This window comes from Pogona vitticeps, chromosome 1 (assembly GCF_051106095.1).
Source record: "Pogona vitticeps strain Pit_001003342236 chromosome 1, PviZW2.1, whole genome shotgun sequence".
In the NCBI taxonomy this organism is placed as follows: domain Eukaryota; kingdom Metazoa; phylum Chordata; class Lepidosauria; order Squamata; family Agamidae; genus Pogona; species Pogona vitticeps.
Genome location: NC_135783.1, coordinates 6663369 through 6735457, shown reverse-complemented (window position 1 = coordinate 6735457; position 72089 = coordinate 6663369). Strand labels below are relative to the sequence as shown.

Here is a 72089-nt window from a genome sequence, read left to right as displayed (position 1 = left end):
GAATTTCACGCGCCGTTAGGCGCGCGGTCCAGGCACTTCCCAGTTCAAACAAGTAGGCCCTCCCTCTTGGCCCATGTGATGAGGGAGAAAACAGCATCTTCCCCCCCACACACACACAAAGGCTTCAGCACAACACCCATAGAAACGCACCTGGGCTTCATCCAGGCCTAGACCTCCTAAGGAAATGCAGGCAAGGTCCGGGCACTTCCCAGTTCAAACAAGTAGGCCCTCCCGCATCAAAAACTAGGAAAATGTCTGTGGCTGGAGCAAGTACTGGAAAACAATTTTTAGAATGACAGTTGACAAGTTGGATAGAGATATTTCAATCCTAAAGGGGACAGTACACTTTTTAAAAATAAATATTTAATTTATTCAAGGTTAAACCACTCTTAGCTAAAGCAGATTTTGCACCCCTTTTAACATCTCACCATGTTCCAAAAAAAGTTCAGTGGGCTAATAATATTTCAATGAAGAAGCCTAAGATTTGGAAGCTAAGCTGTAGCACAAACTTGCAAATTGTTGAAAAAAGCAAAAGTGATTTTTTTTAATGAAATGAATGATAAAAGTGGGGTAAAGTCTATACTATTATGGAATACTCTTAACATGCATTTAGGAGTGATATTTACAATAGAAGGGTCAAGAGAAAAGAAAGAGAGAAATAGGTGGCAAGAAAAGCAGGAAATAATAAGGGATTATCAGAATTTTAAAAATCCGGCTCTACGAAAATATATACTGAATTGATCGAACAAGAGGCCTAAAGATACAAAGAGTTCTTTCACAAGGAACTCTTATGAATACTGAAATAAAAATTCTAATTTGCTATCATATGCAGTAAAAAATGAAGGCCACTAAAAAGACAATTATTTTTATAAAAAATTTGTTTATAAGAGAAAAAGCAATTTCAATTGGACTATTAAAAGAAAAACCTACTCAAATAAAAACAAAATCGGGTCCAATAACTTCAAGTAAAAAAAATGAAATTCAATTGTACCTCAACTTCTATTAGTTAAAATAGTTAAGTTAAAATAATACTGTTGAACATAGAAACTAATATCCATTCATGGCATTTTTAAACTAGTCTATATACTTCAAAATATTTTGGCACTGAGGGGCTACAAGTAAGCTGTTCTTTAGTCTGTCTTCTCCCAATAGTAAAGGCATTTAGTCCAGTTGTATCTGACTCTAGGGCATGGTGCTTATCCCCATCTCCAAGCCCTAGAGTCAGTGTTTGTCTGTAGACAGTTTCCGTGGTCACATGGCCAGTGCGACTAGACACGCAACACCGTTACCTTCCCACCGTGGTGGTACCTATTTATCTACTCGCATTTACATGCTTTCAAACTGCTAGGTTGGCAGGAGCTGGGACAAGCGCCGGGAGCTCCGTCCGTCGTGTGGATCCGCTCTTACAACTGCTTGGTCTTCTGACCTTGCAGCACAGAGGCTTCTGTGGTTTAACCTACGTGTCTTCTCCCGATAACAATGCTGCAAATCATATACTCATCTTCTGGAACCCTCTGCCACTGAATCATTGTATTCAAGGGAGGTTTCTGTTGGAATTTGTGTGTGGCATTTGCATGTTTAAACTCCTGTTTCAAAAAGCCAGGAAATTCGTTTCTTTAAAAATCCTCTGGCTTATGAATGTGGGATGTCGTGCTTCTGTACCCTTGATTCAAAAAGCCAGGAAATCACACAATGTAGCTGCACAATATTGTTCCTGCATTGCCAACAAGAAAAAGGCTGCTGAGCTTCAAATAGCAACAGGCAGCCTGAATGTTGACAACACCAATGGCAGCAGTCAAGATGGTCTACAGGATACCCTCTTGTGATCACTACAATTCAAACTTGTTGAAAAACAGTTCAGGTAATTGCTTTGTGTTTGGGTGACAAGTGATGAAAAAAGAAGCCAGTTTTTTGTTTTGTTTTGTTTTGTTATGGCTGCTACCGTGGTGACTCTGCCTTAGGTGGAAATAGAGGTATCTCTAAGGTCTCTTTGGTCTGAGTCATTCAGTGAGGGTCTCTATCCACATTTGAATAAGTGCTGTGTGGCTTGAACAAGCTAAGGAGTCTTTGAGTCCCTCAGTTACCTGGTCCTCAATCATAGGCAGAACAAACGCTTCCTTTCAAAAATTGTGTACTAGTCATGAGAAACTATTTTGTCTTAGATCTTTAGGAACACAATGTATTGAATTTTCACCCCATTTACTATAATCAGAGATAATAATGTCAAAAAATATATAGTTTATGGGTAATATAGGGACTTGTATATGTGGGGAGCAGTTCACTCAGATAATTAGGATGGAGAGGAAGAAGTTGAATTTTTCTGGGGATAGTTCGAGGTGAAGCCATTAAAAATATTTTTAGAAGTTCTGAAATATCTTGTTTACAGTTCTTTAGACACCATCAGTCTCATTCATCCTGAAAATGTGTTCAGTTTTGAAGGTTGGGTTGAGGGTGAGCACTTGTAAGTCCAGCCCTGCATGGCACAACCCAACCTGGAAGAACTACAGATGTTTACATATTCAGGTTTGCAAAGGCCCTGTGAGTGTGTTCATGTGAATGGGTCTACAAGGTCTATAGAGATCATTGCAGTGGCCACATGGAGGTGGGTAGTGGGGACATGGAAAGCAGGAGTTACCAGATCATTACCAGCCTTGGAGCCCTACATGCTTTCAGGATGAATGCCTGATCACGGCTCTGATGCAACTCGTCTACTTTGGAGGTCTAGTTGTGTGTGAATGTTGTAATGAATGAGGACTTTGGAAGACTGAAACGTCTCTTCCGAGTGGATGAGTGTTTTTAAAAAAAGCATTCCCTCCATCTCACCAAATGTCAAAATGGAACAGGGTAGTATTCTTAGTTTATCCTTATTGATGAAAATGGGTGACAAGGGTGCCATCGACCACAGTGAAATACGACATACTCAGTGAAATAGATGCAATGTCAATTTTAATGAAAGTGAATGAGAAATGACAAGAGTTGAGAACTGATTGGTTGTGAGTTGTTTCTTCCCCTGATGTAGCCACTCTCTGTCAAGGCTTCACGGTGTCTCCACAACGTTGGTTCCTTCCTAGATTGAAACACAGCAGGGCACACCTGGGAAACAGTTTCCGACAGGATGCATTCCATAGCCGCAAAACGTTTGGTGACACGAGCCCCCCATCCTGGTACACTCCTCTTTACCACCTCCACTGCTGGCAGCTGCAGAAATAAGACAGAGAAATTAATGAATTGACCCTATATTGACTTCTTTCATTGCTGTTTGGTTAAGTTCTCTATTAAATGTATATATATTATCCTCCATTCTCTATTAATGAATGAATGAATGAATGAATGAATGAATGAATGAATGAATGAATGAATGAATGAATGAATATGGAAATTCATTCATTAATTCATTCATTCATTCATTCATTCATTCATTCATTCATTCATTCATTCATAATGTTATTTCCACTCCTTTATCCTTAAAAGCCCCCAAGGTGTTTCACATCATTTAAAGAGAACATTAAAGCTAACAATAGTGAGGGTACAAATACTAGAGGGGATCAAAGAAAAACTATTTTGAAAAACATAGGCAACACCAAGACACATTCAAAGCAGTATGGTACAGCAATTTATTTTTTAAAAAAAAAAAACATTATATTAATAAAAAATACATTACAGTACACAATCCAGACTTAAGGAACATTTTAAAAATAGAAAAAAACAAGAAATAATTTTTATACACTAGACTTCAAAAACTATAACAATATGCCCCACTCCGATACCCTTGGATATATAACAAATTCTCTTTCCTTCAAGGATTCCCATTCTCCTTGTGAAATTGTAATGTTTCTTGTGATTGTGCACTTCCCTTTCCTTTTATAAATCCTCTCCAACACAGAATAGAATAGTCCTTATTTATTTGGTTTAATTTCACCTGAGTTATATGTCATCAACATACAATTTTATAAAAGTTTTCTTTAATCTTTATAGATTTCATTATTCTTCTATCTCATATTTTCACCTATCTCTCAGTACTTATTTCTTCCCTCATATCGTCTTCCCATATATCTTTCAGTGGGTCCTATTGATTCTCCCATTTAATTCGTATTTTATAAATTCTACTTACTATACTTTTTAATGTTTAATTTTCTTCTACACTTTCCTTTTGTAGGAACATTTCCTCAAACTTCATAAGTTCTCTATATTTACTATTTTTTTCCTCAGCCAATCTTTTCTCCACTGCTCTAATTGCATTAAAGCTAAACCAAGATACTTTCTCCCTTTCTCCCTCACTGAATTTTCTCTTGCTTTTCTTTTCTGCTGCCTCAACATTCTTGGATTGGGGCCATGCTGAACGACCTCGAGCATTTACTGCTAGTGGAAGATGGAAGGTATGGGAACAGGAAGGAAGAGAAAAAGGTAGAAATGCAAACAGTCGTCCAATCACAATATGAGCATTTCATTCTCACAGGGAAAAATGGTCCTTGCTTGAATTCCGGAATTCTACTCACCTGCTCCCATTGGAGCATCACCTTGAGGTTCTGGTGCTGCCTCCGGATTTGGCTCAGCTTTCAGCTTGGAAACCAAGAAAGCAACAGCAAAGAGCAGGAGGAAGGCCTTCATGGTGGATGGTTGGCTGTGATCTCAGCGTCACTGGCAGCTAGAGCAAGGCTAAGGAACAGTTGAAGGAGAAGACTCCTGAAGCCCTCTATTTCAAGAGGTTTTTGTGGCTGAGAGCCAGGCAGTTCTGGAGGAGGCACCTGTCATATGGAGGGGAAAGGGTTCAAATGCAAATATCCTTGATTATAACTCAGATCTGAGAAATTCCCCCATATTTACTCAATAGTCACTTGAGATAAAAAGTTCTTATTCTCCAGATGTAGGATTCTTTCCTGAGAATTGGGCAGATGTGAGTTTTGTGTGTCTGTGTGTATCATAAGTCAACAGCACAGAATATAATAGGGCAATTCTATACCTGTTCATTACCAGGGAACTCGGCCCCTGGTAATTAACAGCAGGATTTGTACCACAATGTGCTTGTAAAGACTAGCTCTATATTTGTGGATATGGATCCTGCTCTCTGCATCACTGAAATCTTCCTACAGGGGCTGGTGACACGATGACTCCCTGCACCTTCAAATGTATAAACCCACCACTGCATAGGACTACAACACCCACTATCTTTCATCATTGGTTTGTAGAAGGTACTGTTTAGGAAAATGGCTTGTTTCCCAAGCCTGCTTCAATGATTCGGCGGGACTGCACTGCAGTCTGGGAGTCGGTTATCATAGTACTCAATCCACATGGGAAAAGATGTGTAGTCATATGACGAGTGCATAGTTAGAATCCATACAGGTGAGTAAGCACCGTATATTATCAACAAATTCCTCAAATCTTCCAGATGTAATTTTGATATTTGCAATTGCTCTGCAAGCAGGTTTTGGAGGAAAATTGAGTCCCGTCTTTCCAAATCCACATTATAGTGGTGGAATTGGGATGGACCAGTTCCTCAGTTTCAGAGAGAGCATAAGAATTTGAGAAGCAGCGGAATGAGGTCATGAATCTTCATAGAATCTGGGAAGTTTAATCTTAGGACTATGAATTAGTAACAGGACCTCAGAAAAGATTCATCCAAAATGTTGACCACTTTTTTTATTGTCTTTAATGTCAGTGACTTAATTCATCTTTGAGGTTACGAGAACTCTGAAACCGGGAAACAGGTGGGAAGTTCAACTGTGCAACCTCACTCCACAATGGTCTCTTTTTTCCTCCCAAAAGATCAGAAGACAAGAAAGAGAACACATTGCCTCACGGATTGAATGGCCCATAGCCACTGCAAGGGCCCCAGGAGCCTCGTCCACGTGAGACCATCTGTGGTGAAATCTCCCAGGGTTCCTCGGTAGAGATGGGGGTACTCGTATTCATATATGAATACAGTGGTGCCTCGCTTAACGAGTGCACTGTTTAACGAAAAATCCGTATAGCGATCCCTTTTTGGGGATCGCTATACAGATCAGCCCCAATCGCCGCACTCGCTTTGCGACGATTGGGGCGTCCGGCGGCCATTTTGGAGCCGCCGAACAGCTGATCGGCGGCTCCAAAATGGCCGCCGGACATGAAAACATAGCTGGAGGGGTAAGTTTGCACACTTATTGGAACGCATTAAACTAAGTTTAATGTGTTCCAATAGGTTTTCCTTACCCGCACAGCGATGTTTTCGTATAGCGAAGGTTAATCCGGAACGGATTAACCTCGCTATACGGGGCACCACTGTACTTCCACACAGCTGGATATAATGAGGGTCCAGCCCCCCATCTACTCACGCATCTGGTGCCAGCTGCCCTCTCACTTCCAATTGCTCCGGAGCTCCCCATCAACTAGCCACTCGCCAGCCTGGCAGAGAGACTCGTCTTCCCTCCTTCTGCCAGAAATGGATAACCAACCGGGAGCTCTGGAGTGATTGGAAGGGAGATGGAAGCCGCTACCACGGCGGACGCATGAGTGGACAGTCCAGTCCCAGGCGGCCAAACCGTCGCTACATCCAGCTACACGGGGTATTTGTATTCAGATACGAAATAATACCCCCATCTCTATTCTTTAGGTTCGCCTTCCTTATGAAGGTCAACTGAGAGGCAAAGAAGACCTGCAGAATTAGTTAGTTTCCTCTCACTGATGGGCTTTGTGAGTGTGCTAGAAATTACCTTCCGAATCTTAAGCTTATTCATTGAAACATCAACCCACTCAACCCATCAGCCCACTCAACGCTGTATGTGAAGCTGGAGTGTCCTCTCCAGAGCATAAAGCCTGGGTAAAATAATATGGAGGATAGGCTGTTACCCAAGCAGCAAATTTCCCCCTCTCCATGTCGCTGAAATAGTCCAGTGGAAAGGCAAGAGCCAATACAACTGGCTCCAGCGACGTCACAGGAGTTATTAGAACATTGTGAGATGTTAAGATGGGAGCAAAATCTACCTCAGCTAAGACTGGTGCAAATGATTCTAAAATAAATACATAGTATATCCTTGAATAAATTAAATATTTCTTTGGGGGGAGGAAGTGTAGTATCCACCTATAAAGTTTACTGTAAATGCCTCCATCCAACCATCAACTATCAACAGCAGTTTCTAACTGATTGATTGATTGATTGATTGATTGATTGATTGATTGATTGATTTTATTTGACATCTTGGAAGTGGTTTTTTTTATATTCTGCTGAGTTTATGACAGAATCATGGATATGACTATGCAAATGGAGCTTGATAGAGAGCAGCCAGCATAATTCATGAGAAGTGTCATTAAGATTGGAAAGGCAACCATCTTTATCTCAAGTAATTAGGATTGTTCCTTAGATCATAAAAGTGAATTGCTCGATAATAGACCAGCTGGGTGTCAAAAGTATTATCGTTTTTCTTAAGAACTGTTGATCTTTCTGCTGATAGCTGCCAATAAACAGTACAGTTATTTATTACATTCAGTTTGAGTGGCAGTACGTACATATCCTTCAAACCTCTCAAATATAGGATTATAAAAGAATTTAAGTAGGAAGCCTTACATTGGATGCAAAATCTGTACTGGTTTGTAACAGGTCCTCATAGAAAAGACAAATGGAGTCTTGCAAACAAGGCTGAATCACATGTCTAAACGGTACACTAGAATGCCACATTATGGTGTGTTCTAGGATCTGAATGGATCTGAACACCTGAATAGATGCCGAATCCAAACTTTTCTACCAGTTTTTTTAAAATTTTGGCCATTTCACTGAATTAAATGCTGCTATTCCTGCTTTAATTTTAAAATGAAATGACTATCTTTAAATTACCAGTATTTTTTTCTAACTCGTCTTCTGTAATACAGTAGTTTACTTCCTAAATTCTTTATCAATATTTTGAAGTTTGTCGCCTATATTGGTTTTTCCATATCAGCATTTATTTATCTTATCAAAATAGTAGCAATACCACCTGTATACTGTTTACTATAGAAGTTTTGAAAAGCTGGGACCGCTCCCTCTACTGCTGAGTGTGGGCTCTCCACTTCTCTGAACATCATTCATTCATTCATTCATTCATTCATTCATTCATTCATTCATTCATTCATTCATTCATTCATTCATTCATTCATTCTATACTTGCTTTCTAGCTCTCTTCTTTTGTATTTCCTAAATCTTTTTGTTGTTGTTGTTAAATTCTATGATTTGTTAAAGCTCCAACCCCTGATTGCACTGCAAAATGGTAAACTTAATTTTGGTAACTATGATCTGGGAGATCCACTTCATACCCACGCATGCCCGGAAGCACACCATAATGTGAAAACTAGCAGAGTTTGCTGGTGTAAAGTTTAGATATGTAATTCAGTAACACCCTCTTGTTTACAGAATTAAATTTGTCTTTTCTATAAGGATCTATAAAACCTCACTGGAGATTTCTAGTGTGGTGTAGTGGATCGAGTGACAAACTAGGACTCTAGAGTTGTTTAGTCATTAGGGATCTCCATTAATAACAATTCCGTATTTGCAAACCGTGACACGAATCCTGCCTATCATTACTGAATGCATCAGGGCCAATGTCTACATGGACCTTGTAGAACAAGGTCACACTGAAAGAAAGAAAAATATCTGACAAATTGCCAGCAAATAATCCTACACCTGCAGAATAAAACCCTTTAATCTCAAGCAAGTGTTGAGTAAATAAACTGGAATTTCTCAGGAGTGACTGACAATAAAGCATGTTTACAATATAGCCATTTTTTCCCCACATGGCAGGTGCGTTGCCCAGAATTACCTGGCTTTCAGCCACAGAAACCTCTTTAAATGGAAAGAGTTTGGGAGTTCAAGAGTCTTCTCCTTCAGCCATTCCTCATCTGAGATCACAGCCGATTGTCCACCATGAAGGCTGTCCTCCTACTCTTTGGTTTTGCTTTCTTGGTTCTCCAGCTAAAGTCTGAATCAAATTCAGAAGCAGGACCTGGTCCTTCACCTGAAGATGATGACCAGAAGATAGGTGAGTGGAACTGAGGAATTCAAGCGAAGGCATATTTCACCGCCTTTGAATGAAATGCTCCCATTGTTCTCTGATATCTTCTTGCTTCCTACCTGTTTATCTTCTTTCCTTTTCCCATCCCTTCCATCTTCCACAGGCAGCGATTGCTTGAGGTCTTTCAATGGAAGGTTCAGCATGGCCCCAAAGTAGGGAGGTTTTGGGGGTGTGTGAAAACAAAAGCAAGAAAGACGGCAAGCTGAAATGAGCCAACAGCGTGAAGGGACTAGAAAAAAAAAAACGCACAAATCTATTATAGGCTGCATTAACCAAAGCATAGTCTCCAAATCCTTTGAGGTACCAATCCCTTTATATTTGGCCTTTCTCTTCAAGCAAGCTTTCCCTGAATGACTGGCTGCCTGAATGAATGAAGCTTTTAAATGATTGTTGTACCTTACTGCTTTGAATGTGTTTTAGTGTCACTTATGGAAAGTGTGAAGGCAAGAGGAGTAGGGAATGTCAGAGGACGAGATGGTTGGCCAGTGTCATTGAAGCGACCAACGTGAATTTGACCCAACTCCGGGAGGCAGTGGAAGACGGAAGGGCGTGGCATGCTCTGGTCCATGGAGTCACAAAGAGTCGGACACGACTTAATGACTAAACAACAACAACATGGTTTTTTTAGAATGGCTTTGTTTGATCATTTTTAGTACAGTAGGACCATCTTATCCATGAGATCAGTATCTACTGATTCACCTATCCACTGATTCACTTATCCACAGTCTGAAAATAATAAAAATATTAAAAGAAAAATCCCATAAATATATATATATTTCTAACAATGAATTTACTATTTATTTATTTATTTATTTATTTATTTATTTATTTATTTATTTATTTATTTATTTATTTATTTATTTATTTATTTATTTATTTATTTATATGCGGCCCACTCTACCCAGAGGTCTCTGGGTGGCTTACAACAATTAAAATTCAATTAAGATACAATAAAACATAAAATGATTAAAATACAATTAAAATTGCCATCATCAGGACCCACAGTTGATGTTATATCAATTAAAAGCCTTCTGGAACAGGAAGGTTTTGACCTGGCGCCGAAATGTCATCAGCGTCGGTGCCAGACGAATCTCAGTCGGGAGGGCATTCCATAGTCTGGGGGCAGCTGCCGAAAAGGCCCTTTCTCTACAAGCCATCCCTCTTACCTCCTTGAGGGATGGCTCTTTCAAAAGGGCTCCCTGACTAGAGCTTAACTGCCGGGTAGGCTCATATGGAAGGAGGCGGTCCTTCAGGGATCCAGGGACCAAGCCGTTTAGGGCTTTATATGTCAAAACAAGCACTTTGAATTGGGCCCAGGCAGCAACTGGTAGCCAATGTAACTTATACAGAATCGGCTTGATATGTTCCCTGGCAGCTGCACCACTCACCAGCCGCGCGGCTCAATTCTGGACCAGTTGCAGTCGCCGGACCGTCTTCAAAGGCGCCCCACGTAAAGCGCATTGCAGTAATCTATACGGGATGTTACCAGTGCATGTGTAACTGTCATGAGACTCCGCTCGTCCAGGTAGGGCCGTAGCTGGTACAATTTCCGCAGCTGAAGGAAGGCCCCCCTGGCCACCGAGTCCACCTGGGCTTCCAGAGTTAGACTGTGGTCCAAGAGCACCCCCAGGCTGTGGACCCTGTCCCTTAGGGGGAGTGTAACCCCATTCAGGGAGGGGAAATGGCCCTCCAGCCTGTCCGGCGAAGCACCCACTAACAGCACTTCCGTCTTGTCTGGATTGACTTTAATTTATTAACCCTCATCCAGTCCATTATCAGGTCCAGACATGAGTTCAGCACAGAAACCACCTCACCTGGATTGGTGGAAAACTAGAGGTAGAGCTGAGTGTCATCAGCATATTGCTGACTCCTCAGCCCAAACCTCCTGATGACCTCTCCCAGCAGTTTCATGTAGATGTTGAACAGCATGGGGGACAGTATCGAGCCCTGATACTGGCCACAAGGGGGAGCAAGACAATATATTCGTGAAGGCTTTCATGGCCGGGATCTAATGGTTGTTGTGGGTTTTTCAGGCTCTTTGTATAGAATTTACTAGAGAAATATATTTCCATGATGCCATTACCAGAATTTGCCACAAAACGGTATGAAAGACCATGCTATGGAAACATTTGCTATTATAATAGAGTTTTCTACAATCCACGTTTTTCAGCATATAAGCAAAGACTTGAAACTGATCCACCGCAGATATGGTGTTTCTACTGTCTTTGGATACTCACTGTTAGCTTTAATATTGTCTTCTGATCATATCAGTCACCTTGAGTCATTATAAGCAGGGTAAATATATTTTGAATAAGTACATATATAAATACATAAATTAATAAAAATGTAGAAGATGGTAGATAAATAGAAATAATTACAGGACGTAACCAAACTAAGCAAAAGAAGAAATGAATTAGGGATGAATTTATTCATATCGCTGTCTTACTTCTGCAGGTGTCATCAATCAAGATGGTCGTAAGAACTGCACCTGGATTGGCGGGACCTGTCGATACACATTTTGCAACTACAAAGAGTATCCTGTTGGAAACTGTTTCCAAGGTGTACTCTGTTGCATTCTGATCTAACAACGAATCAATCTACCACAGACTCCGGAAAGCCTGTCAGAGAAGGACTATAAGAGGGAAAGAAATGGTCCCACATTTTTGTTGTTGTTTAGTCGTTAAGTCGTGTCCGACTCTTCATGACCCCATAGACCAGAGCACGCTAGACCCTCCTGTCTTCTACTGCCTCCCGGAGTTGGGTCAAATTCATGTTGGTCGCTTCGGTGACCCTGTCCAACCATCTCATCCTCTGTCGTCCTTTTCTCCTCTTGCCTTCACACTTTCCCAACATCAGGGTCTTTTCCAGGGAGTCTTCTCTCTTCTCATGAGATGGCCAAAGGATTGGAGCCTCAGCTTCAGGATCTGTCCTTCCAGTGAGCACTCAGGGTTGATTTCCTTCAGAATGGATAGGTTTGTTCTCTTTGCAATCCAGGGGACTCTCAAGATCCTCCTCCAGCACCACAATTCAAAAGCATCAATTCTTCAGTGGTCAGCCTTCTTTATGGCCCAGCTCTCACTTCCATACATCGCTGCTGGAAAAACCATACCTTTGACTATGTGGATCTTTGTCAGCAAGATGATGTCTCTGCTTTTTAAGATGCTGTCGATGTTTGTCATTGCTTTCCTCCCAAGAAGCAGGCATCTTTTAATTTTGTGGCTGCTGTCTCCAACTGCAGTGATCATGGAGCCCAAGAATGTAAAATCTGTCACCGCCTCCCCTTCTATTTGTCAGGAGGTGATGGGACCAGTGCCCATGATCTTAGTTTTTTTGATGCTAAGCTCCATAATATATTAGCCTAACTGTAGCCATCTTGCCTTCTGTAACTTGCATTACTATGTGAATGTGTAAACCAGTTATATTAAGGGTTTGTAATCAATGCCCATATAGTTCCCTTCCGACTTCATTATTCTATGGTCCTATGATGTATTTGAAATATTTTTATCCTGCCTTTCTCCTTAAGAAAAGGCCCAAGGCAACTTGCATCGCTAAAACACAATATTAAAGCTAAAAACAGTGAATTCTTCAACTGTTAAACAAAGTGATTACAATATGTTAAAAAGTTCAGGTAAAGAATTATTCAAGCTGATACAGAAGCAGCAAAATACAAGCCATCTCATTTTTAAAAGATGTTCTGAACACTCTGCACTGAGGAGAAGAGAAGAGGTTTGAAGAGAAAAGGTCTTTCCCTGCTTACAGAACAACAACATAAAAAAAGATGCCACCAGCTTGGCCTTCCATGGGAAGGTGTTCCAGAGTCTGAGAGGAGCAACAGGAAAGACTCTCCCACATGGCCCCACCAAAAGCACCTGTGAACTTCTCTTTCTGGGCGATCCAGGTGGAGACTCCAAGCCCGATCTATGATAATCATCTGCCCACCCTGAAGATCCAATCAATTCATTGTCATTGTAAGTGTATACAAGGTATATCCAAACAACGAAATTCATACAGACACCCAGAGACCAGACCCACATGCACACACATTAAAAAATTCCCCAATCACTCCCCACCCTCTAAAAATCCCCCACTAAAAATAGAAACGTCTGCACTGCAGGCTGAGTAACACTGTCCAACTAACTATTCACTACTGGTGGTCTTTAAGCTCATTATTAAGTGCAATTGTCGCTCTGGGATAAAAACTATTCAGAAAAGGTGTGGTCCGAGTCTTAATTGTTCTACATCTTCTGCCAGACGGCAACCATTCAAAAAAGTTGTAAGCAGGATGGGAAGAGTCTCTCAGGATGCTGTGTGACTTCCTCAGACAGCGGGATGTGAAGATGTCATCCAGGGTTGGTAGCTGGAGCCCGATGATATTCTGGGCAATTTTAATGGCTCTCTGCAGAGCTTTTTAATGGTTCTCTGTGGAGTTTTTTAATGGTTCTCTGTAGAGCTTCAAGGGCTAAAAAGGGCCATGACCGGGCTGGAATATGCTTCAGCCTGAGATCAGCCTGAACTTGGGGATAAGGACCTTGAAGAAGGCCTCCCCTGATTATCTTAAACCAGGCAAGTTCATCGAGGGAGAGGTGGTCCCTTGGACCTAAGCCACACAGGGCTTTCTAGGTTAAACCCAGCACTTTGAATTGACTCTGGAAACAGACTGGGAATCGATGCCACCGTTTTAACCGGGGAGGGGGTTATGTGATCCCTGTGACCAGCCTCAAGGAGTCATTTGGCCACCATGTTTTGGTCTGGCTGACGTTTTCATGCACTTTCCAAAGACAGGATCACATAGAGTGAGTAATAATAATCCAGCCGAGATGTAACTACAGCATGTGTCACCGTGGCTGGGTCAAGCCTCTCCAGGAATAGGTGCGGCTGGCGTAATGGTTTTACCTGTGCAAAGGCCAAACGTGGGCATCCGGGCTCAGAGACGAACCCAGAAGTACTGCATTTTAGAGGGTGGGGGATTACATCCCCATCCTGTACAGGCTGGGTCTCCGTTCCTTGATCTCCCTTTCAACTGATTTGGTGAAGGCATCACAATCCAACCTCTACTAGAGAGGGTCGCACTCCCTTTGGAAAACATGGGGGTGCAGAGTTGGTGCCCTTTGATGGCAGTGGATGAAACCAACAGGAAGAATCAATGTTCAGATCGCAGCGGGCTGGCGGTGGCGGTGAGTCAGGGCTTCTGCAAGGGGCTCAGTCTGCACGTCCAACATTTGCGTCCCTCTGACTTCAGCAGACTCTCCCTCACTCGCCAAATTTATGAGACTGTTTTTGCAACCTGCTTATGAGACCGTTTGTGCAACCTGTAGTGTACAGCTGCTGCGGGAACGACTTCATGCAACTTCTCTTATGATCCAAATGGGATTCTGGACATTATCATTTACACCTATCTGTGGATTCTGGATGGACCAACTGGTCTTTGCTTGGCCAGAAATGTGGGTCAAAGAAGAACATGAACTATTACACAGGTTGCAATGTCAGTAGAACTTCAAAAAAAATCCTACGATCTGGAAGATTTGTGTGACACCACAGGGCAGTCCTGTGCCATTAGTTAACGTACAGCAAAGAGCTGCATTGTGGGTAAGTTGTGAGCAAGCACCATTTGTGAGATTGCACAACACCATCCCTGGGGAGGAGGATGAAAACCCAACAATATCTGCTCTAACTGCTTGGTTTAGTGGCGTTTTCTTTGGGTGAATAAGCATAGTTTAAAATGCCCAATGAATAGCTTGGGCTTGTTGTGGTATTCCTAGATTTGCAACTTACTAATGGTCAAAGGTAAGATCTTCGACAAAAATGAAAGCTGCGATCAGCTGTGGCCAGGAGGATAGCAGGAGGGTTAGCTTGATACATATCCACACATCTTGTGTCTCCTAAACCTTCTGCCTCCTCCAGAGTACATGATTTTTTTGTTTCTCAGCATCATGGCGGGTCAAAAAACCGCTATGGGATCTTAAACCTCTGTGCGCATGACCTGGGGTTGACTCACCCTTCTTCTACCCTTCCGAGGTCAGTAAAATGAGGACCCAACCCATAGCCTGCCCAATTCACTTGTAAATCTCCCAGAGAGTGCTTTAAATGCTATCGGGTGGAATACAAGCAGCATGCTTTGCTTCCCCCCTCCCGGACTTCTCCAGTCATCCCCATCTTTTGATCCCACCATGCTTTCGGGATGGATTCTTGATTAGGGCTTGGACACAACCCACCTCCCTGATAGTTCTCCATCTGGGTGAGTTTTGCAATGAAACCTGCGTTTGGAAGCCTGGCACATCTCATCCAAGGGGACGAGAGTTTTTAAAAGAGCCTTCCGTCTTCCTCTTCAACAGCCAAAGGACTTGGAAAAAAAGTATGAGAAATGAAGAGAGGAGTCCTATTAGTTCCCCCTTACGGATGACAAAGAGTGTCACAGACCACAGGGGAAGTCCAGATAGCCCGTGAAATAGACGCAAGGGGAATTTTAATGAAAGCAAGGGAGATATGCCAAGAATGGCGAAACCATTAATTTGGAGACAGTGTCTTTCCCTGCTGGAGTCACTGCTGGCCAGGGTCTCCCGAATCTCCGCTCGGTTGGTTCTTCATTTGAAGCCCCTGGAAATGCAACAGAAGACGCGTCGGAAACACCTTCCAGAGGGAACCTGATTCCGACCGCATCTTCGACGGCAACTCCCCTGCTTCTGGAGACAGGCTTGGCCACCGCTCACTTGGGCCGCTCCTGCAGAAAGAAGACAAGAGTTCTTAATGAACTCGCCCTGAATTAATTCCTCCATTTACTTCATTTGGTTTACTTCTGGATTTATATCTATTTCCCTCCACCCCCCATCTTCAACCGTTTTAGAGTAAGTGGTCTAATAATAACAGAAGCACTTTTTAAATACTTGAAAAATTTAAAGATGAAGGGCAGGACCTGTTCCCAATCAACACAGAATAATGGGCTCAAGCTACAGGAAGTCAGATTTGGGCTGAATATCTGGAAAAACCTCGTAACAGAGCAGTGTGACAACGGAACTGATTACTCCAGAGGATAGAGAGTGAGCGCTTCTTTGCTGGAGTTATTCAAGAGAAAATTGGACACACAACTGGAAGCCAGTGTAGGTGAGCCAGGACAAGAGAGATGTGATCAAATCTGCTCACACCTGCCCCAGACTGGCTGCCACATTTTGGACCTGCTGCAATTTCCAGGCCAATCTCAAAGGAAACCCCATGTAGAGAGCATTGCAATAGTCAACCCTGATCACATTAGACCACATTGCAGCCAACAATATGTCTCATCTAAGGACAAGAAAATACAATGCCCAAAGGAGGAAAAGAAGGCAGAAAATCGGTTCTTCTTGACTGACATATATATGGTTTCTTGGTTAGGCTCATAGATTGGATACTGAAACAGCAACGTCTACATTGGCTTGGGCATGTTGTGAGAATGGCTGAGGGTCGGATTCCAAGAGATCTCCTGTATGGAGAATTAGTGCAGGGAAATCGCCCCAGAGGGAGACCACAGCTGCGATACAAGGAGGTCTGCAAGCGGGATCTGAAGGCCTTAGGAATGGACCTCAACAGATGGGAAATCCTGACATCTGAGCGTTCAGCCTGGAGGCAGGCGTTGCATCACGGCCTCTCCCAACTTGAAGAGACCCTTGTCCAGCAGGCCGAGGCAAAAAGGCTGTCCCGAAAGCAGCAAAACCCGGGAGCTGGACAGTGGACAGGTTGCATTTGTCTTCAGTGTGGAAGGGATGGTCACTCTCGAATTGGCCTTCTCAGCCACACTAGACGCTGCTCCAAGACCTCTATTCAGAGCACGTTGCCACAGTCTCTCAAGACTGAAGGAGGCCTAATCATAGATCAGCAGGGTTGCTTGATATTTCATGAATGGGAGCTCACCAGGAGATACTCTTATAAGATATTCCTGGCATGGAAGGAAACAATCTTGAAGACTCAGAAGATGGAACATAAAGTTCTGCACACTTTCACATGAAAGAGGAAAATGCAAACTAGTTTTGCTGTAAGCCACAGAAATTGCAAACTAGCCTTCGGCAAGTTCAGAGATGTTTGGGGTGATGAAAAGGCGACCAAGGGCCTGTCCATGTTGGCTGTTTTGAGTGTGGGGTGGATCAAGTTACAAAGGGTTTGCTGAGATGTGGATAAGGAAAGTTATGCCATTTGACACACTCCTCCTGTCCCCACAATAAATGACCCCTTGCACCCCAAATCAGCTATCAGATAAGTGCTTCCCCTGATCTTCTACAGAAGGAGATGGAAAGTGGGTTCTCTTCATACAATGCAAGGTTTAGCTAGTTTATTTACCCGTTTACTTGGTTTACTCACAAGTAAGAAGACAGCTACAACAGCAGCTAAGAACAACTAAAGCATGAGGGGAGAACATTGGGGTAAAGGTTGGGAAGGCAGGAGGGACGTAGCCCCAGTGGAGCCAGTATGGACTCTACTGGGGCTGCATTGACTTGTGGGGCTGAGCCCATGGAGTCCACATAACCCCCTTCCTTGCCTTTTCTTTCAACTGTCATTCAGCCGGCTGCAGTAGTTTGTTTGTTTGTTTGTTTGTTTGTTTGTTTGTTTGTTTGTTTGTTTGTTTGTTTGTTTGTTTGTTAAAGAAAAGTAAGTAGCATATCAAAATGGCAATATGTCTACCTGGCATAATTTTAGTCCTTCTCTGCCTCGGCTAGGGAAATATTAAAAATAAAAGGTAAAAGTAGAGGAAGGGGTTTCTCCACCCTCCCTTTTAAGGCCACAACCCACCTAATATATCACAGGGTTGTCTCCTCAGTTCACACCTCTCCCAGTATCATTTTGGTGTGAAAGCACCCATCCACTAAAGTTTAACAAAGAGCTCTTTTGCATCTCGATGAATCATCCCAAAAGATTGCATGACCTAGCCCTATGCCAGTTTGGTGCGGGACAGCTCCTAGAGCAGATGTGTTGTTTTTTTTCCTGTGCCAAACGGTTCTATATGAGAGAGAGAGAGAGGGAGGGAGGGAGGGAGGGAGAGATTGTAATTATATGCCAGTGTGGACAGGCTCTGAGATAACTCTGTTTGGTTAGTGCTTAAGGTTATGAAGTGTGCTTGTGAAATATTATTTCCTTATCAATTATGGCTGTGTCAACTTGAAGATGATTTAACACTGAAACATTTATTTATGTTGGCAAATGACCAACACAAAGCAGCAGTGACTCTAGTTTTCTTCTAAGAACTGCATCACGGCTTTATTGCTTTGTTTATGGCATTGTTGCGAACATAACATTTCAGACAGTCCTCGCGTCCCTGACTATGGGGCAAAATGATTAAATTAAAAGTGCCACAATATAACACTTTCCTTTCACCTTCAATCTCTCTCTTTCTCACTCACTCACTTTCTCTCTTGCTTGCAGTCTCTCTCACACTTTTGCTCTCCCTTCAAAAGTGGCTATATCGCTTGGAAAAAAACACAAATCAATTTGAATGTAACCTCTTTTGAATCACTGTAAAAATGGATGGATACCCAATGCATGTGTAAGAGCAGATTAATTTGATGGGGAACCATTGAATGATCTTCCGAGAATCTGCAAGGAAATTTTTAAACTCCCCTGCCAAAGTTAGTTTATTTTAACATGGATGTGGAATTGGTCCTGTTAACTAGCTTGGATGGGGAAGTCTCTGGTGGAAGACGAAGAAAAAGGAGACAAGCATGGTGCAACACAATTTTATTGAAGTCAAATTTTATTGAGATCCAAGCTAATGGCTATGCTCTAAAGGTGAGCAAAGGCCCCTAACAGAGACAGTGACAGACTCTTCTACCTTAGCTTATCAGTTCCTTATACTCACTAAAGATCTATCAGACAAAAAAAACCCTTACTAGATGTATTAGCCAATATCAGCTCATTTACATACATACATACATACATACATACATACATACATACATACATACATACGTACATACGTACATACGTACATACGTACATACGTACATACATACATACATACATACAGTAGTGCCTCGCTTAGCGATGTTAATCGGTGCAGCAAAAATCACTGATATGCGATTTCATTGCTAAGCAATTTTTAAAAGCCCATAGAAACGCATTAAAATGTGTTTAATGTATTTCTATGGGCTTAAAAACTAACCTTATGCGAAAATCCTCCATTGCGGTGGCCATTTTCTAAAGCGAGGCAAAACAGTGGGCAGCCATTTTGTTTACCCGGCAGCCATTTTGGAACTGCCGATCAGCTGTGCGAAAACAAGGGCTTTGTGATGATCGCTTCCCTGCGATCAGCGCAAAGCGAAATTTCCCCATAGGGGCCATCACAAAGCGATCGCTCTTGCGATAGCAAAAAGTCCATCGCAAAGTGATTTCATCGCTACATGGAGCGATCGCTATACGAGGCAACACTGTACTTACGTACGTACGTACGTACGTACATACGTACATACGTACATACATACATACATACATACATACATACATACATACATACATACATACATACATACATACATACATACATAGTGATCTTGAATTAAAGCAAGATTATCATGGTGCAATGGTTAATCTGCAGTTCTGAGTCAAGACTCTGCTCACAGCCTGAGTTCAATTCCAACAGGTTCACCCTTCCATCTTTCCAAAGGCAGTAAATTGAGCCCCCAGCATGCTGGTGGGGTGGGACAATGTGTAGCCTATATAACTGAATTAAAGCCCTATGTTTTTGTTGTTGTTGTTATTGTTGTTGTTTAGTCATTTAGTCATGTCCGACTCTTCATGACCCCATGGACCAGAGCACGCCATGCCCTCCTGTCTTCCACTGCCCGCAGGAGTTGGGTCAAATTCATGTTGGTAGCTTTGATGACACTGCCCAACCATCTCATCCTCTGTCGTCCCCTTCTCCTATTGCCTTCACACTTTCCCAACATCAGGGTCTTTTCCAAGGAGTCTTCTCTTCTCATGAGATGGCCAAAGTATGGGAGCCTCAGCTTAAGGATCCGTCCTTCCAGTGAGCACTCAGGGTTGATTTCCTTCAAAATGGATAGGTTTGGTCTCCTTGCAGTCCAGGGGACTCTCAAGAGTCTCCTCCAGCACCACAATTCAAAAGCATCAATTCTTCGGAGGTCAACTTTCTTTATGGTCCAGCTCTCACTTCCATACATCACTACAAGAAAAACCATACCTTTGACGATGCAGACCTTTGTCGGCAAGGTGATGTCTCTGCTTTTTAAGATGCTATCTAGGTTTGTCATCACTTTCCTCCCAAGAACAGGCGTCTTTCTGCCATCAGAGTAATTCAGAGAACTTATGGGCGATGCCGTGCAGGGACACCCAAGACAGACAGGACATAGTGGAGAGTTCCGACTAAACGCGATCCACCTGGAGCAGGAATTGGCAAGCCACGCCAGTATCTTTGCCAAGAATATCCCATGAACAGAAACAAAAGGCTAAAAGTCCTGTACGGCGGTATATAAGCAGCACACTTTGCTTTTTAAAACATTTTGCCTTCTTAGTGTTAAAATAGAGCAGGTGGTATTGAAATGACCTTTGAAATGCTCCTTTGATAGCACATTAAAACTTGAAAAGCAGGATGTCAATGATTCCACATCTCTCCTGGATAAGGCTAAAATATCACTTTAAGCCAATTTGTCTCTGCTTGCATAGTGGAGTGGTTTTACCAGTTCCACTCCCCCAGTGGGTTTCCATGACTGAGTGGGAATTCGAACCCTCTTCTCCAGAGTCCAAGTCCATCTCTCTAGCCACCTCACCAAGAAGCTGCCTCAGCTTGCAAGACAGGGGGAAAAATTATCCCAGAAATGTTTTGAATAGCATTTTATCAGCAATCATGGACAGAAAAGGAGAAAAATTACCATATTGGCTTGCAGCAAGGTTCAATGATTGTACACTCTCCAAAATTGATCATGCCGTCATCACATCTCCTTCGACATTGGAAACCTCTTTTTAAACACTGCTTTTTGGTACCTGGGTAAATGCCTCCTGGAATGAGAAAGTGAAGAGGTCAGATCACAGCCGTTCCATGATTCTAGTACTTCTTGATCATTCCGTTGAGTGAAAATAATTCTTGTTTTTCATGCCTCTGTGATATCTATTGCACGTTTGAATGCCCACACTTTGGGACCCATAATTTTTTATTTATTTTATATAGATTATTTTTACTCCCATATTTCACCTGAAAAGGGTCCCAAGGTGGCGTATGCCATTAGATCACAATATTATAGCTAAAAACTGTGAGTGATTCAAATATTAAATGAATGAATAACATTATATTAAGAATACTAAGCAATGCATTACTAAACCAGATTTAGAAGCAACAAAACGCCTACTGTTTTGTTTTAGAACTTCTCCTAGACTGTCAGTCATGAAGGAAAATCCTGCCTGTTGAGAAAATATTTTGCCTGCTTGTAGAAGGACAGCAAAGAGGGGGCCAGGCTGGCCTCCAGTGGGAGGGAGTTCCAAAGTCTGGGAGCAGCCACAGAGAAGCCCCTTTCTTGTGTCCCCACCAAGTGCACCTCTGAGGGTGGCGGGATGGAGAGAAAGGCCTCTCCTGATGATCTTAAGATCTGAGAGGGATCATAAAGGGAATCAAGCAGAGGTGGGATCCAGCAGGTTCGCACCGGTTCCATCGATCCGTTTCCTAAATCTGATAATAGTTCGCCGAACCGTTTCCTAAAGGCCAGGTGACCAGCGAGGAGCGGGGGGGAGGGGGGCTATGTTTTTTTTCCCAACTTAAACGTAACTAAGGCTGTTGCTCTGACAATCTGTGGAGACAAATGGCACACATTGATCGCTCACTCAAAAACAGGAAGACAGCTATCAGCTTTTTAACACTAGTAAGATTTACCACCAGGCCAGGGTTAAAGCAGAGCAGATCAACATATCAAAGGGAAACTATCCAGACCTTCAGGCTGGGGGTGGGGGTGGGGGCTGGAGGGACTGAGAGGAAGAGGAGGAGGAAAGGGCACACAGAGCATGTTAATTCAAGCATGCATGCTGCATTTGTCTCTGTGACCAGCATCTTCAGTGGACTGTTCAAACTGGCTTTCACAAGCTTTCATTTTTAAGATTATTCAAGTAAGTAGGTAAGTATAATACATAAAGCAGACTATGTCTGAGCAAAAAGCCGCTTTTTATTAAATATTTCCCTGCCTTAGCTGTTTGCCATGCAGTCTTGAGAAATGGAAGGAGGAAAATGAAATGATATTTTATCATGTAAAATATATTTTGAAAATTATTTCAACAGGATTCCCTTTAGGACCTTTTAGCATTTATGTAATTGTTATTGTGTTTGAGTTTAGAAAATTTGATACTTCTATTTTTTGAAATAAATAAATACCTGAACTTTGGAGAAAAAAGGTCAGAAGCCTGTTGGTGATTAATTAGTTATGCAAAATTAACTTACAGCAACTAGGTTTTCAAAGAAAGTATATGTTTTTAAAGAGTGATTTTACAATTTCCACTCCTAGTGAATTTCCATGGCTGAGTGAGGATTTGAACCCTGGTCTCCAGAGTCCTAATATGCCAGACTATTCCTGTATTTGTGATTAACACATGCTTAAGTTTAATTGTGTTCATCAGGTGCCCCAAGAAACATAACCACATTTTGCCACCATGAGTTAATGCTTTTTAACATGAAGTTAATTTGCCTCCCTCCAGTGATGTCCTTTCAAGGGAAAATGAACATTTATGATATAGGCCACTATGTTTAGATTTTCAGGGAGGGAGGGCATAACATGCCAATTTTTTCATTGGTATACAGAAATCTAGTATTTAGGATCTATGGAAAAACTAATGGGGAACCAGGCTTGGTCAGGAGGAGGGGATGGTATTATATTTTATTATGATGATGATTAAAAAATTTAAAAGCTGGTAAGGGCATTTATTTGCAAAGGCTTTCATGGCCGGGATCTGATGGTTGTTGTGGGTTTTTCGGGAAGAGCAACCTTCAGAACATGGCCAAAGAGCCCGAAAAACTCACAACAACCAATTAAGGGAATAACCTTTCAACTTTTTTGGAATTGGCAGTTAGATGCAGGGAATCCATACAAAGCCTGTGGTTTCTACTTAGGGTGACCCCAGGAATGAGCAATCTCCAACATGGCCTGGCCTCAACAGCCCTGCCCATCTGTTGCAAACTCAAGCTTGTGGTTTCCTTAGGGAGTAGGTCTATCTTGCATTTAGCCTTCCTCTTTTCCTGCTGCCTTCCACCTTTCCAAATATTATGGTCTTTTTCAATCTATGCCTGCCTTCTCATGATGTGCCCGAAGTAGGACAGCCTCAGGTTTGTTTGTTTGTGTGTTTTTTTCTTTTTGCCTCTGGAGATAATTTAGGCTTAATTGGATCGAGAACCCACTTACTCATCTTTTTTGGCAGTCCAGAGTATCTGCCATACGATCTGATCAGGCCAAGGGTGTCTGCAAAGATGATCATAATTTTGTTAATTGGGACAGTCCTCTGTGTGTCAGCAAGCTGTTTTAAGCTTCTGTTGTTGTTACATGCTATCAACATTGCCCCTTTGTGCTGTCCTCAACAGCCCTGCACAGCTACTGCAAACTCAACCCTGTGGGTTCTCTGATGGTGTCAATCCATCTCACATTTGGTTTTCCTCTTTTCCTGTTGCCTCCAGCTTTTCTGCAGAACCTGGAATGGGGAGGGATTAAATGATTGTGATGTTGTTCAGAGACCAGTTCCAAATCCCAGGGTGGCAGCCCTCTCTTGCTTGTGCTACAGAAAAAGCTTTGTTACTGTTGCTTTGTGGTAAGAACTTTTTCTTCAGAAGGGGTCAGAGAATTTGAGAGTTATTCTCAAGTTCATCTTTGCTTTACATGTGTGTTATGTGCCATTCAAGATGACCCTAATGGGCCTTTCAAGGCAAGTGAGATATTTAAAGATATTTGAGATATCTAAGGAGTGGCTTTACGTTTTACCAGTTCCACGCCCTCAGTGAGTTTCCACGCCTGAATGGGAATTCGAATGCAGGACTCTGGAGTCCCAGTCTGTCCCTCTCTGAATTGCATTACTTAATGTTAAGGGTTGTTGTGAAAGGCAGGATGTTATTATTTGCAAGCATATAAGCATGTCCTATTTTGTCTCTGTGAAAAATTTGATTTCTCTTGAAAAATTTCTCTGGAGAGAATTCTACTTCACTGTCATCATTAATACTACCAGCCTACAATTTCGTTACAAATGTGGTAGCTTTGGGGCATGAAATAGGAGCAGTCTAGAGGTAGCTTCCAGTAAACATTTATGGAAACAAGTCATTGATAATGTTAAACTGCAGTTAAGAGAACAAAAGCCAGAGGAACTTCGACAACCACATTGTTGGTGAATTGGGGGGTGGGGGGAGGAAGTGTCTGGCAGCCTACTGCTGAGTCAACATGTTTTTACATCCCTGTCTTGTTCCTTGTTCAATCTGTATATTTCCATAACTAGATAGTGCTGTAGTAGATAATAATGTACTGATGAAGGTATGTGAAATCATTCAGGGCCACCCAAAGACATTCGTGAAGTAGTGTGAAGCAGAAAATCCTGCAAGCACCTCTCCCCAATTCTGTCAGTAAAAATACAACAAGTAACCCTAAGTTACTAATAATTTCCTGCCATTTCATGACATGAGGTAGTTGTCACACTCTGCATAACTACAGGCTTGACCCTGAGGCAGTGGTTGCTGAGGTCTCCAGGCTTAAAAGGAAGGTCCCTTCAAATTCCAGATGCAGGGAAGGGGGATCAGGAGACAGGCGTCTAGTTGTCTCTTTGCTCCCAGAGGCATCTGATGGGGCCACTGAGAGATCCAGGATGCTGGACTGAGATGGGCCCTTGGCCTAATCCAGCAGGGCTCCTCTTAGGTTCTTATGCGGTTTTACTATTTTCCCATGTGTGCAGATATGGGGAGAAAAATGTGTCTAATTTTCTATATTTTAGACACAGACTGGGTTTTAGCAAATTAAAGTTTTGTGTAGCACAACAGCAGTTTAAGGAAACTTATGAGAAGCATAATTCTCTTGAATAATTTAAATATAATATCTATGTACAGCAGGGGTGAGCAACGTCTGTTGCCCCTGGTCTCAATTTTTGCCGCAAAGTCTGTAAGTTGCAAAGTCCACCTCCTTCTTCTTCCCAAAGCGGCTAGAATTCTAATTCTGGTTTTCAAAAAGAGTTATTTTGTGTGTGTGTGTGTGTGCGCGCGCGCATGCTCAGTAATGCCAAAGGGCCCTGTAGATATTTTGTAAGGTAATGTTTGTAAGCCACCCCGAGTAGACGTTGTCTAGAGGGGCGGGGTAGAAATTGAATAAATAAATAAATAAATAAATAAATAAATAAATAAAATAAAAGTAAATCCCTACACCTGGAAGAGCAGTTGTTCACATTCTTTTCACCAGGAATCTTCTGAAGTTTTAAATTTCTGGTCAAATTTCTTTGTGTGTTGCAGTAGAAGTACAGAGATCCACAGAGCAGATGTGACAGGGTTCGTCACTAGGGTATGACAGTTCCTTGATTTTTGATATGGGGAGAAATGGAGAGGTCGAGTTCTTTGGAATAGAAATTTGATTAACAGCTTTAATGGATTTGTCAGCAACAACTTCTGCAGGTGTGCAAAGGTGGCCTCCAGTTAACAACAAACTGAGCTATCAGTCATTTCAGGAGCAGGAAAGGGGAGGGAAGCAATTTTTACTGGTGAGCTATAGGGCGAAATTGGAGGTAAAGGAAAGATGTGTCAGTTCTCTGTCAAACGTGGTCATAAGCACTCACTGTGAGGTGTGTGTGTGTTTGTGTGTGCGTTTTTGGCACAAGCCCGTGGTGAGGGTAACAGCAGTGGTATGCCGAAAGAGATACAGTACAGTTATCCAGATGTCTTAATCATGTGAGAGGTAGTTGTGATAATAGGCAGTAGGGAGACCACTATGGAAGAAACCCTCATCAGATCCCACTGTCCTGGGCATTTATTTATTTATTTATTTATTTATTTATTTATTTATTTATTTATTTATTTATTTATTTATTTATTTATTTATTTATCAATCAATCATTAGGACATAGAACCGGTTGTTAATTTATTTGAATCCCACCACTGGAATCAAGGTCCTTGAAATAGCTTGGACCTAAGCCAGTTAAGGCTTTATAAGTTAGAACAAGCCCTTTGGTTTGGGCCGGGAAACGGACGTACAGTACATAAAATTCTTACTTGAACATTGTAAATATTGTACCCTGAGACCACATGGTGAATGCATAGTACACTATCACAATTGATACCCATTGATATAAAAATCTAGAACATTTCAAATAAATTTTTTCATGGTGATGTAGATTTTTCACTGAAAAGCTTACTGAAAAATATTACGGGATTCCCAAGGGCACTGCTAGTGAAGGTTTCTCCAGTATGTAACAGCTGGTAATCTGAGTCATGATGTGGAGTTCATTTACAATGCTAGAAAATTCAGCCCAACAAAAACCTTCAGGACAGGTGGGTATTGCGTTTGCCACCCCCTGGGGTGAGATCCCTGAGAAATTTATAATAAAACTTATGATTTGCTTTTTCTGGCATAGGGGTGCAATGACTGTAGCTTAGAATGCAATCAGATTGTTCATGCTTTTCAAGGAGTTGACCTGAAGGGGGAGTAAATAGTAAAGGCATGTTAAGCATTGCATCCACTCCTACAATGTTAGAGAGAAGAAAATCTTCACCAGCTCCTAAAATGCAATCAAACTGAAGCTGAGGCCAAATTTCTTGGGTATGTGTGTGGGTTACGTTGAAGACTGACAGAATCTGGGGGAAATGGGATGGAGGAATATGGCAAAATGGGAGGAGACCAAGGGTAGGGAATGAACATCCAGATGTTTTAGGCTGGCTAGGGAGCTCAAGTCTAGATGTTTTAGCCTGCCCGCCCCATCAATTCCACCCAGAGCAGTCAATGATAAGGGATGGTGGATGCTATACTCCAGAACACCTAGACAATCTGCTGAATCTACAGTCTTCTCATTAAATGCTGGAAGGTCTTAAATGTTGATGTCCTTCTTACCTTCAGAGAGCAAGATAATCCCTAAAATGACAGCAGTGAAAAGCCAGTGCATCTGCATTATTTAAGATGGATTGCAACCTCAAGTTGGACAGCAGGAGAGGACTTCTCTTCGTCTTCCAAAAAAGCCAAATGTCCACCTTTTTTTACAAAGCTGCATGATGTACTGAAACATAAGCCCAATGGATGAATGATCCTGGTACGACATGTTCCAGATCTACTGCAATCCTGGGAGATCATGGTGTGTGATTTTATTACAACAGAACATGCTGTCCAGGACTAAGGAAGTACTACATAGTATGTTAACTTGATTTGCCACTGAAATAATTCAGAGCTTCTTATATGACCGGACTACCAAGTGGCTGCTTACCTGGCTCAGCAATACTATGAACCACATCATTAGGCATTAAGGACTGATATTTATCAAATAAAAACAGGCCAGACAGTGTGTTGAACATTTCAGTATGATCTACTGCCTCCCGAACAGAGTTGAAGTCGTCACAGATGCCTCAATTTTGCCCAAAAATGAGCTGCAAAGCTGTTTGTGCTGGAGATAGCCATCTGAGGATCATTAAGCTGCCCAGAATGAGTAAGGTCCTGGACTACTTGGTAGAGTGCTGGTTGAAGATGAAAAGAGGTTGTTGTGGGTTTTTCTGGCTCTTTGGCCGTGTTCTGAAGGTTGTTCTTCCTAATGTTTCACCAGTCTCTGTGGCTGGCATCTTCAGAGGACAGCACTCTGTGCTCTGGTGTAGTTGGCTTTGGGAGTGCAGTATTTATGGCTGTGAGATAGGCCTTTGTCTTTTTCTGTAGATGGGTGATTAGTGTGTATTGTTGTGGGTGTATTGTTGTGCTAAGGAGAAGAGATTATCTGTTCCTGTGGTTGATGGGTGTCATTAGTTGGTCTTCTGTGTGTAGTGATCCCCTGTCCTTGTGGCTGGGGAGAATTCATTGACCTTTTGCATGCTGTATTTTTGAGAGCGGGGAGCCAAGTTTCGTTGAGTTTCAAACTTTCCTCTTTTCTGTTGAAGTTTTGCTAGTGCTTGTAGATTTCAATGGCTTCCCTGTGCAGTCTGACGTAATGATTGCTGGTGTTGTCCAGTATTTCAGTATTTTGGAACAGAATTTCATGTCCAGTTTGTTTCAGGGCATGTTCAACTACTGCAGATTTTTCTGGTTGTTTTAGTCCGCAGATGATGAAATGATGATGAAAAGCCTCACTAGTGAGTGTGGTGTAATAAGCTCTCTTGGCTAATTGAATGGTGTTTTCTGCATCTAAGTTAAATAAGCAGGGGGACAATATACAGCCTTGTCGTACTCCTTTCCCAGTTTTGAACCAATAAGTTGTTCCATATCCAGTTCTAACTGTTGCTTCCTGTCCCACATATAGGTTTCTCAGGAGATAGATAAGGTGGTCAGGCACTCCCATTTCTTTAAGGACTTGCCATAGTTTGTTGTGGTCCACACAGTCAAAGGCTTTTGTGTAGTCAATGAAGCAGATGTTTTTCTGGAACTCTCTGGCTTTCTCCATAATCCAGCACATGTTAGCAATTTGGTCTCTAGTTCCTCTGCCCCTTCAAAATTCAGTTTATACTTCTGGGAGTTCTCGGTCCACATACTGCTGAAGCCTGCCTTGTAGGATTTTGAGCATAACCTTGCTAGCGTGGGAAATGAGTGCAGCTGTACAGTAGTTGGAGCATTCTTTGGCAATGCATAACAATCCATCTAAAAATCACACACGGGTAACTAGTTACTGATGGAATGCTTGCCTGAAGAGAAAGGTCTTTGCCTGCTTGCGGAAGGACAGCAGAGATGGGCCCAGCCTGATCTCCAGTGGGAGGGAATTCCAAAGACTGGAAGCAGCAACAGAGAGGGCTTTCTCCTAATCAGACACAGTTGTGAAGGTGGTGGGGCTACCTTCTCCTCAATTGTTTCACCAGTAAACCAAGGTGAGGACCGAGCCCAGATCACAGAGGAGCGATGATATTGCTGCAGAATACCATATTGAGACCTGGGTTTCAACAGGATTGCCAATGTGATCAGTCGGGAAACCCCCACCCAAGGCCTCCTGGAATCCAGTTGGATCCATTAGCTTCCGGGGGGCAGACCATCCTACTAGGTCCACCTTCTCCATAAAACCCAGCCATCAACACCAGTCCAAAGTTTAAGTAGATAATGATCTGATCATGAAGGAGTGGAAGATTAAGACATCTACCAACAGGAAGATCAACAGTTCTTAAGAAAAATGACGGTATTTTTGACACTTCGGCTGGTGTGTAATTAATTTCCTTTTATGGGCTAAGGAAACAGTTGAGAGGTGTGTTCTGAGACCATGTTGGCAATCGCCCGGGATAAACCTGCCTGGAGATAAAGTAGTTTGCCATCTCAGTCGTAATGACACTTCCTTTAAATAATGCTGGCTGCTCTCCTTGACTGCATTTGCATAATAGTTTGTCATAAACCCGGAAGAATATTAGAATTAAAAAAAAACAAACACAACCTCCCAGGGTTTAATAAGCAGGTCAAATATATTGATTTTTCTGGTGTTTGTTAAAGTAGTTTCCTTTGCTTTCTTCTGTTCATGAGTTCCTCTCTTAAGGCAATTTGTATGCAGAGGCGTGCCACGTTTAGTTATTTACATATACACCCCCAATCTTCCGGTGTCACGACCCCACTTTCTTTCTTTTCCAAGCAGAAATGAAACATGAATCTCATTGGTATCAAGTCAGTGCTGATGGAGGGGAACACATTTCCTTATCCATTCCAAATGTCGGTGGGAATGGGGATGAGGGGAGTCATCCCCCAAACATGGCTTCTGGACTCTCTTATTTTTCCCTTTCTCTCTTCCTCAGGGTTTTTCTGCCCCACTCCCCTTCTTCCAGTGAGGATAACTGAATATATGTCCAAACCATGGCTTTGTAAGGTTGTGTATTACACACTTGACTATATTTCTCAATAGAAATTTAGAACAACCACCTGGCAGATCTCCCCTGATCTGTATTCCTGCACTGAGCAAGGGGTTGGACTTGATGGCCTTAAAAGCCACTTCCAGCTTCACTTTTCTATGATTCTTTTGTTGATGTTGTTCTTTTTGTCGTTGTGGTTCTTGTTTAGTTGTTCAGTCATGTCTAACTCTTTGTGACCCCATGGACCAGAGCACGCCAGGCCCTCCTGTCTTCCACTCCCTTCCGGAGTTGGGTCAAATTCTTGTTGGTCGCTTCGATGACACTGTCCAACCATCTCGTCCTCTGTCGTCCCCTTCTCCTCTTGCCCTCACACTTTCCCAACATCCAGAGAGTCTTCTCATGAGATGGCCAAATTGTTGGAGCTTCAGCTTCAGGATCTGTCCTTCCGGTGAGCACTCAGGCTTGATTATCTTCAGAACAGATAGGTTTGTTCTCCTTTCAGTCCAGGGGACTCTCGAAATTCTCCTCCAGCACCACAATTCAAAGGCATCAATTCTTTGGCGGTCAGCCTTCTTTATGGTCCAGCTCTCAGTTCCATACATCACGACTGGAAAAGCCATTGCTTTGACTATGCGGACCTTTGTCGGCAAGGTGATGTCTCTGCTTTTTAAGATGCTGTCGAGGTTTGTCATCGCTTTGATTCTTTACACACCCAACAAATGTCAAGCATTCCTCATTTGGTTTTTGACATCTTTGACTCTTCTGGACAAGTTGCAGGACTTGATTGTTGCCCAGTCACAGCCTAACTCAGAGCACAGAGAGTTTGGCATGTGACAACTGTGGCACATAGACAGCCAACTAATGCAAGGAGGAAGAGGAAAGAACCTACTTTGTGCCTCTATCACAAGAGAGCCGCACAGAAAAGTAACAAGAACCTACATTCAACCAATTGCTTTCTTCTGACAGAGGGTTGCAGTGACAGACCCAGTAACTGAGGTTGGAAACTATCACTAAGTGTGTGTGTGAGAGAGAGAGCTCCCCGCAGAAAAGGAGCAGAGTAACAGGAGGGGGGGGGGAAACCATATCCAGGACACGGAATCTTTGCTGAGAGGCTCTCCTCAATATTTCCCAGAAAGTTGAGGGAAATTCAAGATACACATGAGATTAAAGGGTTGAAAGAAGTTCTGCTCTCAGTAGAATATTCAAGGCCAGAACTCTCTTGTTTTTCCTTCCAAAAAAAGAGGAAAAAAGAAAGACAGAAGAAGCACACACAAACAAAGGAGGGAGGGAAGAAACACAAATAGCACTTTCGTGAGAGGACCTGCTATAACTTGAACATCCCAAATCCAGTCTTTGCCAGACTTGAAAGGGGTGGGATGGAGAGTTAGCTGAAGATGTGTCGTGAGTTGGGTGTCTCTAACGCATTGTTCTACCAGTCTTGGCAGTCCCAAATAAAACGAACCAAAAAGCATATGAATTGCCAGTGCCAACAATACTTCAATGTTTTATTTGGTTCTGGGCAAGTGAAGCACCCCCCCCCCAAAAAAAAACCCCACAAAATTGCCTAATTTGTTCAGTTCCTCACTTTCTGATCCATTTTGTACTCATCTCTCAACCAAAGTGATCAATGTGACAACCCCAGACCCACTGGAGTATGCCACACTATAGTTATGCTGCCACCAACCATTCCCTATAAGGAGTCACACAGACCAGGAATGGATTTTTAACAAACAAAAGAACAAGGTTTATTTAAATAACCCACAGGGTAAATTAAAAAATCAAGTAAATAAGATACTGTAACGTGGCAAAGTCCCAAACATATACATATAACAGTTTGGTTCCCACAGAACCCTTTAAAGTAAAGCACAGACCCTGAACCTATCAGTTCTGGCTACCTAATAAGAAACCTGAACCTATCAGGTATGTACTAACTGACACACAGTTGTACTCAGTCTGACACACAGACTCCAACTCTTCTTCTAAACTTCTCCACACAAGCTCCACATATATATATACAGTACAGCTCCTCCCCCTGATGTCCCGCCTTCCACTCCCCATAGGATGGAACTTTCCCTCCAAACCCATGACAGACAGGTACCATCAGTGCTGTATGTGACACCTCCCCTCTTTATAAGTTGTTTTGCAGGGGGAAAGCTAAAGTGCTTTTCTCCAAAAAACAACCAGGATCAAAACACACAAAAACAGTTATACAATAACATACAATCCCATACTTACACTCTAGGTTAAACATATCAATTAGGCATTTAAACATTAACATTTACAATACATTAAGTCACCTTTATTAATACAAACCAAGCCTGTTCAATAAACAGGTACAATTAACTTTTAGTCACCAAAATATATACATAGTCCATGGTTTCTTCGCCGTCTTCACTCTTCAGGTCTTCTTGACAAGGCGTCAGCAACACAGTTCATTGACCCTCTGACCACCTTCACTTCAAAGTCATAATCTTGCAGGTTTAACGCCCACCTCATAAGTTTACTATTGTGGGTTTTCATTGTCTTTAACCACTGCAGTGGTGAGTGGTCAGTGCACAGAATAAAATGTCTTCCCCAGATGTAAGGCTTGGCCTTCTGAATCGCGTATACTATGGCCAGGCACTCCTTTTCCACGGTTGCCAAATGTCTCTCACCTTTCTGGAGTTTCCTACTCAGGTAGGACACTGGATGCTGGTCACCATTTTCATCCTCCTGGCAAAGAACTGCTCCTACCCCGCTGTTAGACGCATCGGTGTAGATGATGAACTCCCGGTCGAAGTCTGGAGCATGCAGCACTGGATAATTGATGAGTGCCTCCTTCAACCTCTGGAACGCCTCCTCACAGTCGCTGGTCCACGGGATGCGGTCATCAGTCTTCTTCCGCGTCAGATCGGTCAGCGGAGTCGCCATCTCGCTAAACCTCGGGATGAACTTTCTGTAGTAGCCCACCAACCCAAGAAATGATTTGACTTTTTTCTTGGTGTTGGGTCTGGGCCAATCACGAACGGCTTCTATTTTGGCCTCTAGGGGTTTGATCACTCCTCCCCCTACTATGTGACCCAAGTATTTTATTTCTGGGCTACCCAGCTGCAGTTTGTTCTCTTTGCAGGGCCTAGGCCAAAGCACTTCCTCCCCTGGGTTAAAGTGCCTCTCCCTGGCTTTCTGGTCATACCAGGTTTTCTGTCTAACCTTCTGAGCTTGCAGGTTCTCTGCTGCTAGCTCTAGGTTTCTCTTTAGGTCATTCATTAAAGAGTCTATATATGTCACAACGTCTTCTGGGTCATCCTGGGTGATCTGCTCCCAATTTTGTTTGATTAAATCAAGTGGCCCTTTCACCCTTCTCCCAAACAAAAGTTCAAACGGACTGAACCCGGTACTGGCTTGTGGCACTGATCGATAAGCAAACAAAAGGGATTGCAGCTTCTGGTCCCAATTGTTTGGATTCTCCGCCAAGTAAGCCCTAATCATGCGCATCAGAGTCCCATTGAACTTCTCCGTTAACCCATTACTTTCGGGGTGATAGGCAGTGGTTTCCTTGTGTTTAATTCCACAGATTTGCCATAACCGTTTCATGAGCTTCGATGTAAACGATGCGCCCAAATCTGTGATTATTTCTGAGGCAAATCCCATCCTGGACATATACCCCACCAAGGCATCTGCCACTGTGTTAGTTTCAATGTTAGTCAAGGGAATGGCTTCGGGGTACCTCGTGGCATGGTCCACAATGGTGAGAATGAACCGGTTCCCCCTCTTTGTGGCCTTGGGCAAAGGTCCCACAATATCCACTCCTATACACTTGAACGGGGTGTCAATCACAGGCAAAGGGCACAACTTCGCTTTGGTCCTGTCACGGTTATTCCCCTGCCTCTGACACACATCACATTGTTTACAGAACTCCTTGATCTGCTTCCCTATTTCAGGCCAGTAAAAATTCTGTGTGATTCTCTGCTGTGTTTTGTTCACCCCCAAGTGCGCAGCAAACATGTCAGAGTGCCCCCTTTGTAAGATCATGGGGCGATACTTTTCAGATACCACTAGCTGACTTCTGATCCCATCTCCCCCTTTTGAGATATTCATTAGGGTCTCTCTATATAAAATTCCCTTTTTCTCACGAAATCTCGCTGGGGTTTCAGGTGTTAGCTGTGTGTCTGTCACCTTTTCAAAACACTTTCGGAGAGTGGCATCTGCCTTTTGCTCTTGGCCAAATTTGCTGTCTGTGGTTAAGGTTTCTACCACAGCTTCGGAACTACCCTCATCTGCTTCAGCCTTGGGCTCTCCAGTACCCCCCTGAACTGTCCCCGTGGTAGCTTGTGAGCGTGTAATCACTAGCACCCGTTTCACATGTTCAGCCAGGTCATTTCCCACGAGCACGGCTGCTGGCAGAGTCGATGAAATCGCTAGCCGCCAAACTCCCCTCCAGCCTTGAAAGCTCACAGGTACCTCAGCTACTGGCAGTAAGATCACCTGTCCCTCAATCCCTGCCACCTTCAAGCTCTCATTTGGGATTATATACTCCCTAGGAATAATGTCTGGATGGCACAGGGTCACCTGGGAACAAGTATCCCTTAGCCCCCTATACTGATGGTCAAGTATTCCTACGTCCACCCCTGCGGTCTCAAACAATTGTGAATCTGTTCTCACTAGTAAGCAGCGCTTGACCTCCACAAGAGGACCATTTTCCCCAGCCTGATCAGCAGATGTAACTGTTCCAGATTGAGTAGCCATGGTAACAGGCTCCCTCAATGGCAATGAGCTTTGCTCTGTCTGGACACAGAACACAGCTTTTGGCTTGGTTCCACTCAAATCATGAGGCACATTTCCCTTTAGCTGCTTTAATTTCTCACACTCTGAGATTAGATGGCCCTTTCCTTGACAGAAATAACATTTTCTGCTGTACTTGGAGTCTTTCTCATCTGTTTTTGGTTTTCCCTCCAAAATCTGAGGTCTTTGTGGTTTCATGTCTGAGGGCTTCCCTTCAACATGGGCCCCTCCCCCTTGCTGGTTTTTCCCTGGTCCCTGAGAGTACTTGCTGTAGGTTTCTTTGGGTTTACCTACAGATTTCCCCTCAGCACCTAAGGGCTTTCTTATTTGGGAAATAAAATCTGCGATCTCTGCCGCCTCTGTCACAGATTTCGGTTTCCTCTCCTCACCTGGAACTTCAGTTCCCCATGTAGGACTGAATAAAACTGTTCCAGCGCTATCAGGTCTTTGAGCTGCTGGAAGGTCTCTGTCCCCTCCTGAGACAGCCATTTCTCTAGCAACCTCACCAGTTGGGCCCCCACTTGGGTAAAAGTCTGCTCTGGTTTTTTGGTGAGTGACCTGAATTTTTGCCTCAGCTGTTCAGCAGTTATCCCATGTCTGGCAAACACCAGTTTTTTAAACTCAGCGAAATCTTTCAGCAGTTCCACTGGCATCTCTGCATAGACTTCTGCCAGGCTGCCACTGATTAAAGATCGCATAATGGTCATCTTCTCAGTTTCCCTTACTGAGAAGTCCACAAACGCTCTTTCCACGAGGGAAAAGAACACCTCAGGGCAATCTCCCTTGTGGTACACAGGGAATTTCTTCAGGTCAGTTTTAGACAATTGGCCCACCTCAGAATCTCTATTGTTATTATTGTTCTGGTTCATCATTTCCAATTTTCTTAACTCAAACGCCATCCTTTCTTTTTCCAGAGCGATTTTCTCTCTCTCTAATTCAAATCGTCTCTGTTTCTCTCTTTCCCTTTCCTCCATTTCAAATTGCCGTTGTTTCTCTTCCCTTTCTATTTCCCTCATCCTCAGTTCATGCTGTTGGGCTAGGACCATTTTTCTGAGTTCTGGGTTCTGTTCTCCCGTGCTCTCATCCTGCACTGAGCCAAATTCCTCCTCAGAACCTTGGTCTACCTGTGGTTCTCTTACTTCACCCATTTCTGCCATTTGGCTTCGAGTCAAGGGCATAATCCCCCCCCAGAACAGGCTGCCTTCAAAAGTCAAGCCTCAAAATAAAGCGACGACTTTTTTCCTTTTGCCTCAGAAACAGCCTTCTATAGATTGCTGCTGTTCCTTCAGCACCAACTTGCAACTGTTGCCAGGCAGAATCCACCCCCTCTGCTAGGCCTCTCAGCAGACAGGCTAGATCACTGTTACTTTACACAGCTTTGCCTCAGTCCTTTCCCGCCAAAACGGGTTGCCTCAGAGCTCCCTAATCCAGTCTCCCCAATCTGAGTTGGCACGTTCTTCCACTAGCGTACCTCTCCGTGAGGTAAGCCTAGAAGATTACCTACGCGACCTCAGATTTTCCCTGACTAGACCCCCCTTGCTCTAGGCACACTTGCCAAGGCTTTGCTGGACCACTGGACAACTGGACCAGTCGTATCCCACATGCTGGACACCAATCAATGTGACAACCCCAGACCTACTGGAGTATGCCACACTATAGTTATGCTGCCACCAACCATTCCCTATAAGGAGTCACACAGACCAGGAATGGATTTTTAACAAACAAAAGAACAAGGTTTATTTAAATAACCCACAGGGTAAATTAAAAAATCAAGTAAATAAGATACTGTAACGTGGCAAAGTCCCAAACATATACATATAACAGTTTGGTTCCCACAGAACCCTTTAAAGTAAAGCACAGACCCTGAACCTATCAGTTCTGGCTACCTAATAAGAAACCTGAACCTATCAGGTATGTACTAACTGACACACAGTTGTACTCAGTCTGACACACAGACTCCAACTCTTCTTCTAAACTTCTCCACACAAGCTCCACATATATATATACAGTACAGCTCCTCCCCCTGATGTCCCGCCTTCCACTCCCCATAGGATGGAACTTTCCCTCCAAACCCATGACAGACAGGTACCATCAGTGCTGTATGTGACAGTCCTCAATTCCCTCAGCTAAAACTTGAGCTCTTGGGATATGGGCTGTACAGTAAGTACCTCAGTGAAAGCTCCTGAGGCCATCACAGAGGTTGTGGTTGCAAAGCCAAGAAGTCAGACAGGGCCCCATGCCAGGGAAGGCCAGAGTCCCCCATGCTTGCTGTCTTCTTCCCTCCTCTGGAGGACATACAGTCCCTAACAGGGTTTGAAGCCCCTCCGACTGGGCCATGGCCTCCTTCTCCCTGAGTTGGCTACTCTGAAGGCCTCTACCACATTCCCAAGGACTGGCCTTCTCTTCTCCTTGCTTTCTCTTCTAATGTCCTCCTGCTTTCTCTCCCTCCTACTCACAGTGATTCTGGGTATGATCACATGGGGGGGGGGAGAGATCACAATTGGAACCACTTGTGGAGCAGTGTGGTGTGATCTCTTTCCTGATGATGACACAAAGTAAGGGTGTGTGTGCCCCACACCAATCCCAATCTGTGACCAAGTTGGACCTTTTCGGCCCACCTGTAGGACGACTGCATTTTGGGGCCAGACAGGTGATTCCTCGGTGGATGGAAAGGTTGCTTTAATGAAACTGCTCCTGATAAAGTGACTCTTTCCAAGATGATCAGGTACACATCTTTCCCACTGTCAGATCACACCTTCAGGGAGTAACCCTGAGAGGAGGAGTAACAGCAGACTGAACTCTTGGCTTGCTCTCTCTCTCTCTCTCTCTCTCTCTCTCTCTCTCTCTCTCTCTCTCTCTCTCTCTCTCTCTCTCACACACACACACACACACACACACACACACACACACACACACACACACACACACACACACAGAGAGAGAGAGAAAGTGGCTGAAGTTAATTTTTTCTGGGGACTGTTCAAGGTGAAGCCATTCAAAATATTTTTTAGAAGTTCTGAAATAACTTGTTTACAGTTCTTTAGATGCCGTCAGTCCCATTCATCTGGACAACGTGTTCAACATCTAGGTTTGGGATGATGGCAAGGACATTAGAGTCCAGCCTTCCACAGGCCACTCCTACCTGGAAGACCAACAGAACTTTATGTGTTCAGCCTTGAAGGATTGCAAAGGCACAGGTGAATGCGTCTACAAGGTCTACAGAGACCTTTGCAATGAATTTATGGAGGTGTGCATGACTTCTAGGAGGAGGAGGAAGGTGGAAGGCAGAACATGCCAGATCATCTCCATCCTTGGAGCCCTACATACTTTCAGGATGAATGCCTGATCAGGGCTCCAATGCAACTCATCTACTTTGGACATTGTGTGTGAATGTTGTAATGAAAGAGGACTTTGGAAGACTGAAACGTCTCTTCCAAGTGGACAAATGTTTCAAAAAAAACCCACTCCCTCGATCCCATCAAATGCCAAAATGGAACAAAAGTCTTAGAAATAAACAGACTAGTTCATACTTATTGATGAAAACGGGCGACAAGGGCGCCATTGACCACAACGAAACAGGAGGGAAATTGATGCAACGTCAAGTTTAATGAAAGTGAAAGACAAGTGACAAGAGTTGAGACATGATTGATTGTGTGTTGGTTCTTTCCCTGATGTAGCCACTCGCTGTCAGGCTTCAGGGTGTCTCCACAAGTTTGGTTCCTTCTTAGATAGGAACACAGCAGTACACACCTGGGAAACAGTTTCCGACAGGATGCGTTTTGTAGCCGCAAAATGTTTGACGACAGGTACCCCCCATCCTGGTGCACTCCTCTTTGCCACCTGCATTTCTGGAAGCTGCTAAAAGAAGACCGGGAAATGAATGAATTCACCAAAAATGCCTTCCTCATTTTGCTCAGTTGGTTATGTTCTCCATTTATCTCCGTTTATTCCCCACACTCTCCTTTTAGTCATTTACGTATTTAAAGTATTTTAAACTTCTTTTTTCTCCTTGAAAGGACCCAAGGCATTTAAAGAGAATATTAAAGCTGACAACAGGGAGTCTATAAATACCGAAGAGGATAAAACAAAAATCATTCTGAAAAAAAAAAAAAACAGAAGCAACATCAAAACCCATTCAAAGCCGTATGGTCCAGCAATCTGATTAAAAACACCACTCATGAAGCCAATCATTGAGGGAAAGTTGAGTCGAAGACAAAAGTCTTTGTTTGCTTCCAGAAGGACAGGGAAGATGGGGCCAGGCTGGCTTCTTGTGAGAAGGAGATCTAAAATCCGGAGTAGCACCAGAGAAGGCTCTCTCCCAAATCCTCAAAAAGTACACCTGTGAGGGTGGTGGGATCAAGAGGAAAGCTGCTCCTGACAAACTTTACACTTGAGCAGGATCATAAAGGGAGATGTGGTCCTTGAGATAGCTTGAACCACAGCTGTTTCTTTCTTTTCTCTCTCTCTTCCAGTGCTCACTGGAAGGATAGATCCGGAAGCTGAGGCTCCAAGATTTTGGCCATGTCATGAGAAGAGAAGACTCCATGGAAAAGACCCTGATGTTGGGAAAGTGTGAAGGCAAGAGGAGAAAGGGAAGACAGAGGACGAGATGGACGGACAGGGTCATCAAAGCGACCAACATGAATTTGACCCAACTCTGGGAGGCAGTGGAAGACAGGAGGGCCTGGCGTGACCTGGTCCATGGGGTCATGAAGAGTCGGACACGACTAAAGGACTAAACAACAACAACCCTTGATAGCCAGCTGGAAGTGAAACAAACCAGGAGACAAACTCATACTGAAAGACATCTATCAATTACTGCTAGTGGAGGATGGAAGGTATGATAAGAAGAAGGAAGGGAAACAGGCAGAGAAGCAAACAGTTGTCCAATCACAATATGAGCATTTCATTCTAACAGGGAAATACGGCCCTTGCTTGAATTCCTGAATTCCACTCACCTGCTCCCATTGGAGCATCACCTTGAGGTTCTGGTGCTGCCTCTGGATTCGGCTCAGCTTTCAGCTTGGAAACCAAGAAAGCAACAGCAAAGAGTAGAAGGAAAGCCTTCATGGTGGATGGTTGGGTGTGATCTCAATGTCACTGGCAGCTGGAGCAAGGCCAAGGAATGGTTGAAGGAGAAGACTCCTGAAGCCCTCTATTTCAAGAGGCTTTTGTGGCTGAGAGCCAGGCAGTTCTGGAGGAGGCACCTGCCATATGGAGGGAAAAGGGCTAAAATGCAAATATCCTTGATTATAACTCAGATCTGAGAAATCCCCCCATATTTACTCACTACTCACTTGAGATTAAAAGTTCTTATTCTCCAGATGTAGAATTCTTTCCTGAGAATTGGGCGGATGTGAGTTGTGTGTGTCTGTGTAGATCATAAGTCAACAGCACAGAATATAATAGGGCAATTCTATACCTGTCTACATAGACACCAACCCTGTTCATTACCAGGGAACTCGGCCTCTGACAATTAACAGCAGGATTTGTAGCACAATGTGCTTCTAAAGACCTGCTCCTGGTTTGTGGATATGGATGCTCTCTGCATCACTAAAATCTCCTTACAGGAGTTGTGTTTAGTGGTTTAATGATGCCCACCTTCACCTTCAACTGTAGAAATCCACCACTGTTTAGGACTACAGTGTCAACCATTTTTCATTATTTGTTTGTGGAAGATACACTCAAGGAAAATGGCATGTTTCCCAGGCCTGTTTTAATGATTAGACTGGACTACATATAGTCTGAGATCTGGTAATTGTACTGCTCCATCCAAATGGGTAGGGCTGTGTAATTATGTGAAGGGTGCATAGTTGTTGTTTAGTCGTTAAGTTGTGTCCGATTCTTCATGAGCCCGTGGACCAGAGCACGCCAGGCCCTCCTGTCTTCCACAAACTCCCGAAGTTGGGTCAAAGTCATGCTGGTTGCTTCAATGACACTGTCCATCCATTTCATCCTCTGACATCCCCTTCTCCTCTTGCCTTCACACTTTCCCAACATCAGGGTCTTTTCCAGGGAGTCTTCTCTTCTCATGAGATAGCCAAAAGTATTGGAGCCTCAGCTTCAGGATCTGTCCTTCCAGTGAGCATAATAGAACAGGGGGAAAAAATCTGGTTTGTTGATTTGTTGACCCAAACTTCCCTATATCAATGACCCTTTTTTAATTTAACAAATTAAATAGTTTTTTTTGTTTGTTTGTTTGTTTTTAGCCAGCTGGCCTATCAGCCCACCAAAGGCCTCTATGCATGTTCTCACCTTTCAGGGGAGAGGCAGGGACCTCCACAGAGGACCCCTGGTGGGCTTATTTTTTTATTTTTTTGAAGTTTTATTTATTTCTTTCGGCCAGCTGGCCTTTCAGCCCATGGGGGTGGGGACTCTGCACATGTCCCCATTTCTCATCTGGGGGACATGTGGAGAGACTGCTAATCTGCAGAACCAGATGTATCTCAAGATGGCATCAGGAACTGTATCAAATAAGTTTTGGAAATGTGAAACACAAGTGGGAAGTTATTATCATATGTGGTGGTCATGTGGAACAGCGAAAAAATACTGGAAAAGAGTACATGCTATGTTACAAGAAATAATGCTCTGTAATGTGCCATTAACTCCAGAATTGTTTTTATTGAGTATGATACCTGACAACATAGATAGGTCAAAGCAACATATAGTTATGTATATTGTCATGGCAGCTAGAATTCTATATGCAAAAAATTGGAAAAGTCCTACGATACCGAAACAAGAAGATCTTATTGAAAAAATATGGGAAATAGCAGAAATGGACATTTTATCAAAAGTCATGAAGGACTACCCCCTACAAAAGGCAACAGAAAGATGGGACCTATTCAACAAATGGACCAAATTAACAGGCAATGTGTAAATGGCATATATTGAAATGAGAACTTAATCTAAAAGGCAGAAAAGAGAAAACAGAATAACTTAAAACTTTGATGTGGCAATAAGTACAGAATGGTTGTTAGCATGTTATGGTCTCTCCTCTTCCTCATAAATTCCTAAGTCCCCTTTTCCTTTTGGTCACCCCTTATGTTAAAAAATTAAAATTTAAAAAAAAAAGATCGCATCAGGAACTGCTGTGTGGTATTAATAGGAAACAGCAGCAAGAAAGCAGAAGGAAACAAAAGGGGCAGTGGGAGGGGGCCAGGGGGCAGCTGTGGGGGCAGAGAAACCAGGCATGTCAAACACCTGTTCAGTGGGTCAAGATAGATAGATAGATAGATTAGAGAGAGAACAGCCTTTCCGGCAGCCTAGCTTGCTCTTTGGGCCCAAAGAATGGACAAATAAATAGGGTAAATTAACAAATACAAAGTGATGAATATTACAGAAATCAGCAATTTCTGATGAATATCAGGTTGTGGGGGTGGGGAAGCATCTAAGCTTTTTCTTTTGTTTTTCTAACAACCATTAGCCGTTTGGGGAAAAAAAATTCTGATTAAGCCAACAACTCAATTCTTAGTTCAGTTGCAGCCCAAGATATCCCAGGCAGTCCCACACTAGGGGCAAGGGCACCAGAAGCCAGTCCACCACACAAGAATATCCAGTCTAAAGGCAGTGTGCAGTTGGTTGTGACAAATCACAGGCGGGAGAACAACGCTGAGAATACAGAGCAGGAACCACGTGCCAAGATGCATGGGACAAGCAGTGGCAAGAGCAGAGACCAAGGCAGGAACAGAAGCAGATGCAAGAACACTGGAGTCAAAACACAGAGATGTGGGAATACTAGACCTCAGGGGCAGTAAACACGGCCAAAGACCTTTGTTGCTAAGGCGAGTTCTGGGAGGAAGAACCTCTCCTTAAATAGGCCTTCCCTCCAGGTTTCCAGGTGAGCCTCAAGAGGGGCCCAGCAGTTCCTACACAGGGCAGGGCCTGAGCCTGCAAACACCAGCCCATCCATGGGTCAGGCTGGCCCCGATCCTGCAGCTGCCACGGCAGTACAGGTCAGATTCTGACAAATATATTCAGGAAAAAATGGTACATTCATGGTTCATGGCTTGTGGATTTCCATGTCCATCTTTGGAGCAGCAGCTGCATCCATATAGGTGAGTAATCACAGCACGTCATCAACGTGTTTCCCAAATCTTCCAGATGTAATTTTGCTACTTGTGGTTGCTCCACGAGAAGGTTTTGGAGTCAATAATGGGAAAAATCAAAGCCTCTCTTTACAAATTTGCATTATACAAGTGGAATCATAGGAATAGAATGGACCAGTTCTTTAGCTTTAGAGAGAACATAAGGATTTGAGAAGCAGAGGAATTAGCTGATGCATCTTCATGGAATCTGGGAAGTTTAAATTTAGGACTGTCGATGGGCAACACAGACATGAGGACAAATGTAAAAAACGAATCACAATCATTCAATGAATGTCTCTGATTCGTCAAATATTCATCACTTCATATTAGTGAGGTCCAGAGACCCTGACAAACATAGAAGCAATGAATATATAACCCTTTTATCTTTGCCCCTTCGTCTATCCCTCTCTGCTTATGCCCCACAGATCAGCTGTTCCTCGGAGGCTTAGGCAAAGAGGGATGTTCTCTTTGGGTTGCTTGCTAAAGCCTTGTTCACAAAGACGGGGGGGGATTGCTTTGTTCAGGTTTCCCATGTCTTTCTATGCCCATGTAGGCATAGAAAGTCAGAGGAAGTCTGACTCAAGTGATTCCAACCCTTTGGAACCCTTCCATTCCATTCCTCTTTGCAATGGAATGGAAGCTAGGCTGCCTTAACAGAAACTGTGGTTCCGGCAGCCTAGCTTCTGTTTCAGAAGAGGTAGCGGAGAAGGAGGAGGCAGCAGGACAAGGTAGGAAGCGGTGGAAAGGGGTGGGAGCTCCAGGTTTTTTTAACATAGCCCCAGAGGCTATCTAAAATAATAAGAAGAACTAGTGAACTGACAAATTGATTTGTGGTTCATCGGGTAACTGGGCGGCGGGGATTCGTGGTTCATGGGTCATCAAGTTTGGCAGTTCATCTCCATCTCTAGTAACAGGACCTCAGAAAAGAGTCATCCAAAATATTGACCACTTCTTGCTGGTCTTTAATTTAAAGGACTTAATTCACCTTTGAGTTTATGAGAACTCTGAAACTAGGAAACGGGTGGGAGGTCCAGCTGTGCAGCCTCACTCCACAGTGGCTTCCCTGCCTTGGAAAACCGTCTCTCTTTTTCCTCCAAAAAGATCAGAAGAGGGGAAAGAGAACATGTTGCCTCACTGATTCAATGGTCCACAGCCACTGTTCGTTCGTTTGTTTAGTCGTTTAGTCGTGTCTGACTCTTCATGACCCCATGGACCAGAGCACGCCAGGCCCTCCTGTCTTCCACTGCCTCCTGGAGTTGTGTCAAAACAGCCACTGTAAAAGCACCCAAACCATCATCCACGTGAGACCATCAGCGATGAAATCTCCCTGAATTCCTCGGGTGCATCTTCCTGATGGAGTCCAATGGAGAGGCAGAGAAGACTTTCACATTTAGACAATTTTCTCTCACCAAAGAGTTTTGTGATCCCATCTGTCCATGGCACAGTTTCTTTGTTCTTCTTCACTACATGTGCAACAACATTATAGACAATGTTTCAACCTGGATCAGTCAAACAGTTTAGCTGGGCCTTGTTGACACCTATACCACATTCTTCTTTACCCTTCTCAGCAACAGGAGACAAGTCGACGGTGTCTTGCAACCAGAGGAGGTCCATCTAGTGTATCAGGGTGTGCATAGGGCCTTCTGAGGCCATGGTTTAGACCAATGTTTAGGCTGTCATTGTCTTCACAATTACTCAATGAAGTGGGGGAGAGGGGCAAAAAATCCTGAGCAAGAGAAAATAGAAAATAAGTCAGCCTGGAAACCATGCTCAGGGGATGACTCCCCCCCCCCCCGCCACAGACCTTGGAAATGAGTAAGGAAATGTGTTCCCCTCCATCAACCATGTTTTGATTCCAGTGAGATGTATGTTTCATTTCAGCGAAGAAAAGAAAGAAAAAGAAAGAAGGGGGGACCTGACATTGGAAGATTTGGAATGCGAAGAGCTATTTTAATGTGAACCAATGTGGTTCGTAATGCTTCTCCAGGTCATGAAATGCTACATTCCAGGATCTTTTTCCTGTTGCTCCACCAGAGACGACTTGATTGGAGGGGAAAGTGGAGATCTATCAGTCTTGGATATAGAGAAAACAAACGGATAAGGCTTCTCAGCATGCAGCATTTTTCAAATGTATATAAAGCTCTTTCTTATTTTATATGTCAGGTCTTTTACCGTTCCACTGCATGGGTGACAGAAGCGTTTGAGACCAGCTGATGTTTCTGTAATGCTCAAGAAGATTATTGCACTGGAAAACGGTGAGCTGAGTTTCTTGTAAGCATGATGTTGGGAGGTCCATTTTATTCCCATGTGTGCTCAAGATTTTGATCTGTGATTAGGTAACACACTCTTTTTTGTAAGATTCGATTTGTTTTTTTTCTGTTGGGACCTGTTTCAAACTGGTGCAGATTTTGCACCAAATCTAAGTCTTCCTGCTCAGAACACAATACAATCCTATACTTGAGAGGGTTAAAGAAAATGAATATACTGCCACTCAAAGTGATTGTAAAAAATGACTGTATTATTCATTTACAGCTACCAGCAGGAAGATCAACAATTCTCAAGAAAAATGATGGTCCTTTCCAATTTTAATGACACTTCTCATGAATGACACTGGCTGCTCTCCATAAAGCTCCATGTCTCCATTTGCATAGGCATATCCAGGAGTCTGTCATAAACCGAGCAGAATATTAGAAAAGCCAACTTCGAAGGAAACAAATAAAAGCAGTCAATGAATTACTCAATCAGTTGAAACAGCATAGGCATCCTTCAGTCTCGAGAGACTATGGTAACATGCTCTGAATCGAGGAGTGTCCTCTCCAGAGCATGAAGCCCGGGTAAGGTAATATGGAGGATAGGCTGTTACCCAAGCAGCAGATCCCCCCTCTCCAGCAAGCGTTGGCCATTTTCATTCATCTTTCCAATGCCAAAACGGCCTAGACAAGTGGGCCAAGAATTATGATCAGCACCAATTCTAGCGTTAAAGTCTCCAAGAATGAACAGTGCTTCTCTTTCAGGGACTTTTTGGATAGTAGCTGCCAGATGGTCATAGAATTTGTCTTTCACTTCTGGAGTGGATGACAGTGTTGGTGCATATGCGCTAATGAGGGTTACTGGTCCTGCTGATGAGTGGAGCTGCAGAGACAGGATTCTTTCACTCCCCACAGTAGGTGGAACAATGCATCTCAGGAGGGTATTTCTGACTGCAAAGCCAACACCATATTCCCTGGTCTCATTCGATGGTTTTCCCTGCCAGAAGAATGTGAAGTTTTTTTCTTTGACAGATCCTGAGTCTGGCAGTCTTGTCTCTTGTAAGGCAACAATGTCCATCTGCAGTCTACTCAGTTCCATGTCAATGACAGCTGTCTTGCGCACATTGTCTATTTCTTGCAGGTCGTTAGGAAAGCCGTAGTCAGGAAAGCCAGGGGTCATTGTCCGTACATTCCAGGTGCCCAGCTTAAGGGCAGAAATTTTCTTACGATTGTTGCATGGTGCACGGTTATCGATCTGCTTGTCGGGTTTGACCCTAAACCCCACGCACCCCGTGAAGTTAACAGACCGTGGCGAGGTAACACCTTACTGGCTGGGGGCTGCCCAGCTTAAGGCGGGCGGTATCTACCTAGTGAGGTGCAATGACCTCTCCCACCGTCAGAAGTAGCCCCTGGCGTCCTGCTCTACGCCAATTGAGCAAAGACTTATAACCGGTAACTGCTACTTCCCGTGTTGTTTCGACGCTGTATGCGAAGCTGGGGTGTCCTCTCCAGAGCACGAAGCCTGGGTAAAATAATATGGAGGATAGGCTGTTACCCAAGCAGCAAACTCCCCCTCTCCACGTCACTGAAATGGTCCAGTGGAGAGGCAAGAGCCAATACAACTGGTTCCAGCAACGTCGCAGGAGTTGGCAGAGTGACACAAAATGCCTCCGGGACTCCGGCTCCGGATTTTGCCTCGAGGTTATCTCCTGAAGCCCTTTCCATAAGTGGATATAGCCACAAGGCAGTGGAGGTTTAAAGTCGGAGTTTTCCTTCTCCTAGATGGGCTGCCTTCCAGGGCTGACGAGCCCCACCTACCCGGCCTGACCTCTAATAGTGTGGAAGTATGATCTGACCTTTAAAAGTATGCTCCCCCCAGGTGTACGAGATGTTAGTTGGTTTTCCTATTTACCAAATTTGGGTAAAAAGTAGGATTAGAGAGTTTCACATGCCGTTAGACACACTCTCCTGCTCATCCTCCTTTAGAGCTGAGACTCTGCCTTTGCTCAGGTGATTTCTGTTTACCAAATTAGGATCGGAGATAGAGTTAGAGTATTTGAGAATTTCACGCGCCGTTAGGCGCGCGGTCCAGGCACTTCCCAGTTCAAACAAGTAGGCCCTCCCTCTTGGCCCATGTGATGAGGGAGAAAACAGCATCTCCCCCCCCCCCAGACAAAGGCTTCAGCACAACACCCATAGAAACGAACCTGGGCTTCATCCAGGCCTAGACCTCCTAAGGAAATGCAGGCAAGGTCCGGGCACTTCCCAGTTCAAACAAGTAGGCCCTCCCGCATCAAAAACTAGGAAAATGTCTGTGGCTGGAGCAAGTACTGGAAAACAATTTTTAGAATGACAGTTGACAAGTTGGATAGAGATATTTCAATCCTAAACGGGACAGTACACTTTTTAAAAATAAATATTTAATTTATTCAAGGTTAAACCACTCTTAGCTAAAGCAGATTTTGCACCCCTTTTAACATCTCACCATGTTCCAAAAAAAGTTCAGTGGGCTAATAATATTTCAATGAAGAAGCCTAAGATTTGGAAGCTAAGCTGTAGCACAAACTTGCAAATTGTTGAAAAAAGCAAAAGTGATTTTTTTTAATGAAATGAATGATAAAAGTGGGGTAAAGTCTATACTATTATGGAATACTCTTAACATGCATTTAAGAGTGAAATTTACAATAGAAGGGTCAAGAGAAAAGAAAGAGAGAAATAGGTGGCAAGAAAAGCAGGAAATAATAAGGGATTATCAGAATTTTAAAAATCCGGCTCTACGAAAATATATACTGAATTGATCGAACAAGAGGCCTAAAGATACAAAGAGTTCTTTCACAAGGAACTCTTATGAATACTGAAATAAAAATTCTAATTTGCTATCATATGCAGTAAAAAATGAAGGCCACTAAAAAGACAATTATTTTTATAAAAAATTTGTTTATAAGAGAAAAAGCAATTTCAATTGGACTATTAAAAGAAAAACCTACTCAAATAAAAACAAAATCGGGTCCAATAACTTCAAGTAAAAAAAATGAAATTCAATTGTACCTCAACTTCTATTAGTTAAAATAGTTAAGTTAAAATAATACTGTTGAACATAGAAACTAATATCCATTCATGGCATTTTTAAACTAGTCTATATACTTCAAAATATTTTGGCACTGAGGGGCTACAAGTAAGCTGTTGTTTAGTCTGTCTTCTCCCAATAGTAAAGGCATTTAGTCCAGTTGTATCTGACTCTAGGGCATGGTGCTCATCCCCATCTCCAAGCCCTAGAGTCAGTGTTTGTCTGTAGACAGTTTCTGTGGTCACATGGCCAGCGCGACTAGACACGCAACGCCGTTACCTTCCCACCGTGGTGGTACCTATTTATCTACTCGCATTTACATGCTTTCAAACTGCTAGGTTGGCAGGAGCTGGGACAAGCGCCGGGAGCTCCGTCCATCGTGTGGATCTGCTCTTACAACTGCTTGGTCTTCTGACCTTGCAGCACAGAGGCTTCTGCGGTTTAACCTACGTGTCTTCTCCCGATAACAATGCTGCAAATCATATACTCATCTTCTGGAACCCTCTGCCACTGAATCATTGTATTCAAGGGAGGTTTCTGTTGGAATTTGTGTGTGGCATTTGCATGTTTAAACTCCTGTTTCAAAAAGCCAGGAAATTCATTTCTTTAAAAATCCTCTGGCTTATGAATGTGGGATGTCGTGCTTCTGTACCCTTGATTCAAAAAGCCAGGAAATCGCCCAATGTAGCTGCACAATATTGTTCCTGCATTGCCAACAAGAAAAAGGCTGCTGAGCGTCAAATAGCAACAGGCAGCCTGAATGTTGACAACACCAATGGCAGCAGTCAAGATGGTCTACAGGATACCCTCTTGTGATCACTACAATTCAAACTTGTTGAAAAACAGTCCAGGTAATTGCTTTGTGTTTGGGTGACAAGTGATGAAAAAAGAAGCCAGTTTTTTGTTTTGTTTTGTTATGGCTGCTACTGTGGTGACTCTGCCTGAGGTGAAAATAGAGGTATCTCTAAGGTCTCTTTGGTCTGAGTCATTCAGTGAGGGTCTCTATCCGTATTTGAATAAGTGCTGTGTGGCTTGAACAAGCTAAGGAGTCTTTGAGTCCCTCAGTTACCTGGTCCTCAATCATAGGCAGAACAAACGCTTCCTTTCAAAAATTGTGTGCTAGTCATGAGAAACTATTTTGTCTTAGATCTTTAGGAACACAATGTATTGAATTTTCACCCCATTTACTATAATCAGAGATAATAATGTCAAAAAATATATAGTTTATGGGTAATATAGGGACTTGTATATGTGGGGAGCAGTTCACTCAGATAATTAGGATGGAGAGGAAGAAGTTGAATTTTTCTGGGGATAGTTCGAGGTGAAGCCATTAAAAATATTTTTAGAAGTTCTGAAATATCTTGTTTACAGTTCTTTAGACACCAGCGGTCTCATTCATCCTGAAAATGTGTTCAGTTTTGAAGGTTGGGTTGAGGGTGAGCACTTGTAAGTCCAGCCCTGCATGGCACAACCCAACCTGGAAGAACTACAGATGTTTACATATTCAGGTTTGCAAAGGCCCTGTGAGTGTGTTCATGTGAATGGGTCTACAAGGTCTATAGAGATCATTGCAGTGACCACATGGAGGTGGGTAGTGGGGACATGGAAAGCAGGAGTTGCCACATCATTACCAGCCTTGGAGCCCTACATGCTTTCAGGATGAATGCCTGATCACGGCTCTGATGCAACTCATCTACTTTGGAGGTCTAGTTGTGTGTGAATGTTGTAATGAATGAGGACTTTGGAAGACTGAAACGTCTCTTCCGAGTGGATGAGTGTTTTAAAAAAAAGCATTCCCTCCATCTCACCAAATGTCAAAATGGAACAGGGTAGTATTCTTAGTTTATCCTTATTGATGAAAATGGGTGACAAGGGTGCCATCGACCACAGTGAAATACGACATACTCAGTGAAATAGATGCAATGTCAATTTTAATGAAAGTGAATGAGAAATGACAAGAGTTGAGAACTGATTGGTTGTGAGTTGTTTCTTCCCCTGATGTAGCCACTCTCTGTCAAGGCTTCACGGTGTCTCCACAACGTTGGTTCCTTCCTAGATTGAAACACAGCAGGGCACACCTGGGAAACAGTTTCCGACAGGATGCATTCCATAGCCGCAAAACGTTTGGTGACACGAGCCCCCCATCCTGGTACACTCCTCTTTACCACCTCCACTGCTGGCAGCTGCAGAAATAAGACAGAGAAATTAATGAATTGACCCTATATTGACTTCTTTCATTGCTGTTTGGTTAAGTTCTCTATTAAATGTATATATATTATCCTCCATTCTCTATTAATGAATGAATGAATGAATGAATGAATGAATGAATGAATGAATGAATGAATGAATTAACATGGAAATTCATTCATTCATTCATTCATTCATTCATTCATTCATTCATTCATTCATTCATTCATAATGTTATTTCCACTCCTTTATCCTTAAAAGCACCCAATGTGGTTCACATCATTTAAAGAGAACATTAAAGCTAACAACAGTGAGGGTACAAATACTAAAGGGGATCAAAGAAAAACTATTTTGAAAAACATAAGCAAACACCAAAACACATTCAAAGCAGTATGGTACAGCAATTCACTTTTTTCCAAAAAAAAAAATACATTCTATTAATAAAAATACATTACATTACACAATCCAGACTTAAGGAACATTTTAAAAATAGAAAAAACAAGACATAATTTTTATACACAAGACTTCAAAAACTATAACAATATGCCCCACTCCGATACCCTTGAATATATAACAAATTCTCTTTCCTTCAAGGATTCCCATTCTCCTTGTGAAATTGTAATGTTTCTTGTGATTGTGCACTTCCCTTTCCTTTTATAAATCCTCTCCAACACAGAATAGAATAGTTCTTATTTATTTATTTGATTTAATTTCACCTGAGTTATATGTCATCACCATAAAATTTTATAAAAGTTCTCTTTAATCTTTATAGATTTCATTATTCTTCTATCTCATATTTTCACCTATCTCTCAGTACTTATTTCTTCCCTCATATCGTCTTCCCATATATCTTTCAGTGGGTTCTATTGATTCTCGCCTTCAATTCATATTTTATAAATTCTACTTACTATACCTTTTAATGTTTAATTTTCTTCTACACTTTCCTTTTGTAGGAACATTTCCTCAAACTTCATAAGTTCTCTATATTTACTATTTTTTCCCTCAGCCAATCTTTTCTCCACTGCTCTAATTGCATTAAAGCTAAACCAAGACGCTTTCTCCCTTTCTCCCTCACTGAATTTTCTCTTGCTTTTCTTTTCTGCTGCCTCAACATTCTTGGATTGGGGCCATGCTGAAAGACCTTGAGCATTTACTGCTAGTGGAAGATGGAAGGTATGGGAACAGGAAGGAAGAGAAAAAGGTAGAAATGCAAACAGTCGTCCAATCACAGTACGAGCATTTCATTCTCACAGGGAAAAATGGTCCTTGCTTGAATTCCTGAATTCTACTCACCTGCTCCCATTGGAGCATCACCTTGAGGTTCTGGTGCTGCCTCCGGATTTGGCTCAGCTTTCAGCTTGGAAACCAAGAAAGCAACAGCAAAGAGCAGGAGGAAGGCCTTCATGGTGGATGGTTGGCTGTGGTCTCAGCGTCACTGGCAGCTAGAGCAAGGCTAAGGAACGGTTGAAGGAGAAGACTCCTGAAGCCCTCTATTTCAAGAGGTTTTTGTGGCTGAGAGCCAGGCAGTTCTGGAGGAGGCACCTGCCATATGGAGGGGAAAGGGTTCAAATGCAAATATCCTTGATTATAACTCAGATCTGAGAAATCCCCCCATATTTACTCAATACTCGCTTGAGATTAAAAGTTCTTATTCTCCAGATGTAGGATTATTTCCTGAGAATTGGGCGGATGTGAGTTGTGTGTGTCTGTGTAGATCATAAGTCAACAGCACAGAATATAATAGGGCAATTCTATACCTGTCTATATAGACACCAACCCTGTTCATTACCAGGGAACTCAGCCCCTGGTAATTAACAGCAGGATTTGTACCACAATGTGCTTGTAAAGACTAGCTCTATATTTGTGGATATGGATCCTGCTCTCTGCATCACTCAACTCTCCCTACAGGGGCTGGTGACACGATGACCACCTGCACCTTCAAATGTATAAACCCACCACTGCATAGGACTACAACACCCACTATCCTTCATCATTGGTTTGTAGAAAATACAGTTTAGGGAAATGGCATGTTTCCCAGGCCTGCTTTAATGATTCGGCGGGACCACACTGCAGTCTGGGAGTCGGTTATGATAGTACTGAATCCACATGGGAAAAGATGTGTAGTCATATGACGAGTGCATAGTTAGAATCCATACAGGTGAGTAAGCACCGTATATTATCAAAAAATTCCTCAAAGCTTCCAGATGTAATTTTGATACTTGCAATTGCTCCGCAAGCAGGTTTTGGAGGAAAATTGAGTCCCGTCTTTCCAAATCCACATTATAGTGGTGGAATTGGGATGGACCAGTTCCTCAGTTGCAGAGAGAGCATAAGAATTTGAGAGGCAGCGGAATGAGGTCATGAATCTTCATGGAATCTGGGAAGTTTAATCTTAGGACTATGAATTAGTAACAGGACCTCAGAAAAGATTCATCCAAAATGTTGACCACTTTTTTTATTGTCTTTAATGTCAGTGACTTAATTCATCTTTGAGGTTACGAGAACTCTGAAACCGGGAAACAGGTGGGAGGTCCAGCTGTGCAGCCTCACTCCACAATGGTCTCTTTTTAACTCCCAAAAGATCAGAAGACAAGAAAGAGAACACATTGCCTCACGGATTGAATGGCCCATAGCCACTGCAAGGGCCCCAGGAGCCTCGTCCACGTGAGACCATCTGTGGTGAAATCTCCCAGGGTTCCTCGGTAGAGATGGGGGTACTCGTATTCATATATGAATACTTCCACACAGCTGGATATAATGAGGGTCCAGCCCCCCATCTACTCACACATCTGGTGCCAGCTGCCCTCTCACTTCCAATTGCTCCGGAGCTCCCCATCAACTAGCCACTCACCAGCCTGGCAGAGAGACTCATCTTCCCTCCTTCGGCCAGTAGTGGATAACCAACTGGGAGCTCTGGAGTGATTGGAAGGGAGAGGGGAGCCGCTCCCATGGCGGACGCATGAGTGGACAGTCTAGCCCCAGGCGGCCAAACCATCGCTACATCCAGCTATGCGGGGTATTCGTATTCATATACGAAATAATACCCCCATCTCTATTCTTTAGGTTCACCTTCCTTATGAAGGTCAACTGAGAGGCAAAGAAGACCTGCAGAATTAGTTAGTTTCCTCTCACTGATGGGCTTTGTGAGTGTGCTAGAAATTACCTTCCGAATCTTAAGCTTATTCATTGAAACATCAACCTACTCAACCCATCAGCCCACTCAATGCTGTATGCGAAGCTGGAGTGTCCTCTCCAGAGCACAAAGCCTGGGTAAAATAATATGGAGGATAGGCTGTTACCCAAGCAGCAAATTCCCCCCTCTCCATGTTGCTGAAATAGTCCAGTGGAAAGGCAAGAGCCAATACAACTGGTTCCAGCGACGTCGCAGGAGTTATTAGAACATTGTGAGATGTTAAGATGGGAGCAAAATCTACCTCAGCTAAGACTGGTGCAAATGATTCTAAAATAAATACATAGTATATCCTTGAATAAATTAAATATTTCTTTGGGGGGGGGGAAGTGTAGTATCCACCTATAAAGTTTACTGTAAATGCCTCCATCCAACCATCAACTATCAACAGCAGTTTCTAACTGATTGATTGATTGATTGATTGATTGATTGATTGATTGATTGATTGATTGATTGATTGATTGATTGATTGATTGATTGATTGATTGATTTTATTTGACATCTTGGAAGTGGTTTTTTTTAATATTCTGCTGAGTTTATGACAGAATCATGGATATGACTATGCAAATGGAGCTTGATAGAGAGCAGCCAGCATAATTCATGAGAAGTGTCATTAAGATTGGAAAGGCAACCATCTTTATCTCAAGTAATTAGGATTGTTCCTTAGATCATAAAAGTGAATTGCTCGATAATAGACCAGCTGGGTGTCAAAAGTATTATCGTTTTTCTTAAGAACTGTTGATCTTTCTGCTGATAGCTGCCAATAAACGGTACAGTTATTTATTACATTCAGTTTGAGTGGCAGTATGTACATATCCTTCAAACCTCTCAAATATAGGATTATAAGGGAATTTAAGTAGGAAGCCTTACATTGGATGCAAAATCTGTACTGGTTTGTAACAGGTCCTCATAGAAAAGACAAATGGAGTCTTGCAAACAAGGCTGAATCACATATCTAAACGGTACACTAGAAAGCCACATTATGGTGTGTTCTGGGATCTGAATGGATCTGAACACCTGAATAGATGCCGAATCCAAAATTTTCTACCAGTTTTTTTAAAAAATTTTGGCCATTTCACTGAATTAAACACTTTAAAGGGATCTAATGCTGCTATTCCTGCTTTAATTTTAAAATGAAATGACTATCTTTAAATTACCAATAATTTCTTCTAACTCGTCTTCTGTAACACAGTAGTTTACTTCCTAAATTCTTTATCAATATTTTGAAGTTTGTCGCCTATATTGGTTTTTCCATATCAGCATTTATTTATCTTATCAAAATAGTAGCAATACCACCTGTATACTGTTTACTATAGAAGTTTTGAAAAGCTGGGACTGCTCCCTCTACTGCTGAGTGTGGGCTCTCCACTTCTCTGAACATCATTCATTCATTCATTCATTCATTCATTCATTCATTCATTCTATACTTGCTTTCTAGTTCTCTTCTTTTGTGTTTCCTAAATCTTTTTGTTGTTGTTAAATTCTATGATTTGTTAAAGCTCCAACCCCTGATTGCACTGCAAAATGGTAAACAATTTTGGTAACTATGATCTGGGAGATCCACTTCATACCCACGCATGCCCTGAAGCACACCATAATGTGAAAACTAGCAGAGTTTGCTGGTGTAAAGTTTAGATATGTAATTCAGTAACACACTCTTGTTTACAGAATTAAATTTGTCTTTTCTATAAGGATCTATAAATCCTCACTGGAGATTTCTAGTGTGGTGTAGTGGATCGAGTGACAGACTAGGACTCTAGAGTTGTTTAGTCATTAGGGATCTCCATTAATAACAATTCCGTATTTGCAAACGGTGGCACGAATCCCGCCTATCATTACTGAATGCATCAGGGCCAATGTCTACATGGACCTTGTAGAACAAGGTCACACTGAAAGAAAGAAAAATATCTGACAAATTGTCAGCAAATAATCCTACAACTGCAGAATAAAACCCTTTAATCTCAAGCAAGTGTTGAGTAAATAAACTGGAATTTCTCAGGAGTGACTGACAATGAAGCATGTTTGCAATATAGCCATTTTTTCCCCGCATGGCAGGTGCGTTGCCCAGAATTACCTGGCTTTCAGCCACAGAAACCTCTTTAAATGGAGGAGCTCAAGAGTTCAAGAGTCTTCTCTTTCAGCCATTCCTCAGCCTTACTCCAGCCATCTGAGAACACAGCCCGTTGTCCACCATGAAGGCTTTCCTTCTGCTCTTTGGTTTTGCTTTCTTGGTTCTCCAGCTAAAGTCTGAATCAAATTCAGAAGCAGGACCTGGTCCTTCACCTGAAGATGATGACCAGAAGATAGGTGAGTGGAACTGAGGAATTCAAGCGAAGGCATATTTCACCGCCTTTGAATGAAATGCTCCCATTGTTCTCTGATATCTTCTTGCTTCCTACCTGTTTATCTTCTTTCCTTTTCCCATCCCTTCCATCTTCCACAGGCAGCGATTGCTTGAGGTCTTTCAATGGAAGGTTCAGCATGGTCCCAAACTAGGGAGGTTTGGGGGGGGGTGAAAACAAAAGCAAGAAAGACGACAAGCTGAAATGAGCCAACAGTGTGAAGGGACTAGAAAAAAACCCCGCACAAATCTATTATAGGCTGCATTAACCAAAGCATAGTCTCCAAATCCTTTGAGGTACTAATCCCTTTATATTTGGCCTTTCTCTTCAAGCAAGCTTTCCCTGAATGACTGGCTGTCTGAATGAGGCTTTTAAATGATTGTTGTACCTTACTGCTTTGAATGTGTTTTAGTGTCACTTATGGAAAGTGTGAAGGCAAGAGGACAAGGGGACGACAAAGGATGAGATGGATAGACAGTGTCATCGAAGCGACCAACGTGAATTTGACCCAACTCTGGGAGGTGGTGGAAGACAGGAGGGCCTGGCGTGCTCTGGTCCATGAGGTCACGAAGAATCGGACATGACTTAATGACTAAACAACAACATGGTTTTTTTAGAATGGCTTTGTTTGATCATTTTTAGTACAGTAGGACCATCTTATCCAGGAGATCAGTATCTACTGATTCACCTATCCACTGATTCACATATCCACAGTCTGAAAATAATAAAAATATTAAAAGAAAAATCCCATAAATATATATATATATTTCTAACAATGAATTTACTATTTATTTATTTATTTATTTATTTATATGCAGCCCACTCTACCCAGAGGTCTCTGGGCGGCTTACAACAATTAAAATTCAATTAAGATACAATAAAACATAAAATGATTAAAATACAATTAAAATTGCCATCATCAGGACCCACAGTTGATGTTATATCAATTCAACGCTTTCTGGAACAGGAAGGTTTTGACCTGGCGCCGAAATGTCATCAGCATCGGCGCCAGACGAATTTCAGTTGGGAGGGCGTTCCATAGTCTGGGGGCAGCTGCCGAAAAGGCCCTTTGTCTACAAGCCGTCCCTCTTACCTCCTTGAGGGACGGCTCCTTCAAAGGCCCCCCTGGCTAGATCTTAACTGCCGGGTAGGCTCATATGGAAGGAGGCGGTCTTTCAAGTATCCAGGGCCCAAGCTGTTTAGGGCTTTATATGTCAAAACAAGTACTTTGAATTGGGCCCGGACAGTAATTGGTAACCAATGTAAATTAAACAGAATCGGCTTGATGTGATCTCTAGCGGCCCCACCACTCACCAACCGCGCAGCTCAATTCTGGACCAGTTGCAGTCGCCGAACCGTCTTCAAAGGCAGCCCCATGTAAAGCGCATTGCAGTAATCTATGCGGGATGTTACCAGTGCATGTGTGACTGTCATGAGACTCCGCTCGTCCAGGTAGGGCCGTAGCTGGTATAGTTTCCGCAGCTGGAGGAAGGCGCCTCTGGCCACTGAGTCCACCTGGGCTTCCAGTGTTAGACTGGGGTCCAGGAGCACCCCCAAGCTGCGGACCCTGTCCCTTAGGGGGAGTGTAACCCCATTCAGGGCAGGGAAATGGCCCTCCAGCCTGTCCGGCGAAGCACCCACAGAAACCGCCTCACCTGGAGGTCATATTGCTGACTCCTCATCCCAAACCTCCCGATGACCTCTCCCAGCGGTTTCATGTAGATGTTGAACAGCATGGGGGACAGTATCAAGCCCTGATACTGGCCACAAGGGGGAGCAAGACAATATATTCGTGAAGGCTTTCACGGCCGGGATCTAATGGTTGTTGTGGGTTTTTCAGGCTCTTTGTATAGAATTTACTAGAGAAATATATTTCCATGATGCCATTACCAGAATTTGCCACAAAACGGTATGAAAGACCATGCTATGGAAACATTTGCTATTATAATAGAGTTTTCTATAATCCACGTTTTTCAGCATATAAGGAAAGACTTGAAACTGATCCACCGCAGATATGGTGTTTCTACTGTCTTTGGATACTCACTGTTAGCTTTAATATTGTCTTCTGATCATATCAGTCACCTTGAGTCATTATAAGCAGGGTAAATATATTTTGAATAAGTACATATAAAAATACATAAATTAATAAAAAGGTAGAAGATGGTAGATAAATAGAAATAATTACAGGACGTAACCAAACTAAGCAAAAGAAGAAATGAATTAGGGATGAATTTATTCATATCGCTGTCTTACTTCTGCAGGTGTCATCAATCAAGATGGTCGCAAGAACTGCACCTGGATTGGCGGGACCTGTCGATACACATTTTGCAACTACAAAGAGTATCCTGTTGGAAACTGTTTCCAAGGTGTACTCTGTTGCATTCTGATCTAACAACGAACCAATCTACCAGAGACTCAGGAAAGCCTGTCAGAGAAGGACTATAAGAGGGAAAGAAATGGTCCCACATTTTTGTTGTTGTTTAGCCGTTTAGTCATGTCCGACTCTTCATGACCCCATAGACCAGAGCACGCCAGACCCTCCTGTCTTCCACTGCCTCCCGGAGTTGGGTCAAATTCATGTTGGTCGCTTCAATGACCCTGCCCAACCATCTCATCCTCTGTCGTCCTTTTCTCCTCTTGCCTTCACACTTTCCCAACATCAGGGTCTTTTCCAGGGAGTCTTCTCTTCTCATGAGATGGCCAAAGTCTTGGAGCCTCTGCTTCAGGATCTGTCCTTCCAGTGAGCGCTCAGAGTTGATTTCCCTTCAGAATGGATAGGTTTGTTCTCTTTGCAATCCAGGGGACTCTCAAGATCCTCCTCCAGTACCACAATTCAAAAGCATCAGTTCTTCAGTGGTCAGCCTTCTTTATGGCCCAGCTCTCACTTCCATACATCACTGCTGGAAAAACCATAGCTTTGACTATGTGGATCTTTGTCAGCAAGATGATGTCTCTGCTTTTTAAGATGCTGTCGATGTTTGTCATTGCTTTCCTCCCAAGAAGCAGGCATCTTTTAATTTTGTGGCTGCTGTCTCCAACTGCAGTGATCATGGAGCCCAAGAAAGTAAAATCTGTCACCGCCTCCCCTTCTATTTGTCAGGAGGTGATGGGACCAGTGCCCATGATCTTAGTTTTTTTTTGATGCTAAGCTCCATAATATATTAGCCTAACTGTAGCCATCTTGCCTTCTGTAACTTGCATTACTATGTGAATGTGTAAACCAGTTATATTAAGGGTTTGTAATCAATGCCCATATAGTTCCCTTCCGACGTCATTATTCTATGGTCCTCTGATGTATTTGAAATATTTTTATCCTGCCTTTCTCCTTAAGAAAAGACCCAAGGCAACTTGCATCGCTAAAACACAATATTAAAGCTGAAAACAGTGAATTCTTCAACTGTTAAACAAAGTGATTACAATATGTTAAAAAGTTCAGGTAAAGAATTATTCAAGCTGATACAGAAGCAGCAAAATACAAACCACCTCATTTTTAAAAGATGTTCTGAACACTCTGCACTGAGGAGAAGAGAAGAGGTTTGAAGAGAAAAGGTCTTTCCCTGCTTACAGAACAACAACATAAAAAAAGATGCCACCAGCTTGGCCTTCCATGGGAAGGTGTTCCAGAGTCCGAGAGGAGCAACAGGAAAGACTCTCCCACATGGCCCCAACAAAAGCACCTGGGAACTTCTCTTTCTGAGCGATCCAGGTGGAGACTCCAAGCCTGATCTATGATAATCAGCTGCCCACCCTGAAGATCCAATCAATTCATTGTCATTGTAAGTGTATACAAGGTATATCCAAACAACGAAATTCACACAAACACCCAGAGACCAGACCCACATGCACACACATTAAAAAATTCCCCAATCACTCCCCACCCTCTAAAAATCCCCCACTAAAAATACAAACATCTGCACTGCAGGCTGAGTAACACTGTCCAACTAACTATTCACTACTGGTGGTCTTTAAGCTCATCATTAAGTGCAATTATCGCTCTGGGATAAAAACTATTCAGAAAAGGTGTGGTCTGAGTCTTAATTGTTCTACATCTTCTGCCAGACGGCAACCGTTCAAGAAAGTTGTAATCAGGATGGGAAGAGTCTCTCAGGATGCTGTGTGACTTCCTCAGACAGCGGGATGTGAAGATGTCATCCAGGGTTGGTAGCTGGAGCCCGATGATATTCTGGGCCATTTTAATGGCTCTCTGCAGAGCTTTTTAATGGTTCTCTGTGGAGTTTTTTAATGGTTCTCTGTAGAGCTTTGAGGGCTAAAAAGGGCCATGACCGGGCTGGAATATACTTCAGCCTGAGATCAGCCTGAACTTGGGGATAAGGACCTTGAAGAAGGCCTCCCCTGATTATCTTAAACCAGGCAAGCTCATCGAGGGAGAGGGGACCTAAGCCACACAGGGCTTTCTAGGTTAAACCCAGCACTTTGAATTGACTTTGGAAACAGATTGGGAACCAATGGCACGTTGTAACCGGGGAGGGGGTTATGTGATCCCTGTGACCAGCCTCAAGGAGTCATCTGGCCACCATGTTTTGGTCCGGCTGACGTTTTCATGCACTTTCCAAAGACAAGATCACATAGAGAGTGGGTAATAGTAATCAAGCCGAGATGTAACTACGGCATGTGTCACCGTGGCTGGGTCAAGCCTCTCCAGGAATAGGTGCGACTGGCGTTTTACCTGTGCAAAGGCCAAACGTGGGCATCCGGGCTCAGAGACGAACCCAGAAGTACTGCATTTTAGAGGGTGGGGGATTACATCCCCATCCTGTACAGGCTGGGTCTCCATTCCTTGATCTCCCTTTCAACTGACCAGGTGAAGGCATCACAATCCAGCCTCTACTGGAGGGGGTCGCACTCCCTTTGGAAAACACGGGTTGGTGCCCTTTGATGGCAGTGGATGAAACCACCCCAAAGACAGAGCCACTTGCAGTTCAAATGAATGGTGGCGGTGAGTCAGGGCTTCTCCAAGGGGCTCAGTCTGCATGTCCAACATTTGCGTCCCTCTGACTTCAGCAGACTCTCCTTCGCTCGCCAAGTTTATGAGACTGTTTTTGCAACCTGCTTATGAGACTGTTTGTGCAACCTGTAGTGTACAGCTGCTGCGGGAACGACTTCATGCAATTTCTCTTATGATCCAAATGGGATTCTGGACATTATCATTTACACCTATCTGTGGATTCTGGATGGACCAACTGGTCTTTGCTTGGCCAGAAATGTGGGTCAAAGAAGAACATGAACTATTACACAGGTTGCAATGTCAGTAGAACTTCAAAAAAAAATCCTACGATCTGGAAGATTTGTGTGACACCACAGGGCAGTCCTGTGCCATTAGTTAATGTAAAGCAAAGAGCTGCATTGTGGGTAAGTTGTGAGCAAGCACCATTTGTGAGATTGCACAACACCATCCCTGGGGAGGAGGATGAAAACCCAAAAAATATCTGCTGTAACTGCTTGGTTTAGTGGAGTTTTCTTTGGGTGAATAAGCATAGTTAAAATGTCCAATGAATAGCTTGGGCTTGTTGTGGTATTCCTAGATTTGCAACTTACTGATGGTTAAAGGTAAGATCTTCGACAAAAATGAAAGCTGTGTTCAGCTGTGGCCAGGAGGATAGCAGGAGGGTTAGCTTGATACATATCCACACATCTTGTGTCTCCTAAACCTTCTGCCTCCTCCAGAGTACATGATTTTTTGTTTCTCAGCATCATGGCAGGTGAAAAATCCACCATGGGGGGTTAAACCTCTGTTCTGCAGCCAAAACTTTGCGCATGACCTGGGGTTGACTCAGCCTTCTTCTACCCTTCCGAGGTCAGTAAAATGAGGACCCAACCCATTGCCTGCCCAATTCACTTGTAAATCTCCCAGAGAGTGCTTTAAATGCTATCGGGCGGTATACAAGCAGCATGCTTTGCTTCCCCCCCTCCCAAGACTTCTCCAGTCATCCCCATCTTTTGATCCCACCATGCTTTCGGGATGGATTCTTGATTAGGGCTTGGACACAACCCACCTCCCTGATAGTTCTCCATCTGGGTGATTTTTTGCAATGAAACTTGCGTTTGGAAGCCTGGCACATCTCATCCAAGGGGACGAGAGTTTTTAAAAGAGCCTTCCGTCTTCCTCTTCAACAGCCAAAGGACTTGGAAGAAAAGTATGAGAAATGAAGAGAGGAGTCCTATTAGTTCCTCCTTACGGATGACAAAGAGTGTCACAGACCACAGGGGAAGTCCAGATAGCCCGTGAAATAGACGCAAGGGGAATTTTAATGGAAGCAAGGGAGATATGCCAAGAATGGTGAAACCATTAATTTGGAGACAGTCTCTTTCCCTGCTGGAGTCACTGCCGGCCAGGGTCTCCCGAATCTCCGCTCGGTTGGTTCTTCATTTGAAGCCCCTGGAAATGCAACAGAAGACGCGTCGGAAACACCTTCCAGAGGGAACCTGATTCCGACCGCATCTCCGACGGCAAGTCCCCTGCTTCTGGAGACAGGCTTGGCCACCGCTCACTTGGGCCGCTCCTGCAGAAAGAAGACAAGAGTTCTTAATGAACTCGCCCTGAATTAATTCCTCCATTTACTTCATTTAGTTTACTTCTGGATTTGTATCTATTTCCCCCCACCCCCCAACCATTTTAGAGTAAGTGGTCTAATAATAACAGAAGCTGGCAATTTGGGAAAATGTTTTTTTTTTCCATAATGTTACATAGAAATAAAGTATGTCCTGTGTGTTTTATATATATATAACACACATACACATACACATACATATACACACACACACATATATATAATGCTGCATAAAAATAAACTTATAAATATGTACATATATACACACACATCACACATTCATATACATATATACATATGCTGTATAAAAATAAGTGTGTGTGTGTTTGTATGTGTGTGTGTGGTGTTTGTGTAAATTTCAGGCATATATGTAAATTCAGACATCTGGACCCTTTCCAGCACTGCCTAAGGACCAGCTACTTTCAGTGGGGTAATGATTTCTATCAAGAGACAGAAGGAGTGGCCATGGGGAGCTGATAAAACAACACCAAACTGAAGAGGGGGAAAAACAAAAACAGCCACCCACAAAAAAGTATTTCTGCCATACATCAAAGAGGCCACGGACAAAATGGGGAAACTGTAGAAAAAACACAACCTACAAACAGTATTCAGGCCCACCACAAAAATACAGCAAATGTTATGGTCAGCAAAGGACAAAAGGGACCCCCTCACCATGGCAGGAGAATATTGGATACCTTGCAGTTTTGGTCAGCTATATATTGGGACCACAAAAGGCAGCATCCAGATCAGAATCAAAGAAAAGGAAAGACACTACAGACAAAAACAACCGGAAAAATTGGCAGCAGCTAAACATGCCCTAAAACAAGCTGGACATGAAATCCTATTTCAAAACAAGTACTGGAAAACACCAGCAATCATTATGTTAGACTACACAGGGAAGCCACTGAAATCCACAAACACCAGCAGAGCTTCAACAAACAAGAAGAAAGTCTAAAAATAAACAAAGCCTGACTCCCAGCACAGAAAAATACGGCCTGCTAGAAGGTCAACAAACTCTACCCAGCTGCAAGGACCGGTGATCACTGCACGCAAAAAACTAGCTAACGACACCCATTAATCACAGTGAGAGATCATCTCCCCACTTATCACAACAATACGCCCATAACAAAAACACCCTGATGACAAAAATCACCCAATCTTCTGAAGATAACAAAAAGCTGACCCCACAGCTACAAATAATTAACTACCCCCCACACTACACCAGAACACAGGCAGAGTTAGAACTCCTGTTGTCTGATGATGCCGGCCACAGAGACTGGCAAAACGTTAGGAATAAAAACCTCCAGAACACGGCCAAATAGCCCAAAAAACCTACAAAAACCAGCTGAGAAAACATTTTAAAAAATAATAAAATATTCATTCATTCATTCATTCATTCATTCATTCATTCATTCATTCATTCATTCATTCATTCATTCATTCATTCATGTTATTTGTAGCCTGGAGAGAAAGCCCTACAAATAAGACAAAATAAATAAATAAATCACATTCATGTCCTTAATTAGAAGAGCCCCCATAAAGATAAGGAAAATCCTTCCCTAGACAGAAAGGATGGGGTTACGGTTTGTCCTTTCAGAAGTTGTTGCGTTTCGTACCCATCATTCTGAGCCTCTTTACAGGGACCAATGACAGTTGGAATTCAGGTACAGCTGGACTGTTCCCAATCTTTATCCATTATCTTTAGGTAGAGCCCAAACTGGGTTTTTTCCCCAATATGGTCAATGGCTAAATATCATCTACCAGGATGGGACTTACTGGGTCCATCCAAATTGAAATGCCACTTACCCCACGGAAGGATGACTGCCATGAAGAATAGCAGGCAGAAAAGGTAAACAACCTTCATCGTTTTTTCTCTCGTCTCTAGTTTTAATATCTGCCAAGATGGGATGAGAGCAAGACTTGAACCAACCCAGGTGGCTCCCTATTCATAAGAGGCTGTTTTGATTGGGACATGCTGTGCGAACGGCAGAAATATTGCAAGGCCTGTGGGTCTGATTTCAACATGCCAACTGTTGCAAATGGAGGGCAAGCTTTGTCACACGAGAGACTACTTGGTCCCATTTCCTTTCCTGCCCACAAAGGTGAGTGAGTTAGGTCACCAGCTGTGGAGCCAGAGGTGAGGAGTTGAATTCCCCCACGGTCCCTCCTGGCAGAAGAGCCAGCCTATGTGACCTTGGGCAAGCCTCACAGCCCCATGGTTCCCCCAGAGGAAGGGATGGGGAACCATTTCCGAGTGATGTTGACCTAGAAAATCCTGGTCAAAGTAGCCATCGGTCAGAGCTAATAATTTCTTCGTTGTATTGAATGCTTCCAACAACCCTAGACCAGGTAGCCTTGCAGAAGGATCAAAACAGTCTTCCTTTGTCCATCAAGCATGGAGGGGATAAAAAGATGCAGGTGGCCCAGATCTTGAACCGTTGAACTGTCAGGGGGTGAGAGATGCTTGGAGTGGCCATCCAACCACTTCTGAAAGGCCCCATATTGTCATTAAAACTAGGAGTGGCTTCTAGGGAGCGAGCAGGTGAGCCCCCCGTGAGTGTTAAGATCCTAAAGGGAGACTCCACTCTCAGTCCCACCAGCTTCATAGGTTCGGGCAGTGAGGACACGAGAGAAGGCTTTTTCCGTGGCTGAACCCAGACTATTCCATTGGTCCCTCTCTTTCCACCAGCAGGCGAAAAACAGCCTGATTTAAAAAGCAAGTGTGTGGCAGTCACACGATGTTAATATTTATAAATGTTCTAATCTCGTTTCCATAGATTTTTACTCCTGCTTGTTTATTCATCTCAACATTATTTAATATTATACTTTATCTGCTGTTTTTTTTTTCTTTCCAGTATTGCAGGCCACCTTGACTTCATTATATAGGGGAGTATATGTATAAGGCAGTGATTGGCCCAAACTGGATCAGAAGTCATCGGAGTTGTTCTTACAAGTTGGTGCTCTGTAACGGGCTCTGATCAGCAGTTAGCTAAGATATTTAGAAACAACAGAGGTCTTCAAAGGCAGGCAATGTAGAGCTTGTTAAGCTAATAGATTTCAGAAGGAAAGCACATATTCTATATTATAGTTACTGGGAGAAGACAGAAGCAAGAAGAGCTTGGATGTGCTCTGTGCCAAAATTAAGTGAAGGTCAGTTTTGGGCTTAATGGAGAATCATGCACATCCTATAATGTCTCGTGTAAATTAATGTTGCTTTGCCCATTCCACAGAATGTAGACTAGAAAGCTATGTTCCAATTTCCAAATCTTTTCTTTGAGTTAGGCAAGCCGAAGAAGAAAAGGTATACCAGAGCAAAAGCTCTACGAACGTGTTATATGCATGTTTTTCAAAAGACATCCCTTTGCCATTTTGCAAAAGGAAGAATTTGGATTCACTGTAAATCAAGGTCAAAATCCATGCTACATAAAAGAAAGACAGTGAAGAAAAACACAAATCAATCCATTTGAAATTTGGAGGTGGAGGAGAGCTGAGCAGATACTGAAGACAGCCAGAAAAAGCAGAAAAGTGGGTGCTCAGTCAAGTCAAGCCTGTATGGTCACGTGAGCAAAAATGAGTCCACTGAGGCTATCCTGCCATGCACATATAACTGAAATACAGAAATGACCACCATAGACGATATTTCTGGGAAAGGTGAGGAACAGCAATAGGAAAAAAAAGAACAGCTGACATGAGATGGGCAGTCTCACTAGAGGAATCCACAGCTGTTAGTTTGCAAGATCTCAGCAGTACTTCCCAGAACAGACAATACTGCTAGGAAGGAGAGGGTAGTAGGTAGAGAAAACAACCTAACAGCAGATGCTTAAGAGATGTCCAACACAAAATAGGCACAGAGCTAGGGCATGCAGTCTTTTTGGTATGATTCATTGAGACGCTGCTCTCAAATGTGTACAAATGTTTGTGTTCAGAATGTTTGAGATGATAGATGTATGAGAACAAAGCCAGAAGACTTTTCCCTCGCAAATGGCTTTTTTTTCAAATAAGTATTATCCCCAGCAGCCTAGATACCTTCCGAAAAAGGGGGTTGGGGCTACCCATTCTCCTTCAAAGGTATGCAAATTTGGTCTTTTCAATGTATTTAATCTGTTTTAAATCTGCAGAAAGAAAAGGTTATCAATGTTTACAATGGAGTCCTGGGACTTACATTAGAAATCATCATTCGAAAGCTGTTTGCCCAAACATCCCTATATTTGGCACAGAGCAGGCAGTGGCGCTGAGGGCTAAACTGCAGAAGTCTGTGCTGCAGGGTCAGAAGACCAGCAGTCCTAAGATCGAATCCACATGATGGAGTGAGCTCCTGTCGCTTGTCCCAGCTCCCGCCAACCTAGCGGTTCGAAAGCATGCAAATGCAAGTAGATAAATAGGGACCACCTCGGTGGGAAGGTAACAGCGTTCTGTGTCTAAGTCACACCGGCCACGTGACCACGGAAAGATTGTCTGCGGACAAAACGCTGGCTCTATGGCTTGGAAACGGGGATTAGCACTGCCCCCTAGAGTCAAACACAACTAGACAAAAATTGTCAAGGAGAACCTTTACCTTTACCTTTACCTTTACTAGGAGCACACTATCTCCTACATCTGGGCCAATTTGCTGATCCAAGACCCCTACAAAGTTATATATAGGTGTGCCCCCAACAAAACAATACATATATATTGTTTTGTTGGGGGCACACCTATTTTTGAGTTGATTTATGAACTGCTTCATTGGGCTGCAACACAAAATGTATCTCTGCACTTTCATACATCAAGAGTTACCAGTGGTAGGATGCAGAATGGTTAAAGAGCATGGACACCCTGCAGTGCTGAGACAGATGGTCTCAGGTGTGTTATATGGCAAGTTTCAGTATTTGCAGATAAAGGGATGTGGCTATCATACAGTGGGGTCTCGACTTACGAACTTAATCCGTATTGGAAGGCAGTTCTCAGGTCGAAAAGTTCGTAAGTCGAATCTTCATTTCCCATAGGAATGCACTGAAAACCATTTAATCCATATCTGCTCTTTTCGTCCATAGAAACTAATGGGAAGCTGCTATTCTGCCTTCTGCCACTAGAGGGGGATATTTTTTCTCTTTTTTCCTTTTAACCTAAGATGACTTAGCTTTTAAAAAAAGGGAAAAAAGAGTTCGTAACTCGAATCTAAGTTCATAAGTCGAGTCCATATATTCCTATGAGAGCGGTTCGTAAGTCGAAACGTTCGTATGTTGAGTCGTTCGTAAGTCGAGACCCCACTGTAGTTTAAACAGTAGCTTTTCCATCATTTATGCACTTGGCATTTTGGAATGCACATTTATGCACTCTGCCAATTAGAATATTACGAGTCCATTCATTCATTCATTCATTCATTCATTCATTCATTCATTCATTCATTCATTCATTCATTCATTCATTCAATATACACAATGTGATGCAAAGGAAAGAGGGATGGACTTAGAATATGTGGGTCAAAAACTCTGCTCAGCCACGGAAACTCTTGGAGGTGGTGGTGGTGATGGTGGAACTGGTAAAGGTAAAGGTTCCCCTTGATATTTTTAGTCCAGTCTTGCCCGACTCTAGGGGCTGGTGCTCATCCCTTTTTTTCAAGCCGTAGAGCCAGCGCTTGTCCAAAGACAGTTTCCGTTGTCACGTGGCCAGCGTGACTAGGGAGCGCGTTTTACCTTCCCACCGAGGTGGTACCTATTTATCTACCTGCATTTACATGCTTTCGAACCGCTAGATTGGCAAGGAGCTGGGACGAAGCAACGGGAGCTCGCTCCGTCGCGTGGATTTGATCTTACGACTGCTGGTCTTCTGACTTTGCAGCACAGAGGCTTCTGCGGTTTAGCCCACAGTGCCACCACGTCCCTGGAACAGGTAAAATCCCTCCTTAAATAACTAAATGACCACAAGAGTCCTATTAGAGTCATGCTCTGGTTCCACTTCATGGGGCATGAACACATTTATTTGCATATATTACTAACATTTATATGCCCCTTCTGTTCCAATGAGGTCAAGACGGGATCCACTCCTCTCTACTTTATTGTCACAGTGGCCCTGTGAGGTAGGCCAGGCTGAGAAAGACTGACTGGTCCAAAGTCACCCAGGGTGCTTCATGGTCAAAGGGGGATTCGAACGCAGGTCTCCAGAGACCTACACTCTAATGATTATGCCATACCGATTCTCTCATCACATCCATAATACTTTTGTGGTAATATTTGCCACATCTGGCCGGAGAAACATAGACAGAGTCCCTTGCCTTTTAGGGTCACTGACTCCTACGCTGTTCAACTGAATGTTTCAGCTTAGCATTTCACCATATCCTGTTCCTTCAGCAATAGGAAACCCTGCAAAATAAATTTTTAAAAAAGCCCTTCAGGAGCAACTTCCCCTGGTATCCAGCTAACAGACTTTTTCCAGCTTCCCAGAGTGTGGCAAATCTCTTACAACCTTTGCAACAAAGGCCTGCTAACGGTTTGTGGTTTGATTCTGGCTACTGCAGACAAGAAGAGAAACATATTTTCCCTTCTGTTCCTCCCCTGTGGCCTTTTAAAAGTTTCTTTTGCTTCTGCTTGAGGGTATAATCCTGTCCACTACACAAGACCAACATCAGAGTCCTGCAGAGTCAGCAGAGGTCAGAGCAGTTACTGGTCTTGGATTATAATGTTCAGACATCTCATCTAGGACAGTCAGGATCCATTCTGCTGCTGGTTGTTTAAAAGTTGCCCTCCCTTATTCATTTGTAACTACAGAAGGCCTTTCCTTGGGAGATTCCATTGGTCTCTCCTTTACTCTCCTTCCACTGGCAGGCAAAAACCCTCTAAGTAACTAAGAAGACAAGTAACTAAGTAACTAAGGGATGTGGTGGTGCTGCGGGTTAAACCGCAGAAGCCTCTGTGCTGCAAGGTCGGAAGACCAGCCGTCGTAAGATCGAATCCACGCGTCGGAGTGAGCGCTCGTCGCTTCTCCCAGCTCCTGCGAACCTAGCAGTTTGAAAGCATGTTAAAATGTGAGTCAATAAATAGGGCCCACCTCGGTGGGAAGGTGACTGTGTTCCATGTCTAGTCGCGCTGGCCACGTGACTACGGAAACTGTCTATGGACCAACGGTGGCTCTCCAGCTTGGAAACTGGGATGAGCACCGGCCCCAAGAGTCGGACACGACTGGACTCAATGTCAAGGGGAACCTTTACCTTTACTAAACTAAGAAGGCAAACTTTATTTATCTTCCTCAATAGACGCTGGTGTTTGTGGCAAAATATCAGCACCTATCATCATGATTTAAATCTTGCCTGAAGAGATGGGTCCTGATCTCTTAGTAGAAGGAGGAAAGGGAGGGGAGCATAGCTCCCAAAGGAGTGAGCTGGAAGCCACCACAGAGAGAGCTTTCTCTTCAATATGTCTGTGATGGCAATGGGCCCGAGAGAAGAGCCTTCTTCGCACATCTGAAGTGCCAGGAAGGCCCATGTGGTGAGATCCAGTGGATAGCTTGAAGAGAAATGAAACAGGCTTTATCCTGCTGCCATGCGGGCATGGTAGTGTGCAAAAAAAAACAGCAGGCCATTTTCTGGCTTTTTGAAACATGGATACAGAAGCACAGGATCCGACATTCGTAAACCGGAGACTTATTGAAGAATCTATTTATGTCATTCTCCTTTTTTCAGCTTCTGTTATTATTAGACGGCTGATTGCAAAAATGTTGATGACCGGGGGTGAGGAATAAATATAACTAGAGAACCCAACCAGTCCCATTAATCTGTTCCCCTTATGGGATCTCACCAGGATTTCCATAGGATTGATCAAAGGTTTCTCCTAAATTGGCTCCATACAAGGGAGATCGGGGCACTGGGCATTCTGGGGAATGCAACCGAGGGCCTGCGTGTCAGATTACTGGATACCAACTTGTCTTTAACGCTCTTGTAAAAAAAAATTACCTCCTCTACTTTAGATCAGATAATATTTTACAAAATGCAATGAAGACAAGTTGGTATAGAGAAGAAAGAGTGGAAATGGTAACTTCATTAAAATTGAAATAGTGACTTTGTTAAAGCGAAACCAGACTTGATAACAGCCAGAGTAAAAGATTTTTTTTCTGCTACTCAGTTATACCCTCCATTAGGTTTTCTCTTCTGACCTAGCCCATGGATATGATGATGCACCCTCACCTCCACACTTCCTATCTTGTATTGCTTGAAACCTGCTAGAAGCTTGACTGAAATCCCAGAGATTAACCAACTCTACACTTCTAAATGGGTATTCTGTAATTATTTGATTATATGATTAAGTTAACTGATTACTCTAAATGAATGTAAATCAGAATCTGTCATGCTGTTTCCAAATAGTAATACGACAGGGACAGTGATGATTTCCTGATGATTAAATTGTTTATTTTAAAGGAAAGGACAACAAAGCACAGATGTGAAAAGATCTCTACATAGCATGTTTATGTTTTGATTAGGAATGATTTATTTTGGGGTAAAAGAAATAGGTAATTTAGTAAATTCTAGGCTCAAGAGATAACGTGTCCTTCAAATTCCAGATGAAGAGAGTTTCAGGTTTGTTGCTTCTGTGAAAGAATAATGGACGAGACTCCACCTCATTTTTTTCGCTCTGTCAAAACAAAAAAGGTAGATTGTCTTGTTCATATCAGGACAAACTGAGAAGGTGCAGTATTTTCACTCCATGAACTCAGTGGTTGAAAATCAGAAGTGAAAGTTTAAAATTTGAGTGGCAAATCTCTCTCGGCCACAATATGTTCGGCAAGATCACAACATCGTCCTGCACAGAGACAGTATGTGACATATTAGCTAAAATCCTGTTGCTTAGTGTAGTAAATTGCACTAGAGTAGGCCCATGGAATCAATGAAGATTTGGTGAGTCAATTTCTCTGCAAATTCCATTGATTCAATGTAATAGGACTTTTGACATGTTGACTGTTAACCCATTGGTTCAATGGGATACTATTGTTGACCTTAAAGCAATTGTTCTTGTCTTGATCTCTGGTGTGGCCCTTCCACCCAGCCTTGGAAAAAAGGAAGGTACCGTAGCTACAATCCTGCTGCTTGGTGTATTAAACTGCACTAAAGCAGACCCATTAAATTAAAGGGTAATTGGTGCGTCAACTGCTCTGAAAGTTCCATTGATTCAAATGGGCCTACTCAACTTGGAACACACTATGCTAAGGCTCATGGCAATTAGAGTAGGTCCATTTGAACCAGCTCTTTCAGAAGAAGCAAAGGAGGAGTAGCCGGAGAGCAGCTTTGAGTAAACCAGGCTGAGAATAATTATTCTGTCTTCTAGCCTGGTCAGCAGCAGATTTGCCTGCTTTACTTAACTTGATCTCGTGGCTTATTGTGGGTCGCCACTCATCCAACCTAGACTGTTGACCCATTGGTCATGCCCATGACCCATTGGTCATGCCCAGAGGCAGACGTGTCAATTTCTTTCCTCTTGTTTAATGCACACTCCATAACTGGCAACTGGATGTGTGAACTCTCTCCGAAAGATGATGCATGTTTTTTTCTTGACCTATCAAGAAATTGCAACCCTTCCGTCTGCTTCGTAAACCATTTGCTCTGTCAGGCTTTTTCATCTGAAAGACCTTTAGGCTTCTCCGTACGAAACACACCAGCCCCTTAAACAGATTTTTCTGTTCCTCATGGGCATTGTTCGAGAAGAGCAGAACAATCCAGCTATATCTGTTTCCTTCACAATTATTTAGTTAG

At 43.0% G+C, this 72089-nt stretch overlaps 3 long non-coding RNA genes across 3 annotated transcripts; all 3 read right to left on the bottom strand.

The window, feature by feature from the left end:
* Positions 1-2293: 2293 nt before the first annotated feature.
* Positions 2294-5826, bottom strand: LOC144584843 (uncharacterized). Its single transcript, XR_013539320.1, has 2 exons — positions 4497-5826; positions 2294-3198 (listed from the first exon to the last, which is right to left on the bottom strand). It is a non-coding gene; the product is annotated as an uncharacterized LOC144584843 (long non-coding RNA).
* Positions 5827-46237: 40411 nt separating this feature from the next.
* Positions 46238-51677, bottom strand: LOC144584840 (uncharacterized). The gene is made up of 2 exons (XR_013539318.1): positions 51567-51677; positions 46238-50269 (listed from the first exon to the last, which is right to left on the bottom strand). It is a non-coding gene; the product is annotated as an uncharacterized LOC144584840 (long non-coding RNA).
* A 10367-nt stretch (positions 51678-62044) lies between these two features.
* LOC110070938 (uncharacterized) lies at positions 62045-64344 on the bottom strand. The gene is made up of 2 exons (XR_002299119.3): positions 64181-64344; positions 62045-62326 (listed from the first exon to the last, which is right to left on the bottom strand). It is a non-coding gene; the product is annotated as an uncharacterized LOC110070938 (long non-coding RNA).
* Between the last annotated feature and the right edge of the window lie 7745 nt (positions 64345-72089).